At 37.3% G+C, this 72,089-nt stretch overlaps 1 long non-coding RNA gene and 2 pseudogenes across 1 annotated transcript; 1 reads left to right on the top strand and 2 right to left on the bottom strand.

Annotated features, from left to right (window-relative positions):
• The window catches only part of LOC150010151 (dnaJ homolog subfamily B member 6 pseudogene), a 702-nt pseudogene extending 541 nt beyond the window's left edge, over nucleotides 1–161 (top strand).
• A 16,758-nt stretch (nucleotides 162–16,919) lies between these two features.
• On the bottom strand, nucleotides 16,920–50,599 carry LOC150010150 (uncharacterized). The gene is made up of 4 exons (XR_016511381.1): nucleotides 50,546–50,599; nucleotides 25,358–25,437; nucleotides 24,108–24,140; nucleotides 16,920–17,292 (listed from the first exon to the last, which is right to left on the bottom strand). It is a non-coding gene; the product is annotated as an uncharacterized LOC150010150 (long non-coding RNA).
• Nucleotides 50,600–66,025: 15,426 nt separating this feature from the next.
• LOC150010149 (putative ATP-dependent RNA helicase DDX5 pseudogene) overlaps nucleotides 66,026–72,089 on the bottom strand; it is a 22,275-nt pseudogene continuing 16,211 nt past the window's right edge.

Below are 72,089 nucleotides of genomic sequence, written 5' to 3'. Positions count from 1 at the left end.
AGTCCGTGTCAACTTCCATCAAGATTGTTAACGGCAGAAAAATCACTACAAAGAGAATTGTGGAGAACAGCCAGGAAAGGGTGGAGGTTTAGGAAGACGGCCAGCTCAAGTCCTTGACGATAAATGGGAAGGAGCATCAGCTACGCTTGGATAACAAGTAACTCGGCGAACACATGTAACAGAAATGTTACATTCTAGAAGAATCCTTTTTCAAACTTTCCCTGGTTCCTGGGTAATGGTCCAGGGCCATTTCATTTAACTGGCTCTTCTACTCCCATTATTAAATTTAAATACTTCCTAAAAGGTATTGTTTATAATGTAAATTGTATCACCCCTGTGCAGACATCACCACTGCGTAGCTGCAGGATGTTCCATCTCCCTGAAAGGAAACCCCGCACCAGAAGTTCTTACTCACCCCTCCTGCCCCTGGCAACCCCTGATGTGCTCAGTGTCTCTGATCCATTATCAGAGATGTTACATGGGTTGCCTTTTTTTTTTTCCTTTTGCTTACACATTTTTGTTTTTTCAAAGGAAAATCCCAGGTGGATTAGAGATCAGATGTAAAAAAGAAGCCCTTTGGTACAATCTCAGGGTATAGACCACTGTCCAAAGTGTGACTGCAGGGTCAGAAGCCAGTCAGGCAGCGGCTGTCTCCTCCTGCACACAAAACAGTAATGAGGAAGATGCAGACATTGGGGAAGACAAACCACAAGCTGGGAAGCATCCCTCAAAGCCTAGGCAGATAATGTTTAGCCTTTCTGCGGTGCAGCAAACTCTTGGAAGTCTGTGTTATGTAAAGGAACCTATAGCAAACAGACACTTCCATTGGCAGGTGGTGCCCACGTCTCTGCATATCAGAGATGCCCGACCTCCCCAGTGGGGGAACACACACTGCAAACACTGAGGACAGAGCACTGTCATCATCAGACAGGCAGTCTAGTCCTGGGGACAAAGTGAGGAATTAGAGGCCCAGCAGATCCCCTGGAGTGAAGGGGGAAAGGCCCTTCCTCTGGGACGACAATGTGCCAGTCCCGTCTAAGGCCTGCAGCTGCTCACCTTTTCCTGGCAGTGGTCACCCTAGTTTACCTCACAGAAATTCTTGCACAATTGTCCAAAGATGTGTTTTCAAAATTAACCATCGGAGCACTGATGTAATTGCTGGGAATTGGGGAAAACACTAGTGTCCATGGAGAAGGAATGGGATCCCCTAATCCTGGTCCACATGGAGGAAGGACGCTGGACAGCTGCTAAAGTGGGTGCAGGAGTCTCTACGTACTGATACATGGAGACCGCAGGTGTCCTCTGTGTAATATGTGTGGAACAACTGTGTGCATCCCGGGTCCCACCTGTTAGACCACATACATGTAATTTCCACAGGCAGACATACATATGTGAAAATTATTCTTCTTGTGACAGAGACCAACAAACAGAATAAAAGAGGCAGAATCTGAAAGACACCCACTAAACCACACATGATGGTCACTTCGGGGTGGGACTAGCAAATCTCTTATCTTTTTTGGGAGATGAGGTCTAAATTTTTGACATCCTCTTCCTCCTCGGTATTTTCTGTCCCCCCCCCCAATAAAAATTCCCAAAGCCCCTACTGGGGAACATGAGCCATTTCCAAGTTTTTACTCCCATCATCATGCAGAGGGAAACATGTGTGTTCATATATCTTTATTTAGGAAACGTCCCTAGAAGTGGAGATTCTTGGTCTAATATAAACACAATTTTATGTTTTGGGGCACAGTTTTCTACATCTCAGGTCACCTTGGGCACTTGAGCCTTGTTAGGGAAAGCAGGGTTGTCAAGACCTGGGGCCAATACCTCAGGGAGAGAGGAGGAGGAGGGGCTGGGAGTGAAAGAGATGAAAGTATCTGGGAGTGACACACCCAGCAGGAAGGTCCCATCCATCCTGCCCATGCCCTGCTTCATGTAACACCTCCTACCCTTGTACCCCTAGCCCACATTAGCCCACCCTACTCCATAACTCAGTTGAGCCCAGCAGCCTGGCCCAGCCATCCAGGACACAAGAGAGTTCCATCCTGCACATTCGGGCCTGCTCCCTCTCCCTCCAAGCACAGACCCCCTTCCTCTCTGTCAGGAAAGCAGATGTAGGGAGGCTCTGCCTTTCATAAGGACCATTGTGAATGTGCTCTATCCATGTGAAGATCCCAGTTACCACAGCAGGACCCATTACCCTGTGTGAGAAGGGACCTTTCAAGGGGCCTCACAGAAGGCGACAGAACGTCAGAGCATCAGGCTCCAGGCTTTGGCAGGCCGCAGAACTTGAAGCACGGAGGTTCTCCAGCAGGGACCTCTGCCCCAGCCCTGTGTCAGTCCTCAGCCCTCATATCCAGCACATCCAGATCTGGTGGGTGGGGCTCTGCTCAGCGTGGGAAAGGGAGGGAGTCCTCATGTCCTTCAGTATCAGGTCAGGTGAGTCCACTTGGTCAGAGTCTATCAGGTGAGTTACAGTCAGTGAAATAGCAATTGCCTGCCCAGAAACAGGACCCCTTACCCAGAGCAGAGAATATAGGTCATTTAGGTGGGAACGCGTCAGGGCCCCCCTAGTGGAAGAGAAAGAAACCCCTGATGGTAGGGGGAGCAGGAAAGAGGGGAGGGGAGGACATATTTGTGGATGTCAGTATTCAGACTGATTTTAACATAAGACACAGACTCAGATAAAGTGTTTTCAAGACACAGATCTGATAAGGAACTGGTATCCAAATATGGAAAAGGAAACTTTTAATCTTCAACAGTAGGAAAGCAAACAACCCCATTAAAAAATGGGCATAAGATCTGGACAGACAGCTCACCACAGAAGACACACAGATCCTGGGGGATGCAAGATGGCAGCGGCATTGGTGGAAGGAACATTCACCTCCTCCCAGGACTAAATGTGAATACAATGACATTATGGAACAAACAATCTGAATAACCAAATGAAGACTAGCAGTACAGAAGTCTTATAACCAAGGATTACAGAAGAAGCCACATCCAGAGTGGTAGGAAGGACAGAGGCACAAAATGTGTTGGCCTTGCAGCCACATGAGGTAGTACAGAATTTCAGAGTTATCTCAGCTGTAAAGTTGGCTAAGGATTGAGGGGCTTCAACCTCACTCTGGGCTCCCCAGCCTGGCTCACCAGAGCCCAGAATAAATCCCACTTGGTCACGGTGTATAATCTCTCTAATGTATTGCTGGATTCGGTTTGCTAATATTTTGTTGAAGATTTTAACCTCTATGTTCATCAGGGATATTAACTTATAATTCTCTTTCTTTGTAGTGTCCCTATCTGATTTTATAATTAGCACAATGATGGCCTCATAAAATGAGCTTGAGAATTGTCTCTCCTCCTGGATTGTTTTTTGGTTTTTTTTTTTTGAATAACTTGAGAAGGATAACTATTAGTTCTTTGAATGCTTGGTTGGTGAAATTCACCTTTGAAGACTTTTGGTAAGGAAAACTTTTTGTTTGGAGTTTTTTATTACTACTTCAATTTCATTAGTTGTATTTGATCTAGTCAGATTTTCTCATTCTTGTTGATGAAGTTTTGGAAGATTGTATGTTTCTTGGAATTTCTCTATTTCATCCAGATTGTCAAATTTGTTAGCCTATATTTTCTCACAATCATTTTTAGTTCTGTGGTGTGAGTTGTTACTTCTCTTTCACTTCTGATTGTATTTATTTGGATCCTGTCTATTTTTCTTTAAGTATACTTTATTGATTATGTTGTTACAGTAGTCCCAGTTTTTTTTCCCCTTTGCTCCCCTCTGCCCAGTAACCCTCTTCCCTCCAGCAATCCCACCCCCCTTAGTTCATGTCCATGGGTCATGCATATAAGTTCTTTGGCTTCACCCTTTCCTGTATTATTCTTAACTCCCCCCTGTATATTTTGTACCAACCGATTAAGCTTCTTAGTTCCTGCACCATTTCCCCATTTCTCCCCCTCCTCCCTCCCAGCTGATAACCCTCCAATTGATCCCCATACCTATGATTCTGTTTCTATTCTGGTTTGCTTAGTTGGATTCTGTTTTTATTCTTTAGGTTCAATTGTTGACACTTGTGAGTTTGTTGTCATTTTAGTGTTCATAGTTTTGATCTTCTTTTTCTTAAGTAAGTCGCTTTGACATTTCATATAATAGTGGCTTGGTGATAATGAACTTCTTTAGCTTCATCTTGTCTGAGAAGCACTTCATCTGCCCCTTCATACCAAATGATAGCTTTGCTGGATAGAGTAATCTTGGTTGTAGGTTGCTTTTCATCACATTGAATACTGCTTGCCAGTCCCTTCCTGCCTGCAAACTGTTCTCTGAGAAATCAGCTGATAGTCCTATAGGCACTCCCCGGCAGGCAACTCTCTGCCTCTCTCTTCCTGCCCGCAGAACTCTGTCTTTATCTTTCACCTTTGGCATCTCAATCATGATGCATCCTTGTATGGTCCCCTCTGGGTCCAGCTCACCCGGGACGTTCCATGCTTCCTAGACCTGTATATTCATCTCCTTTGCAAAATTTGGGGAGTTTTCCTCATTTTTTCTCAATTCTCGCTTCCCCCTTCTGTACTGGTTGATGGTTTTTTTCTTCCTTATGTTCCAAATCATTGATTTGAACCCTGGTTTCTTTCCCTTCACCATTGGTTTTGTGTGGATTTTCCTTTGTTTCACTTAGCATAGCCTTCACTTCTTCTCTTACGCGTTTGCCATACTCCAGCATATATGTCAAGCCTGTGAGCATCTTTATCAATAGTGTTTGAATTCTGTGTCTCTTAGGTTGGCTATCTCCTCATCGCTTAGTTTTCCCACTGGAACCTTGATCCATTCCCCCTTTTGGGCCATACTTCTCTGTCTTCTTATTCTGACAGGCTTCTGTGTTTGTTTGCCTATGCATCCCAGGTAGAGCTGTCGCTCTTGTTACATTGTAAGGGCGGAGCCTTAGGGATTCGTCTGTACAGGGTGACCTGTTTAACCACGTTGTGGTGTTGTATGTGGGGGAAGGTCCGAGAGGGAACAATGCCACCAGTCCAGCACTTGCTCCTTTTCCAATCACCTCTCCCTCTTCCGCACTGGACTGGCGCCCCTCTAGCTGCTGTCTTGGCCATCATTTCCAGAGCAGGTGGGTCTGCGGACATTCTAGGACTGTGGGGGCCCTTTAAATAAGTGGACTCTGCTAGACCTGAAGTTTCCGCCTCCACCCCAATCCCCACTGGTCTGCACAGTCAGAAGCAATGAGGCTTGATTTTCCCAGGTGCTGGGACTTTGAGTTGTGAGGACTGTTGAGGAGCTGGGATCGCTCTCCAGGTGTCCCTCCTTTTTAAAGCATGTGACTGTGCTTTCTGCTGGCCTGCCGCTGTTGCTGCCACAGCTGCCACCGCCACACCACGTCTTCTCCACCCTGGCTCTGCCCCTCCTACCTGTCTGGATGAGTATTTCTTCTTTATATCTTTGTTCGCTAGACTTCCGTGTATTTTGATTTTCTGGAACTTCTGGTTACTTCTAGTTTTGAGGTAGTTTTATTCCTTCTTAGTTGTGGAGGAAGATGCATCATGTCTGTTTACGCCTCCATCTTGGCCGGAAGTCCTATTTTTTTTTTTTCTTAATGAGTCTGGTTAAACGTTTGTCAATCTTTTTTATCTTTCCAGTGAACTATCTCTTAAATTTATTGATCTTTTGTATTGTTTTATTTTTTAGACTCTACTTTGTTTATTTCTGCTCTGACTTTTATTATTTTTTTCTAATGCTAACTCTGGGTTTTGTTTGTTGTTCTCTTTCTAGTTCCTTTACATGTCAATTTAGGTTATTTATTTAGGTTTTTCTTGTTTCTTGAAGTAGGCTTGTACTGCTATAAAATTCCCTCTTAAAAATCCTTATTATTATTTTTTTGTTTGTTTCATGGATATTGGGTTGCATTTTCATTTCTTTCAAAACATGTTTTGATTTCTTCCTTGATCTCATTGTTAAACTCTTCAGTGTTTAGTATCATGCTATTTAGCCTTCATATCTTTGTTTGTTTTTCAGGTTGTGTGTGTGTGTGTGATTGATATATTGTTTCATATCATTATGGTCAGAGAAGATGTTTGATATGATTTCAGTCTTCTTAAGTTTATTGAGGCTTATCCTAACATGTGGTCTATCCTAAAAAAATAATTCATATACACTTGAAATGAATGTATATTCTTCTGCTTTGAATGAAATATTCTGAAGAAATCAATTAAATCCCTCTGATCTAGCATGTCATTTAAGGTTGCAATTTCTTTGTGGATTTTCTGCCTAAAAATATATATATATATTCATTGGTGTCAATGGGGTGTTAAATCTCCCACTATGACTATATTACTCTCAATCTCTCCCCTTACATTCATCAAGATTTGCTTTATTTATTTAGGTGTTCCTATATTGGGTACATACATGACTAAAAGGGTTATGTCCACTTGTTGGATTGCTCCCTTTATCATTATGTAGTGTCCTTCTTCATCTTACATCAGAGCCTTTGTTTGAAAATCTATTCTGTCTGATATAGGTATTGCTACCTCAGTTGTTTTTTTCATTTCTAGTTTCATTAAATATCTTTTTCCAATTTTTTAACTTTTAGTCTGTGTGTGTCTTTCATTCTGAGGTGGATCTCTTGTACATTACATATAGATGGGTGTTATTTTCTTCTCTTGAGCTACTCCATGTGCTTTGATTGGAGTATTGAAGCTATTTATCTTTAAGGTGATTTTTGATAGGTGTATATTTATTGCCATTTTATTCTTTAAAATTGTATTCCTCTTTTTTTTTCTTACTTTTTCTAAAAAAGCCCTTGTAACATTCCTTGTAATATAGGTTTTGTCATAATTAACATCTTTAGATTTTTCTTGTTGAAGAGCTTTTTATCTCCCCTTCAATTTTAAGTGATAATCTTGCTGGATAGAGTAGCCTTGGTTGTATGTCCATGCTATTCATCACTTTGAATGTTTCAAGCCAATTTTTTCTGGCCTAAAATGTTTCTTTTGAGAAATCAGATGAAAAGTCTTATGCAAGCAACCTTCTAGGTAACTGTCTTTCTCTTGCTACTTTAACCTTTGCCATTTTAATTATGATGTGTCTGGGTGTGGGCCCCTGTAGGTTCATCGAATTTGGGTCTCTATGCACTCCCTGGACTGGTATGTCATTTCCCTTCACTAGGTTAGGGACATTTTCAGTCATTTTTTATTTAAATAGTTTTCTGATTTCTTATTCTCTTCTCTTTCTGGAACCCTTTTGATGCAGATATTTTTATACTTCTTGTTGTTCCAAAGGTCCCTTAACTATCCTCACTATTTTTTTAAATGTGTTTTATTGATTATACTGTTACAGTTGTCCCAATTTCTTTTCCCTCTGCTCGCCTCCACCCAGTGACATCCCTCTCTCCAGTTGTCCTCCCCTTTTAGTCCATGTCCATTGGTTGTGTATATAGTTATTCTCAACCTCTTCCTTTGCACTCCATTCCCTCCTACTATGCTTCCTAATTCCTGTACCATCTCCCTCCCTTTCACCCTTCCCCCTCCCTGCTGACCTTCCCCCAATATCTTCCCCATACCTATAATTCTTTTTCCCACTCTTGTTACCTACTTAGTTTGCCTTTGTTTTGATCCCCTATCGTCTGTTGTTGGTTGTTGCGATCCTGTTTTCATTTTAATGTTCATAATTTTGATCCCCCTTCTTCTAAACCAGTCCCTTTAACATATCATATAATAGTGGTTTGAATCTAATGAACTCCTTCAGTTTTACTTTGTCCTGGAAGCACTTTCTCTGCCCTTCTATTCTGAATGACAGCTTCACTGGATAGAGTATTCATGGGTGTAGGTTTTTGATTTTCATTCCTTTGAATATTTCTTGCCAGTCCCTTCTTGCCTGCAGGGTCTCCTTTGAGAAATCAGCTGACAGTCTAATTGGGACCCCTTTGTACATAATTCTTTACTTCTCTCTTGCTGCTTTTAAGATTCTCTCTTTATCTTTAATTTTTGACAATTTGATTATAATGTGTCTTGGAGTGTTTCTCCCTGGGTCCAGTTTTTCTGGAACTCTCTGTGCTTCCTGGACCTGTAAGTCTATTTCCTTCCCCAAGTTCAGGAAGTTCTGCTTCATTATTTTTCCACATAATTTTTCAATTTCTAGTTCTTCTTCTTCGTCCTCTGGTAATCCTCTAATTCGAATGTTCATTTGCTTATAGCTGTGCCAGAGGTTTCTGAGACTCTCCTCGTATTTCTCACTTTTCATTTCCTCTTTCTGCACTGGTTGACTGTTTGTTCCTTCCCTATGTTCTGATTTGTTGATTTGATCTCTGGTTTTCATTTCCTCACCACTTGTCTCATATATTTTTCGTTCATTTCAGTATGACTAGCTTTCTTTCCTTCTCCATCTTGTTCCAAATCTTTTGTTAATTCTGTAAGCTGCCTTATGACTATAGCTCTGAAATGAGCCTCAGAAAGTTTTCCTATTTGCTCATCAGCTAGGTCCCTCATCTGCTGCCTGGTGAGCTGCATCACTGGTCTGCTTCATCCTGACATTTTTCTGTTTACCTTTGCTTTCTGGGAGGGCTGTAGTGAGCAGAGCCACATGCAATCGTCACTACCCGATGACCGGCAACCAGCGACCTATTTCACTGGTCTGTGGCGCTTTGTGTGGGGGCAGGGGTCCAAGATGGATTCCTGCTGTTACTCTCTGCTACCAGGAGTCTCTTCCTCCATCTCTACACCCTCTGGGCCTCTCCGTCCGAGGCAATAGAGGTTTGCTTCTTCCGCATTGGAATCGCGAGCTGACGGGTCTCGACTGCAGCCAGGATTGCTCCCGTGGTGTTCCTCACAGACCCACAGCTATCCCTTCTGCTAGCACAGACAGCACCGCCCAACTCTTTTGCTCCAGTCACCCCTCCTATCCGTCCAGACGAGCACTGCTGGTTTATAACTTCATACATTGGGCTTCCATGTAGTTTTATTTTCTGGAATTTCTAGTTATGTTTGGTTTTGAGGTAGTTGTATTCTTTCTTAGTTGTTGAGGGAGACAGAGTGTGTCAGTCTAAGCCTCCATCTTGGCCGGAAGTCTATCCTCACTTTTTTAAAGTTTTTTTTTTTCTTTCTGCTGCTCTGATTGGGTGTTCTCTGCTACCTTGTCTTCCAAATATTTGGCTTGGTCCTCTGCTTCATCTAACTTAGTCTTTATTCCTTCTAGTATATTCTTCACTTCAGATATTGTATTGTTCATTTCTGATTGGTTATTTTTTTATGGTTTCCATGTCCTTTTTCATGCTTACTATCTCTTTGTTTAAGTTCTCACTGATTTTATCTATTCTTTCCTTAAGTTCCTTGGGCATTATTATAATCACTGTTTTGAACTCTATAGATTGTTTGTCTCCATTTTACTTAAGTCTTTTTTCCTAAAGATTTACCTAGAGTACTTTAATTTAGGGCATCTTTCTTTTACTCCCATTTGGGCTACCTCTCTGTGTTTGTTTCTGCTACATCTTTCTAGCTTCGTAGGGTGACCTTATGTAGTAGGTGTCCTGTGTGGCTCAATGGTACAGTCTGCCTGATCACTTGAGCTAGGTGCTGCAGGAATGTTCTTTGTGTGGGTTATGTGAGTCCCTTTGTTGTGGTTTTATCCTTCAAAAAAGTGGCAGCTACTTTCTCTCTGTTTCCCTCTCCTCCCCCCCACTTTTCCTCTCTCTCAAGAATTTTTTGAATGGAACACAGAAAAGAGGTTGGGTGAAAAAGGGGGAGGGCTTAAGAAGTGTAAATTGAGAGTTCCAAAATAACCACAGGAATGTAAAGTACAGCAATGGAATGTAGTCAATAATATTATAATATCTATGTATGGTGCTAGGTGGATACTTGAATTATCAGGAAGATTACTTTGTAAATTATATAGTTGTCTAATCACTGTGATGTGCACCTGAGACTAATATAAAATAATATTATATGTCAACTGAAATTAAAAAATAACAATTTAAAATACAATATACAGATGATGTATCATCGAATGTACACTTGAAGCGTACCTATATTTTTATTTGCTAATATTGCCCCAGAAAATTTAACTAAAAATAAATGAATAAAAATAAAATTAAAAAATATGCTGACTTCTGGGACTACGATAATCTAAAAATGTATTATCCTTCTGCTTACTCCAATATTCTCTTTATAAGTATAAACACATTTTTTACTTTGCGATGTTTATTTCTTCCATGTCAAATGATAAAATTTAATGATAAATCAATGGGGAAAAAGTCATGGATGATTCCAAATCTTCAGTTGAAGAATTACAATAACATAGAATGCTGACTTGAGAGAAAATGAAATGGCTATGGAATAAAAGAGTTAAAAATATCAACTACAACTTCATAGCCATTTATAGAAAAAGGATTGTAGCAGCTATCCATATCATCTTCTTTACTTGTTACACATTTATATTTGTGTCCATTAACTAATTTCCTTTTTACTTTATTTTATTTTTATTTTTTGGTGTGGTTTAAATATTTTATTATTTATGCTATTACAGTTGTTCCAATTTTCGCCTTTGTGCCCACCTACCCAGCCCACGTCCCACTTCCATAGCCAATCCTCATGCTGTTGTTCGTGTCCAGAGGTCCTTCATGTATGTTCTTTGACTAACACCTTTACCTTCTTTCAGTTAGCCACTGCCTTCCCCTCCCTTCTTACAGCTGTCAGTCTGTTTTATGTTTCAATGCCTCTGTTTTTATTTTGTTCATTAGATTCCTCTTACAAGTGAGATCATATGGTATTTGTCTTTCACTAACTGGCTTATTTCACTTAGTAAATATTATCCAGTTCCACCCATGCTGCCACAAACAGTAGGAGTTCCTTCTTTCTTCTGCTGTGCCATATTCAATTGTGTAAATGTACCACACCTTCTATACCCACTCATGTGCTGATGGACATTTAGGCTGTTTCCAGCACTTGGCTATTGTAAATACTGCTGCTATGAACATAGGGGTGCATAAATTCTTTTGGATTGGGATTTTCGGATTCTTAGGGTACATTCCCAGCAGGGAATCCCTGGGTCACTGGATCAAAAGGCAGTTCCACTTTTTTTTTTTTAAAGAGATCCTTATTGTTTTATAAGTGGCTGCACCAGTCTAAATTCCCACCAACAGTGCATTTGGGTTCCCTTTCCTTCATATGCTCACTAACACTTGTTGTTTGCTGATTTATTGATAATATTATTTTTGGGGGTGTGAGGTGACATCTCTTTGTGGTTTTCATCTGCATCTCTTTAATGGTTAGCGAAGTTGAGATTTTTTTTTTTCATTTTTAACTTGAATTAAAAAATATAGCGTTAGAATCTAGAAAATGGTAATATATATAGTCAATATGTTCCCTAAACTGAAATGTGAGGGAATTATACCTGGAAAAGTAGGTAAAAGGGGAATGTTATTCACCTGTGTCAGAAGAAGAATAGACTTTGGACCCTAGGGAAACAGAAGTTTATCAATTTCTACATTCATCATGAGAATCAAAACTTCAATTATTTCCAGCTTGGATTTCATCATGTTAGGGCAGAACAGTGCTACTCTGTGACTCCTAATCAGAGCCTAGTAAAGATTTGGATACTGTCTCACATAAATCCTGGGTAAACTAATTGAGGAAAAAATCTCTTAGTAAAAAGCTAAAGATGCCTCCATGACTGTTTCAAACTTTGGTTTGATTTTTGTTTTCATACTTCACCTATTACTTGATATGTGACATAAAAAAATTACAAAAGAAATCCAAATTATTTTCTTTTAACACTGTTTTAGTTTTATAGATTCAGGGAGGAATTTTATAATATCTGAAAGCAGCTACTTTAATTTTCTGTTTTGGAACCGGTCCCTCTGTAGGGATAATTTACAGAGAATATTATACTATACAAAAAGTATTCCATAAAATATTTTTAAAAATGCCCTGAATAGCATGGCTTAGTTTGTTGAGTTGGTTGGGTGTTGCACTGCAAAGTGAACAGTGTCCAGTTTGATTCCTAGTCAGGGCGTATGCCTGGGTTGCAGGCTTGCTTCATAGTTGGGGGCATGGGAGACGCAACCCATTGATGTTTCTGTCTCACGTGGATGTTTCTTTCCATCACTTCTCTCACCCTTCTCTTCCCTCTATATAAATAAACAGGATCTTTTAAAAAAGATATTGCATTTCAAAGGTAAAATGTAAAGCAGGGGTTGGCATATTGTTTCTGTAAATATTTTACTTTGTTGGTCAGAGGTTTCTGTTGTAATTACTCAACTCTGCCTTTGTGACATACAGAATACTATAAACAATATGTAAATAAATGGGTACAGCTGTTTTCCAATAAAACTTTATTTATAAAAATGGGACATAGACAAAATGGTAGATTATAATGAAATGAAAACATAAATGGCAAATCTAAAATTACAGTGCAGTTGGTGAACACATTTTTGTATATTCCAGAAAATTAAATACATATAATTTTTAATAGATAAAACAATAACACAAAATGATGGTAAAAATCAGGAAAAATCACATTACACTTACTTTTTTGAAGGGAACATAAAATGCATCATTACTGTGGAAATGTCTTCATAAGTCATAGTACTATCATACGACCTAGCAATAGGAGTCCTGAGCATTTATCCCAAAGAATGCTGAAATTTTCATGACAAAAAATGCTTACAACAGCATTATTCATTGTACAAAAAAATAAATAAATAAAATAAAATCTGGAAACAATTTAGCTGTCTTCCGACTTTAAATAGTTAAACAAACTGTAGCATGTCTATACTATGAATTACTATTTAGAGTTGATACAGACAACAGCCTGGAGTAAATTCCAGAATATTTTGGTGTAGAAAAAAGGCCACCTTAAAGAAGTTTTCAAAAGATTAAATATTGAGTAATTCCACGTAAGCCTGAAATTACAAGCTTATAAAACGGTTAGTGTTTGTAAGATTTTAATGAGGAGGTGAGGAAAAATTATGGTGTAAAAATTCATCTGTGTCTTGACTATATCAATATCAGCATCTAATTTTGATATTGTACTATAGTTTTGTAAGATGCAGTCATTGGGAAAAACTTGGTAAAGGGAACACAAAAACTTCCTGTATAATTTCTTACAACTACATATAAATTTTCACTTCTCTCAAAATAAAAATGAAGGAAAGTACCAACATTACTGGATTTTGAGAATAAGAGATTGTTTCTAGCAGAATTGCTTTACAAAATATATTAAAGAAACTTCTTTAGGCCAAAATCTAGTGATAACAGAAAGTAATTTAAACCCACATGAAAATGAAAAGCACTTGTAAAAGTAATGAGAAGGTGATTTAAAAAGACAGTATAATTGCATGTTTCTTCTTTTTTTTCTCAATTAATTTAAAAACAATTGTATAAAATAGTGTGTATATAAATATATAAAAGCACAAAGGAGGTAGGTGGGAACAAAGCTATATTAGAGTAAGGAAGTGACACCAGATAATTAGCTTGAATTCACAGAAACATTGTTAAAGAACTAGAAATGTTAAATAAGAAATTAGTATTATCAAATCTGCAAATATTTATTTTCTAACTTTTTCCTCTGAGCTTCTTCAAAAGATGTAACATTACACAAGGTAATAATTATGGCAGAGTTTTGGGGGTTTGTAATATATATAGATGTAAATGTATAACAAAATTAGCACAAAAAGGAGAAAAGGGAATAAATCTGTAAATGAATAAAATTTATATAGCCTGCTGGAATTAATTTATTATAATTTGATAAGTTAAGGTAAATATTGTGTGCTCTAGAGCAGCGGTTCCCAACCTTTTAGGCACCAGGGACTGAATTTCAGTTGGAAGAGGAAGGCGGGGTGCGGGAGGGAGACAGGAGGCAGAGGTCTTGCTTAGGGTCTGGTACTTAACAGGCCGCAGACCAGTACAGGTCCTCAACCCCAGAAGTTTGTGGACCTCTGCTCTAGAGCAATCACTAAAAAATTAATACAAACAATATTGGGAGAAATCATGAAATGAACTAAAATGCTACACTAAGAAGTATTGTTTCAATGAAATAAAAAACAATAAAAAAAGAAGTGAGGAAGATAAAAGACGAGAAATAAAAAAATGTCAAATAGAAGATATAAATCTGATTGTATCAATAATAGCATGAAATGTGAGTGAATTAAACAATGTAATCAAAGGTGGAGACTGACAGACTGGATGGAAAAGCAAGGTCCAATTATATTTTGTCTGCTAGGGACATATTTTAGATTTAAAGACACAAGGAAGTTGAAAGAAAAGAAATGGGGAAAATGTTCATGCAAACAATGACCATATCAAAGTTGGAGCAGCTATACTAATATCACTCTAAATAGATATCAAATAAAAAATGTATTTCTAGAAATTAAGAAGGACATTTTATGATAGTATACATGTCAATTCATGAGATATGTACAATAATAAGAAACATACATAAACTAAAAAAATAGCTCCCCCCACATATACATGAAGCAAAACTGAGAAAATGAAAGCAGAAATATCCAGATAAACAACAGAAATCTTTACTAACCCACTTTCAATAGCACATATAACAGAGAAGATGAGTAAGTTATAGAAAAATTGGCAATACTAAAGAAACAAACATAAAACACTTCACCCCAAAGCAAGACAAAACACTCTTCTCAAGAGTACGAACATTTGGAACATTTTCCATTAGATACCATATTTTAAGTAATAGATAAGCCTTAATACATTTAAAATAAAAAAAATTAGAGAAGTATGTACTTCAAACAAATAAAATTAATTAGAAACAAAGAACAGAAGAAACATTGGAACATTCACAGAAGAGTTAAAATTCAACAACCAAAAGATCAAAAAATAATAGAATTTAAAAAATACTCTCAGGTGATTGAAAACAAACATATGACAAACCAAACCTCTGAGATACAGAAGTGTTGAGAGAGAAATTCATATTATTAAACATCTACATTTGAAAAAAATCATTTCAAGTCTATAAACTTTTATCTTTTATCTTAAGAAACTAAATTCAAAACAAAGAGAAAGAAGAAAATATTTTTAAAAGTAAGACATAAATAAATATGAGAGATATTAGAAGAGCAATTAAACAAATTAAAAAAAAACCCATAAAAATTTAGAAGGAGTAAAATCTTTTTGTATATGACATGATCTTGAACATAGAAAATCCTTGCAAATCCAATAACTATTAGAACTAATAAGTTCAGAAAGCTGTCGGTATATGAGTATGCAAAAACCAATCATATTTCTATACACTATCAATAAATAATCTAAAAATAAAATTAAGAAATCAATCCCTTTTACAATAGCATAAACATAAAATGTTTACAAATAAATTAAGCAAAAAAGAAAAAAATTTTCACACTGGAAACAGTGAAATATTACTGAAGATATTAAATACTACTTAAATATAATAAAAGATATTAAATGTTCATTATTCAGAAGATAATATTCTTAAGATGGCAATAGTCCTGAAATTCAACTATAGATTTGAGACAATGCCTATCAAATTTTATATGATTTATTTTTTTAGAATTGACAATATGATTCTGAATTTTATGTCAAAATCCAAAGGACAAAGAATAGTGGAACATTCCTGAGAACAGAGAACAATTTTGGGGGACTCACATCTACCGATTTTAAAATTTACTCTAAAAATACAGTACTATAAAGAACAAGTGACAATAAAGAAGATAATTTTTACTTCACCATAATGAAAAACATTTTGCTTTAAATTAGAAAATAAAGAAAATGAAACACAGCCTAGTTAATGGTAGAAAACATTTGCAAATAATATATATGACAAAGAACTTGTAGCCAAAATAAATAAATTTTACAACTCAGCCATAACAATACAAATAACCCAAAAGAAGTGGGCAAACATATAGACATTTTTCCAAAGAAGATAAAAGAATGGCAAGTAAGTACATACAAATATAATTAAACATCATTAGCGAATAGAGTAATGTAAACCGTCACCACAATGAGATATTGCTTCACACCCAAATAGGAAGTCTGTCATAAAAAACACACATAGTGATAAGTATTGAAAATCATATGGAGAATTTAGAACTTCATTCATTGTTGATGGAAATGGGAAATGGTGCAGTCACTTATATGTACAAGATTAATGAAAACATGCATCCATGAAAAAACGTATTCACAAATATTCATAGCAGCATTATTTATAATAGTCTAAAATTTGAAACAACCCAAAGTTTATCACTGGTAAATGGATAAATAAGGTGTATCCACACAATGGAATGTTACTCAGCAGTAAACATAAATAAAATAGTGACCTATGCTACAGCATGGATAAAAATTGAAAATATTATTCTAAGTGAAAGAAACAAGTCACAAAAAGCCATATATTGCATAATTCCATTTATACAAAACATCCAGAATCAACAAATCTATAGAGACAGTTATTGTCTGTGGTTAGGTGGTAGAGAGGGGAGGATTGGGGACACATTGGGAATGACTGCTAATAGGTACAGAGTTTCTTTTTTGGAGTAACACAAATGTTCTAAATTGAATGTAATGATGCTTGTACATCTTTGTGAATGTACAAAAAATGAAACTATACATTTAAAATGAGTGAGTTTTATGTTATGCAAATTATATTTCATTAAAACTATTTAAAAACTGATATACCACTTCACTCTAATTAATATTATTAAAATGATAAATGTCTGACAAGATCAAGTGTTAGGATATGAAGCAATTGGAGCTCTGATATATTTTGTTGGAATCCTAAAATTCTACAGAAACTTTTGCACACTGTTTAGTATTTTCACATGAGTTAAACACTCAACTACCATAGAAAATGGGTGATTACAGTTTCTATAAATTCAACCAAGAGAAACAAAAATATATATTCATACAAGAGTGGTAAGCTAATGTTTATAGCAACTTTATTTATTACCTGTAGATTTAGAATAAACACAAATGTCTATCAAAAAGTCAATATATAAGCTAATGTATTATGCAAAAATTACTGTGACAAATTATTGTGCTATAACAAAATGTCACAAAGTTAGGGTGCTTTGGTAAGTGGCGTTGTCGGGGTCACATGTTTGCACTAACCAAAGCCTGGCACCATTGGCATCACAAAGTGAACACAACACAGCAGCAATACACCACCTGCTCTGCTCTGGCTACCTCAACCTCCTTACCAGTGCTGGTCAAGTCTGAAAGTCATGCTATTGAGGAAATTCCTGATCTTCCTTTGCTGGTTGAAGATGAAATGGAAGGTTACAAGAAGACCAAGTAGGCTGTGTTACTTCTTCAAGAATTTAAGGCCTGGAATGATAGGGAAAAGGTCTATGCCTCTTAGCAAAAGAGAGCTGGTGATGGCAAAATAAAAAACCATCTTTGAATACAATGCAGGGGGCATTGTGTCACCTATTATGAGGACAACAGTATTAGCAAAGACTTCAGAAATACCCCTCGGATTACTCTGCTTAGTATAAGCAGACTAAACATTTCGAAACGCTCCTGGTGGATAGATGGGCTATTTCTGCACTTGACTTGAAAGTGCTTTTCACAAGTTAGGTAATCTATTGGTATGGCACTTGCTGGAAAGCTGCCTCCCTCAAGAGTAACTACAACCTTCTCAAGCATGAGATGCTCAGTATAGACCTTAGCAAAATCTTGAAAACCTCAGAGATCCAAAGAGCCCGTTCTCGGCTTTGAAAGCCAGCACTGTTTCAGTGCTGCATCTCTCTGACTTTTCTTTCATAGTCACATACTTCTGTACATTTTTGGAGTTTTACAATAAGTATTTCAAGTTTAATAAATAAGTAAAATAGATTTTTTAATCCAAAATATCCATTTCAAAGAAAATATTTTCTTATGATTAGAATCTGAGATGCATGCATTTATATATGTATTCATTTTATAATGTTGCATAGAGAAATTAGAAACAGCCAACTATCCAAATACAGGAGTAAAATTAGATTGTTTGGATATAACCATGCATTGCTATCAGTTATTGAAATGTTTTTATGCTAATAGCAGTTCATAACACAGGAAAATGTAATATAAATTAAAATAGCAGCATATTTATTGATATAATTTTTAAACACATATATTTCTAAACCAGAAAAAGATACAAAATTGACAGCCATATTTCTTCAACTATTAATGACATTTATTGTTTATGTCTTTCTATATTTTATAAATCAAATAAAAATGTGTTTTGCCTTTATGCAAAAAAACAAAAAGTATATGCTTGGTACACAACAGATATTAAATAAATCATGATTCAATGAAAATAAAATTAAGCAAAATGTTTAAAGTAGTGTATAATAATATGACCGGCTCTGTTTAGGCTTGCAATAATGAATAGAGTTAAGTTGCTTCATATCTGTGCATTAAATTACACTATGTAAAACTGTCAGTTTTATAGGTACAAAATAGTCAAGTATTAGACATTTCCTATTTCTGCCTAATACATTGAAAATAATATTTTAATAGATAAGTTATGGAGATAAATATGCATATGGAACACTTAACACAAGAAAGTATCCATTTGTCTCAAAGCAGTCATAGTTAAATTTTCATGTAAGAAGAATTAAAATGACTTTACTAGAGATATTTCCCTTGTTGATCAATTTTTTTCAATTTTTAGCGTAGACTCAGATTTCATTTTTCTATAGCAACAATATAGGAGGTGATAATATCTGCAGTGCAGCTCACAAAATCCTATTTAACCACAATGTAACTGAAATATAGTAGTAATTTTTCCACATAAAATCGTGTTCATAATAATGTTGCTATGGAGAGTTGAATGTAGTTTATTTCTAATGGAAACATTAGGAAACATGGCTCCCATGGGACTAGAGCCCATCTTCTCTTTGTTCATTTCAGAATAGATAAAACTGCTTTAAACGGTGTGTGGCCCCACAAGAGCATCTTTTGCTTTAAGTATTCATGTCATGGGTGTGGCAATGCATATCATTACAGCTTTCAGCCTGTGGCCTGAGGAGATGAGAAGTAGGCCAGGCATCTGACATCCTGGGCTGTGTCCTGTTTCAGCCCCAAATTTGCTTAGTGCCTTTAGTCAGACCACTAAGGTGTTGTGTGATCAAATGTCCATGTCTGAGAAAAATATATTGCCTAACAATGTATTCATTGTGGTTGTTAGTAAATATGATACAGTTAATTAAATATTATTTACATTATGTAAGTTTTTCTGTGGTTTTATAATAAAGACTCAGATTAGGCAACTGATTTAACTATGTGACTCTAAAGTGCAATTGCATACTATAAGTAAAAGCAACAAAAAAATGCTCCCTACATATGATTTTTTGTTGTTGGGTTCTGTGTGTGCTTGCTTATTTTGTGTGATTATTTAGAAGAGGGTATTGAGGACAAAGAAGGGCAGAATAACCGTGGGGAAGTACATGGAAACATAAATACACCCTACAGTGAAGGAGAATATACCATCTTATAAATAAGGAATAGATAGTTCTCTAGCGGCATATCAGAATACTGATTGTGATTGTCAGTAACTATGCAATGTAGTAGATAATTAAATTAACACTGGACATGAACTTTTTAAACTTCAGAAATTATATTTATTATATATATGTTATACATACATGGTATGTAATATATATTTACTGATTTAGTGTATCTATTTGCTTTATTTTTATAGTAAAGCAAAATAAAATAAAGTTTAACTGTAGTGACAGAACATGCTCAGTAGTATAAAAACTATACAAATTATTTAGCCATAAATTAGTCACACATTCATTAATGTAGCACTTGTACCACTGGCAAAAAAAATTCTAGTATTTAATTTTTAAGTTTTCTTTTCTCTTTATAGTGTAGTCATGAGCCAAATATGACAAAGAGAAGGAAAACTCTGACTCCAAAAAACCTCCGCTGCCTTGCAGCATACCTCTTCAGGGGAAAGGCTAAGGGAGTAAACCCCGACAGAAAATCCGGAGCCGGAGTCCCTGAGGCGGTTTGACGTTGTAGTCAACACCGGCAACTCTTGCGGCGCACCTGAAGCCAAGCTGTATTGACTCCATCTTTCCCTTGGACCCTTCAGCTGCGAAGAGAGGGGGGGTCTGCTGCATGGGCAACAGCAGACCCTCCATATCACCCTGCCCAGGCTCTGTAGCTTCAGCTTCACTGGAGAGGACACTCCAGCGTCATCGCAAGATGTCGATTCAACATGGGAGGAGACAGATACCGTGTCACTCCCGAGTCGGACTGCACAGTCATTCTTGGCAGTGCAGATAGACTCTTAAGAAGCTACACCATCGTCTCTCAAGACAGACGGCTGCTGACAACGATATATATATACACACACACACATTTAATTTTTTCATCCATTTCTTTTCTAACTGCCTTATGTGGCACTTGTTTCTATTTAGATGGTTATTTTTGTTATCAAAAGACAGCATAGTATATTGGTTAAGAGTCTCTCTTTAACACTAGATTCCTTGGGTTAAATGCCAGCCCTGCCATTCCTACCTGTGGGACTTTGAGAAAGATGCTTTGTATCTCAGAGGACTGGGTTCTTCATTTGTACTATTGGAAATGGAATAGAATTGCTGACAGGATTAAATGAGTTTTGTACTTTGTACAGTTCTTGGAACATTTTGTTATTTTAATAAATGTCAACTATTATTATTATTTTTCATCTTCTGCTAAGTGCTCTCTGAATATTATCCCCAAGTTTGTTTCCACTGGTTTTGGGTGGGCATAATAATAATGTTAACAAAATAGCAGAAAGCAATGTTTATTGAATACTTATAATGTGTCATGCATTTTACTAAAGGCTTTAAACAAAATGTCCATTGATAGTCACAATAGCTTTGCAAAGTGGTTTGATTAAAAAAGAAAATCTTGTAAAGATAACATTGCTAAGAAAAAGGTGCTAAAATTTTATTAAATCTGTGCATAATACTTATTCCAGCAGATGTCTAAGTAATGTCTATTGGGTTCCCACTCTCATGTATTCTACATTTTAAGTGAGCCTCACCACACTCTGGATAATTCATTTATACTTTCCTTACCCTGTGACTGGACTATAAGATCCTATAATGCACTTTATATTTCACTGTATAGTATTTAAGCTATAAGTAATTTATGTAAGCAACTTCATGGCTCCAGATTTTGTCCAACTGCACTCTCCTTAAAACTTTCTGACATGTGGCAAGGAGAAGATTTTTAACTATATGATAGAATGGAAAATTAACAGAAAATTCAAAATAATTTAATTACTACAATTTAAGGGTGTAATATCAAATTAAAACTATGTGAGTGCATTGTTTAAGGGAGAGAACATTTTATACAAAGTTAAGGTTGAAACTTGGTTATAGTAAAGGATTATTCAGCCTACATAAGATGTGTATGTAGATGTTTGTAGTTTGTGTGAAGGTGAACTTATATAGGCACAAGCATTTTATTTCAGTGATGTTGGGCATAACATGTATTGTCTAGTTCATAGAGTTTACTTCTTTCTCCATTTGCCACGAACATATATGCAGCTTGACTAATTGCCACCTCTGTATTAGCTTGTTGATATTTTTGAGACTTTGAGTTCTAACCCACACATTTCATAAAGCATAATTACTTTCTTATCCATTTCTCTCCCCCTCCAATTCCAAGTAGGATGTGAACTATTTCAGACATTCAGTATTTTTAACCTCCAAGGTTTCTGACCTCAATATTTTTAGATATAAATAGGAAATCTGAAACACATAAATAAGACAGAGAATCTGAAAAGCCATCTCATTTTCTACTTGAATCAGCACCTTCAAGGAATTCGATGGCATGTGTCTTAATCAGGGATGTGAACATGTGTGTCTGTATGTGTAACAAAATGTGAGCATGTGAGTATTGACAAGACATTATTGTAACAAATATCTGCCAATTAGATATAGACTTATTTGAATTGTTTTTGAGACTAAGATATTCCTAGCTATTCCCTATTTGCCTTCATGGTGATTTAAACAATGTGGATATTAAAATCATGAAAAAATGATAAAATAAATTAATATTTAATCAGAAGGGTATACACCAGGAGCCATCATTTGTGTTGTAACATAAAGCTTTTCATAAAATCCTTAAAAATAATTCTAGATAAAATATTCCTGAAGGGATTTTCTAAAGGGCATGGGTGATAGGAGGATGTGCCAATTTAGAACAGAGACCCTGTAGTGTCCATGAAGATAATGATCAATCAGCTAAGAGGAAAAATTCTTTAAATTTCACTACCCTGAATTCCATGGCACTCAGAATTTAGAATTTTGCCTTAATCACTCATCATGTTTTATTTTAACATAATGCAAATCACTAGTTGTGTGGCTTTCATTTTTTATTTATTTATTGGTCATTTATTTGAAAATACATATTTCCTGCTATATTCCAGACACTCAAGAGAGAGGTATAAAACATATAGACACAATCTGTGGTAGACACTGTCAGTGCCTGGTCCATGATGATCAGATATCATTACTAGGTGCACGGTGTGACTCCCACTTGCCACTCTGCATCTGTGCTGAAAAGCATTTGTGCCAGAACTGCAGAGAGTCCAGCACCCTCTCCAGGCAGGCAGAAAGTGGTGAGAAATTAACATCTCTTTGGATCAGTCTTTACCAATGACTCTTTTGATTTAGTATATAAATACCTCAGCTCCTTTCCCTTCTGGTAGGATAATCGGGATTAGGGTTCTGCTGGCCACTCTCTAATAGTATTGCCTTTATCAACTCTTATTCCTTCCCTGTACTGCATTTATTTTCTTCTCCTCTATCGCTGTAATCTGAATTTCCCAAATAAACTGCTTTCACTTGAATCCTAATCTTAGGTCAACTCTTTGGAGGACCAAATTATGACACAGTACCTGCTGTCATGTAATTTATCTCCAGTACAGTATATTTTATAATAAGTTCAGGTGTCACCTGCATCAGAAAGTAATCTGTATGCTTGGGAAAGCACAGTATTCTAGACATCCTGAACCAAAATCTCTACTGGAGGAGGTTAGTAATTTTGACTTTTTACCTGCTCTCTGGTTAATTTCTATGCTCCTTGAAGTTTGGGAGCCATTGGCTTAATGTACAGCTCTGTGTTTGCAAGTCTTTTGGCCTTAACTTGAAGAGATACTGAGTCATAATGATGTAATAGACTTTTTTTCAAAATATTTAATACTCAAAGTATTAAAATATGTACAATTAAAGTAAAAATGTAAAGGAAATATTCACTTTTACTATTATATTGAAAACATCAAAAATGCATTTGAAAGTCACCACTATTTTCAAATTTAAAATTCTTTGGATTATCATATGAGCATGAAGGTTTAGGCAAAAATTACATATATTAAGAGTAAAGCCATACACAACAAATATTATTGTTATATTTGTGTTTTGATTAGAGTATTTTATGTTTTGACTGGAATTATTATTTAGCATTTATGGATTTTTTTATTCACCCTTTAATCATTCAAAAATATATATTTAATAACACAGATACCATGGTTCAGAACTAAAAAAGCAAGACAGGGTTCTTACTGTCAAACATAAAATATTTCCATGAAATCTAGGACATTTCTATGGAAATATAAACTTGAAAGACATTTCAAAAATAAGTACTGATCCTAAATAGCACATGAAAAGAAAAGCTATTATTAATGACTAACATTTATGGTTTCATGTTCTAAAAAAAAAACAACAAAAAAACAAAAAAAAAAACCTTTTGTACACCTTTGTCCTTTCCCAGGAACTCTAGTTAGTTAGAGGGATATATTTACTTCCTGTTCACAAGAAAATATATACTGTGTAGAAAGATGTGAATTTTTCCACCTTGTATGTAGCTACAAAATTCTCCAAGTGGAAATATCTATTGTTGCATTTTGTTTTTTATCTTACACATAACAAAGGAACTTGGCTAATGCTATTGTTTTGAGTTATTTCAAAATAGATTATTCTAATTAATAAGATTTGAAAGCTTATTTATCTCTTAGGCTGGTTGGTCCTTGTCAATGTACAACTTATCAAGAGGTCAGGCCTAGATATATGTAAGACAAATGCTCTCTTAAAATACAGAAACCACATTTGCATTTTAGGTTTAGACCTAGCAGTGAAACTTACTGTTATACTTACATCTCATAATATCGGAATTTTGGAATTTCAGTTCTGAAAAAATTTAAGAGATTCGTTAGTATTTAAAAGCATTATCTGAAACAAAACGAAAAAGAGTAACAGTGTTTTGTAGGATATGGTTATACATTTAACAGCCCATTTAAATAGGCTCAAATACTCATTTGAAACACTGAAACGCTGTCATTATCTGTATACTAAATTGTGTTCACCAACCAGAGTCAAGCCTTCCATCACCATTTTTCTCCACAGTTACCCTCCTCTATTTCTTCCCATCCCCTTTCTCTCTGGTAATCACCATACTGTTGTCTCTGTTTATGACTTTTTTTTCCCCTTAATTCCTGTATCTTTTTCACTCAGTCCCCAACCCCCATCCCCTCTGGCAACTATCAATCTTTTCTGTGTATCTATGAGTCTGTTTCTATTTTGTTTGTTACTTTATTTTGTTCATCAGATTCCATATATAAATGAAATCATATGGTTCTTGTCTTTTTATCTTTGGCTTATATCACTCAGCATAATGCTCTCTAGGTCCATCCATGCTGTTCCATAAGATAAGACTCTCTTCTCTTTTTTTTTTTTGCAGCTGAGTAGTATTCCATTGTGTAAACATGCCACAGCTTTTTAATCTATTACCACAATAAATTCAATAATAAGTAAGTAAATAAATAAATAATTTTGTGCTATCAAATTAATGTTTCCAAAGGCTCACAAATAAACATTTAACAAATGTGATGATAGTCTGTTTTGTAAAGAAAAATTCTTACATATCTTCACAAGTCTTGACTGTCCAGTTTTAGCTTCATCTACTGATTAGTTTGATGAATCAATGCTACATAATAATATAAAATATATAATAAAACTATTATTTGACTTAAAAAAGAAATACTGTCATAACCACTTCTTTCTGTATAACCTTAATTTTTCTCTATTCTCAATTATGTATTCATGTGAGTTTTGCATTAGCAAGTCATTTCCCTGCCCCTCCTCAACCCCACCGTATCTTGACTGTATTTCCGTGTTCTAAAACTTGCATCTGACAGTTTGATAATTATTTCTCTTCCTGTTTTATTCTCTGATTTTTTTCTACTACCTCTGGTTTATATTGCCTTTTTTTCTGAAGTTAATATGCATGTTCCCAGAACTGTTCTCTTTCTTCTAATCACTTTATATAAGCAACACCATTTATCAATATTCAAAATGATGGTGAATTCTACTGGGTATAAAGAAAAGGACAATGTCAAAATAAATACCTGACACTGAAGTTGAAGATGAGGGGGAAAAAAACGTTGGCAGTTTTACCACTTTCAGCGTCACCAGAGTTCAGGTCACCCTGTTATAGACAAATTGTGGGAAATGATTTTATTAATTAAGTTTATTATTTCCCTCTTTTGTATGCAATATATATTATGCATGCTGTAGAAGATTGAGATTTAAGGGAGAAGGAATTGTTTGCACCGTTGAAATTTTACAGAGGTTAGATCTACACAGATATCAGAAGCTTATAGGTAAATTCTGAAAGAAAAGTAATCCACATTTTGACCAGGAAAAAACAAACTTACTGCAAGTTTATGAAGAAAGGAAAACTAAACCTTGAAGTGCCATAAAAGACAGATATATTTTAAAGTATTTTAAGTGAACTATCTCACACGAACAAATAATGCATGGATATACAGGTGCACTCTAGTGAGCTCTGTGGATGACAGTGTTCTCAAAACTGAAGTCTGTGTGGACTGGTAGAAGGACAGGCATAAAAGAAGAGGTCTATGATTTCTTCATGTCTTTTTCTTCTTATATCTTTGCCCATGTGGTTGAGATAGAGTTAGCAATAATCTTTACATACTCACTACTTTCAGTTTTTAAATTATTTAAGAGAGCTGCCCACATCTTGGTAAATATTAATATGATAGTTGAGTGGGTGGAACAGGGCTGAATGGCCCTGACGGCGGCATAGCAACAAGAGGAGAAGCATGAACTTCAGGGGAAGAGTATCAGGCACACATGGTCTACGTGCCTCTCTTCATAAGCACATTCTCTCTTCAGTGGTAACTTAGTGGTAGCAGGTTGTGTTTGGGGATGGAAGGCCAGCTTCTGATTTTAGTGAATCAAATATATATTACTTAGCTTGCTCACCAAATCAACTAAAATGTCATAAAAATGATAAAAAGTTTGTATATATATATCCATAAGATCGAAAATATGGAAATGGGGACTTCCGGCCAAGATGGAGGCATAGACAGACATGTTATATCTCCCTCCACAACTAAGAAGGAATACTACCTCAAACTAGAAATAACCAGAAGTTCTAGAAAAATCAAGCTGCATGGAAGCCCAACAAATAAAGATATAAAGAAAAAATACTCATTCAGATAGATAAGAGAGGAGGAACCGGGGAGGAGAGGATGCGGTGTGGTGGTGGCAGCAGCAGTGGCAGTGACAGGCTAGCAGAAAGCAAAGTTACACGTTTTAAAAAGTCAGGAGGGCACCTGGGGAGCGATCCCAGCTCCACACCAGACTGCACAGCTCATGGTCCCAGCACTGGGGAAAATAAAGCCTCATTGCTTCTGACTGTACAGACCACTGGGGGTTGGGGTGGAGGAAGAAACTGCCAGTTTCTCAGAAGAGTATGCTTGTTTAAAGGGCCTCCATGGTCCTAGAACATCCACAGACCCACCTGCTCTGGGAGTGACGATCAGGGCAACAGCTAGAGGGGCACCAGCCCCATACTTAAGAGGGAGAAGTGCCTGGAAAAGTGGTGAGTGCTGGGCAAGCAGCATTGTTCCCTCTCAGACCCCTTCCCCACATACAGTGCTACAACGTGGTGAAACGAGTCTCCTGTACTGAGGAATCCCTAAGGCTCTGCCCCTTACAACATAATAGGAGTGACAACTCTACTTAAGACACAGAGGCAAACGAACACAGGAGCCTGTTAAGATGAGGAGACAGAGAAGTATGGCCCAAAAGAGGGAACAGATCAAGGTGCCAGTGGTGAGAAGATAGCCAACCTAACAGACACAGAATTCAAAACACTGGTGATAAAGATGCTCACAGGCTTGACAGATATGCATGAGCATGGCAAACACATAAGGGAATAAGTGAAAGCTATGCTAAGTGAAATGAAGGAAAATCCACACAAAACAAAAGGTGAAGGAAAGAAAACCAGGGTTCAACTCAATGATTTGGAACATAAGGAAGAAAAAAACAGTCAACCAATAGAGAATGAGGAAACAAGAATTAAAAAAAAAATGAGGAGAGGCTTAGGAACCTCTGGGACAACTTTAAATGTGCCAACATCTGAATCGTGGGGGTGCCAGAAGGAGAAGAGGAAGAGCAAGAAATTGAAAACTTATGTGAAAAAACAGCGGAGGAAAACTTCCCAAATTTTGTGAAGGAAATAGATATACAAGTCCAGGAAGCACAGAGAGTCCCAGGTGAGCTGGCCCCAGAGGTTACCACACCAAGATACATCATAATTAAAATGCCAAAGGTAAAAGATAAAGAGAATCCTAAAAGCAGCAGGAGAAAGTGAAGAGTTGCCTACAAAGGGATGTCTATAAGGCTATCAGCTGATTTCTCAAAAGATACTTTTTAGGCAAGAAGGGACTGGCAAGCAGTATTCAAAGTGATAAAAAGCAAGGACCTACAAACAAGATTACTCTATCCAGCAAAGCTATCATTTAGAAGGGAAGGGCAGATGAAGTGCTTACCAGACAATGTGAAGCTAAAGGAGCTCATCATCACCAAGCCATTATTATATAAAATGTCAAAGGGACTTAAGAAAAATAAGATCAAAACTATGAACACGAAAATGACAACGAACTCACAACTATTAACAACCAAATCTAAAAATTAAAAACAAAATGGAGAAATGGGGAAATGGTGCAGGAACTAAGAAGCTTAATTGGTTGGTACAAAATATACAGGGGGAAGTTAAGAATAATACAGGAAAGGGTGAAGCCAAAGAACTTATATGCATGACCCATGGACATGAATTAGGGGGGTGGGATTGCTGGAGGGAAGAGGGTTACTGGGCAGAGGGGAGCAAAGGGGAAAAAAAACTGGGACTACTGTAACAACATAATCAATAAAATATACTTAAAGAAAAATAGACAGGATCCATATATAGACAGGATCCATCATCTATAATAATAGAGATAATAACTATTCCTTATTCATGTGGTTATTGAAAGCACTAAATAAGGTAAATTATGTGAAGTGCTGAGAAAAATGCTTGACAAGCAGTATTGAATCATTGCAGTTAATTTATCACAGATACAGCTATGGAAAATTCATGTATTGAGTCCCTGTAAACTCATGTCTAGGTTTACAGCAATGGAAACATGTCTGTTCCACTTTGAAGAATACTGAGACTTGGGTTCTACATAGGAAGACATGCATCTAACTCACTAAGATCAATGCATGTTTTTAAAAAATAAAAAGTGCAAAACAAACTTTTTGTTATCTGATGACTACTCTTTCTGCACTTGCCTCAACTGGTTGTTAGCATGCAGACTAAGTGACACACGCTTTTCCTAGTATTTGACAGTAGCATATCCTCCTTACCACTTGTATCTGATGAAGGCTACTACTACAGTTTTCTGGAGACCAGTGATATAAATCCTGTCATATAAAAAAGGTACATTCACTGCACTCCCAGTGGATAGCAGTGAGAGCAAGAACTGAAAGCTTTTATATTACAGTCATTTTTTTCTCAGCAAATTGCCTTCAGATAGCACACTCTTTGTTGAAATGCATGTGGTTTTCACATTTTTCTTTTTCTACCCAATGCTAAAATTGTTTACATCTCTTCTACCAAATATAAGCCAGTCAGGAGGTCTAACAAATAAACTCACCCCATATAAATCTACCAACTAGATAGCACATCAGGATCATGTCAGACCACGTTACCATCAAAAAATTGAGACTATTTGCCTCATCTGACTATACCCTAATGTTCCTAATGATCACTTTTAAGCTCAGTCCTGCCCAGCTACGGAGTGGATGAAACTCTGTAGCTTTCCTTGCTTACAAGGAAATTTTCTAATTTATAATTTTCTAATCTATAATTGCCCATCATAAATTTTAAATACATAATTTTAGATAAACAAAGCCTAAGCATTATACTTTCTTATCTAACACCAATATGAATCTTTCAGATAAGACCACAGCCAGCCATTTGGTATATTGAAAATTCCTAGATTTGCTAATAGCCTTCACACTCAATACCCACCACCACCACCTGTCCACTAAAGAGGAAGGAAATTAAAATCCTAACTCTAACCCTGAATTTGTCTGCTCTTTTTCATTAGAAATAGTTCAATTTAAGATACATTTTTTGGTTGAATTATGGCTTTATTTATATAATTGATACCAATTTCCCATTTGCTCTCCCAGAAGCATTATCTATTAGTTCCATAGTAAGTAGAATTCAATATCTTTAAGTGCTTAAGAATTTTGTAAATATTAGGTGCAAAGTTTTTCCTTTTAATTACTCTTTTCTCATTGATATGCCAGAACTATTCTGAATGCTGTTCAATATCTGAAAAAAAAAAGTTCTGTAAGAACTTAAAACTATGGGACTTCTGGCCAAGATTGAGGCCATAGGAAGACATGCTGCATCTCCCTCACAACTAAGAAGTAATTTACAACCACTTCAAAACTAAAAAATCCCAGAAGATCCAGAAAATCAAACTATATCAAAGTTCAACAAAGAAATAAGAAATATTCATCCAGAAAGGTAGGAGAGGTAGAGCTGGGATTGAGAGAATGAGATGCAGCACTGTAGCAATGGCTGTGGGGGTGGTGTTTGGCAGCAGCAGCTGGTGGCCAGCTAGTGGCAGCCATGGCTGGCAGCAGTGGCAGCAGCACAGGGACTGTAGGTGCTGTGAAAAGTGCAGTCATACATTTAAAACCTGGGAAGCAATCCCAGCCCAAGACCAGACCCATCCCAGCCTCAGACCAGACCTCACAGTGCATGGTTCCAGGGCCAGGGAAAATAGAGCCGCATTTCACATTGCTTCTGACTGTGAAAATCAGTGGAGGGATGGGGCAGAGGAAAAAAACTGCCAGTCTCTCAAAGGAGGCATCTTTTTTTAGTATGGGAAGGGGGAGAAGTGCCTGGAAAAGTGGCAAGTGCAGGGCAAGTGTCACTCTTCCCTCTCAGACCCCTCCCCCACATACAGTGCCACAACATTGTAAAATGGGTCACCAGCACTAATGAATACCTAAGGTTCCACTACTAACAATATAACAGGTTCAACAGCTCTACCTAAGTCATAGAGACAAATACAGAAAGCTGTCAATATGAGGAGACAGAGAAGTATAGCCCAAAATGGGGGGCCAATCAAGGTTCCAGTGGGAGAGTGCAGGATGAGGAGATAGCTAACCTAATAGACAGGGAGATAGCCAATTTAACAGATAGACAGTTTAAAGCACTGGTGATAAAGATTCTCACAGACTTGACAGAAAAGATTAAGCATGACAAGGAAGAAATGAAGGTCATACTAAGTGAAATGAAGAAAAATCCACATAAAACTAGTGGTGAAGAAAAGGAAATCAGGGTTCAAATCAATGAATTGGAACATAAGGAAGAAATAAATGGTCAACCAGTACAGAAGGAGGAAACAAGGATTGAAAAAAAATGAGGAGAGGCTTAGAAACCTCTGGGTTAGCTTTAAGTGCCCAAACATCTGAATCATAGGGGTGCCAGAAGGAGAAGAGGAAGAACAAGAAATTGAAAACTTATGTGAAAAAATAATGAAGGAAAACTCCCCAAATTTGGCGAAGGAAATAGACATACAGGTCCAGGAAGCAGAGAGTCCCAAAAAGGCTAGACCCAAAGAGGACCACACCAAGAAACATCATAATTAAAATGATAAAGGTTAAGGATAAAGAGAGACTCTTAAAAGCAGTAAGAGAAAAGAAGAGTTATCTACAAAGGAGTTCCCATAAGCCTGTCAGCTGATTTCTCAAAGGAAACATTGTAGGCAAGAAGGGACTGGCCGAAAATATTCTAAGTGATGAGAGGCAAGGACCTACAACTAAGATTACTCTATCCAACAAAACTATCACTTAAAATGGAAGGGCAGATAAAGTGCTTGCCAGACAAGGAAAAGCAAAAGGAGTCCATCATCACCAAGCCATTATTATATGAAATATTAAAGAGATTTGTTTAAGAAAAAGAGTATCAAAATTATGAACATTAAAATGACAACAAAATCATAACTAACAAAAACAGAATCTACAAAAACAAAAACAAGCTAAGAGGACAACTAGAGCAGGAGTATGTGGAGGGGTGTCATCTGGGAGGGGGAAGGGGAGAAAAGGAGGACAATGGTGCAAGAATTAAGAAGCATAGTATGAGGGTGCAGAATAGATGGAAGTGTTAAGAACAGTACAGGAAAGCATAAAGTCAAAGGAACTTTTATGCATGACCTGGATATGAGCTAAGGTGAGGGGGGGTGGGACTGCTGGAATGAGGGTGGGTGCTGGGTGGAAGGGAGCAAAGGGAAAAGAAATTAGGAGAACTGTAACAGCATAATCCATAAAACATACAAAAAATAACTTAAAACTATGGAAGTTATTAATATTCAGAGACATGGTTTTTCTTTTTCTTTGGTTTCTGGGATATTTTAAAGAGTGTTAATTTTCCATAAGGGAACTATTATGTTTTTCATATTGTAAAATTGTTTAGATTCTCAGCATCTTTAAAAAATACTATAATTTGGAAATAAATAGGCATTTAAAGAGATGTATGCTTATTTCACAGTCACATGGCCAGTGGGTGCTCATTAAATATTAGTTAATACTCAAAAAATTAGGTGGAATGTAGTTAGTTTCTGCATAAGGAAACTGCAAAGTAGTACTTTTCTCATGTTTGAAACTAAAAGAGGTGATTTCAACAATAAGAAATAAGGCCTTCCTCATCACAATCAAATTGTTTCTCTGGCTGACACAAAATACCATAGGGTATAATTATAATTGTGACACAATATAAGTCAAAATATTTTATATGGAATTGGATATTTTGACATTCTCATCACTTTAATTTTATAATAATTATTTTGGATAGGAATAAGATTACCAATAACGACTGATCTATAATGATTCTATAAAATTATATTAATGATAGTTTTATTAAGTTGAATTTTAGCTACACAAGCACAGTTAAATAACTTCTCTCATGAATAATTTATCCCAGAGATAGGTAATTGAAAGTAACTAACCATTAAACCAGTGTTCATGCTCTCATTATTTTTTCCTCAAATACATGGTAACTACCAAAACACAAAGTGATTATATATAAATTATAATTAGAATCAGTGACATGGAAATAAGGATCAAACTGACAGCAACCAGTGGGGAGGGAGGTAGGCAATAACAAGGGAAAGAAGGGGAAGGGTCTGGTCAAAGAACAAGTATAAAGAACCCATGGACATGAACAACGAGATGGGGATTGACTGTGGAAGCAGTGGAGTGGGCAGGGCAGGGGAGAGCAATGGGGGAAAGATGGGACAACTTCAACTGAACAACAATAAAATAAAATAAATGAAAAAATGTAAAGATAAGACAGAGTCCTTTAGAGAGAAAAAAATTTGTAATTAGGTCTGTTAAAAAATAAAGTATAATTATATCCACCTATATACTATTGATATTTGCATAACTATTAGTCTAATATAATGTATTCACATAGACTACAGAAAAATTTTGACAACAATAATTTCCAGTTCGGTATTCACTAGAAAAGGAAGGCCTGTAACAGACTAAGTGTTGTCCCTAATCTGTCCTTTCAGGCTGCAGCTCTGAAAATGTATGTCTGTGATGAATGGGTATTTTTTCACTGCTGGGTGCAAAGTTATATGTGTTCCTAACATCACACTTGATAGATGTGTTGTTCAAATCTTCTACCCCTTTCACGCTTTTTTACTTTTTACTTATTTTCAATTAAATTCTTTGGACTGACATTGAGTAATAAAATTATATAGGTTTCAACTGTACAATTCTATGATACAACATCTGTATATTGTATTGTGTGCCCACCATCCAAAGTAAAATCTCTTCTGTCCCCATTTATTTGACACTCTTTACCCTTTACTACCCACCTCCCACACCATTTCCCTCTGGTAAGCACAATGCTTTTGTCTGTGTCTATGAATTTTTGTTTGTTTTTATTGTTTGTTCATTTTTTTCTTTTGGTTTTATATCCCACATATAAGTGAAATCATATGGTTCTCATCTTCTGTATTTTAATGTGTGTTCAAGAAGATAAGGTGTGGTTGGTGGTTCTGAAAACACTTATTACCTGCCTTTGATCTACTATTGGTTTCTACCCACTTTTCAAACCTCATTGTACAGATATCCTCCCAGTTTTCTTTGTTTCTTGGAATTGAGATGATTTGTCTTGATTTCAAATGAGAACCTATCTGATTCAGCCTTTGGAACCAAGAATACATTATAGATAAGAGAATTGAACTAAAATGGAAGAAATGTGAGCTTAATTATCTGCTTTTACTGCTAAAGGCAATGAAAATCCCAATTCCATTAATAGATGAACAGCTGGTTGCCCACAACACTCAGTTATGTAAGAGAAAATTAATTATTCCCTGTGATCACCATGATTAAAGAATTGATTGAAAGCCAGTTTGGGAGATCCTTGATGTTCCCATGATGGAATTGTATGATGGACAAAAGTAATTCAAGAAATGCTACATAGGGTGGCTGTTTCTAAAGAACTTAAGACAATTAAAGGAAAGGAATCAAATCCAAATTCCTAAAATGTTTTCTTACATAGACTGAAACAAGGGATTCTATGTAATTTTAAAAACCAGTTATATCTAGCAGCATTAGTGAAAAGGTAGCTAGTAATTAAATCAAGATAATATCTTATAGGCTGCCAACTATGCAATGACAACTAAATTTACTGATTTTCCAAATTTCTTATGTAAAATTCAGTACCTCGATTATAAAGTGTGGATTCTAGAATGTGAGATACTGTGGCAAATGGGAAATTTCAAAACTCATGGCTCTCCCAAAACCACAGCTCTCCCTAAGCCTCTTCTGCCAGCTAAAGCAGCCTCTTCCTCACCTGTATAATTTTTCTCCCTCTTTTCAATGCTTACAACACACTGAAACTATGTACATACTTTTCAAAATAAAGGCAATTCTTATATACTCAATTCCTCACTAATAACCTATTATTAGAGAAAATTTCCTTCTTGTACAAATTATATAATACAAACAAATTTTAAAGTACAGCTTGAGAAGAGAGGCTTAAATACAATTTAAAAAGCACAATGTTGGAAAGTATATCAATATAATAGCATGAACATATGGAAGATTAAAAGAAATTAGTTCTGAAGATGAAAATATAATTTTAGGTCAGACTGAATATATCAATAGTCAGCATGTGAATACATATCTACATATTTCTGGATACAACATGCCATCTTGAGCAGCAAAGTCCAGTCTAATGTTTTACTTGTATAGCTGATTTTTAAAAATCAAGACTTGCTGGTGGTCTTCTCTTTGAAACTGAAATGTCAAAATTCTTATACAAATACTTTAAATATTTCAAAAAAATGGAAATTCAGACACTGCTCTAAGGACCACAAGACAGCTAAGACTTTGACCTTCATTAAGTCTTTGAGATGCATGGAAGTTATGTGGGGTGGGAGGACCAGGGGAGGAGGAATCAGCATCTCTGAAAAGCCTTTCTGAGGCTGTTTAGGGTAGTCAGGTTGATGAGAGATACTACAGATGAAATCAGAATAAGTATATATATTATATGGCCCTGAACAAATAATGTTTAAGTCTCAGAAACCGAGAATAAGACAGGATTACTCAACACAACAGGGCGCCAGGATAGTACGTTAACCAAAATGCTCTATTTCCCCTCTATCAGACCTGAATCAATTCTTAACCTACAGACTCTTGAACAAAGCAGCAGTTGGGTATACTTTAGGAAAACCTCTACAACATCCATATTCTGCATATTTTTTCTTAGTCTTTACCACAGATACCTGCAGTCATTTTTAAGTTGCTTATGTACTTAGATTATTAAATGCTTGCCAAAGTTAACACTATAACCTAGAGATCTACATTCTATTTACCAGTGTGCATGGGATTTATGGATATCAGGTGATCAACAGAGCACTGACATGAATCAGCAACACCATACCTCCAGTGGAACTTCCAAATTATCCACTGATTATTGAGATTTTGAATATATATTATAATAGCAATCATTAGCACTTGAGTGCATTACCATATTGGTCCTATGAAAATTGGAATAGTGGTTATTATGACAGAAAGGACCATGTAGAAATCTTTGGTACTTCTCTCCTCTAACTCTTCCCTAGTATAGCAAATGTTAAAACATGAATAGGAGGGAATTTAGGAAATTAATGTCACCACTAAAAACTTGAAATGTGCATGGGAAAATAATATTACCTATCACTTCCCAGTTTAATCACCAATTTAACTGATATCAAAACCACATAGAATGTAGCTATTGACCTGGGGAATTTTTTATTTTCCCTTATCCAAATAAATAGGAAACACCAGAAGCTGTTTTGTTTACTTTAGCAGAAATTACAAGCTATTTGCCATCTTGCTTCTAGGGTATGTATGTCAGCTCTGTAGCTTTTTACTGTATGGTTGACTGCAGGAACCTTAACTGTCTTACTACCCAGGGAACATTACGCTGGTCTTCTTGCCTGATAATTTATTGCTGAAAGGAACTAAAAGCTAAATAATGTCATCACCTTGGTAAGACATATCTGAACTGAAAATGGGGAGGTAAAGCCTTCAAAAATCAATGAGACATTTGACTAACAAAAGGAATAACGAGTATAATATTTTATAACTCATATAACAAAATAAGAATCCACGAGTCCAAATAGATATAAATGGTGGAATGGGAGCACCTCTTCCTTACAGTAGATTCCAAACTAATAAAATAGAAGATATGATGGAATTTTAAAAATTACCAGTTGGCATTTATCTTATGAATTTTTTCAGACAATAATAATAATAACCTAAAAGTGATGGGCAAACGTGATGACAAACAAAATATTTATAAGAAATATCCATAATATACTTATTAATTCCCATGGGAAATATATAATCCTGTCCAATAATATTTTACTCATATGATCATATTTACATTACAATTAATGGGAAAAGTTGACATTAAGTGTCTCATATGATGATATATACCACAAACGCTCACCTAAATTCTATCATAAAAACCAGGCAAACACAAATTAAGAAATAACCTATGAAATAAATAGCTAGAACTCTTTAAAATGATAAAGTCAAAAAAACAAACATTAAACAATTAACTTCATCATGTGACCCAGGATTGGATTTAGAAACAGAAAAAAATGTATTTTTTTTTAAAAATAGGACAATTGGAGAAATTTTCACAAAGCCTATAGTTTTGGTAATATTTTCAACATCAATTCCCTGATTCTGATAATCTTACCTTGATTATGTAAGAAAATATCCTTGATTTTAGGCAATATACCCTGAAGTATCTAAAAGAGAAGGGGTATCCTACTTGCAAATTTCCTTCAAGCTTTTGAATATACACATATTCATATGGCCTCATAATGCATGCATATGTATGTGTATTTAGAGAAAAAATGAGAAAGAGGAACAATAATATATACACACACACACACACACACACACATACATATATGATGTTAACATTTAGGAACTTTAGGTAAAAGTTTAGGAAAATTTATTGCACTATATTTATAACTTTTTATAATTATCAAATCATTTCAAAATACGAAGTTTTAAAAAAAGCCAGTTGGATTGCAATCTTATGGGAAGTTGAGGAATCCAATAATTAATTGTAAAGAGTTCACTCTTAAAAGAAAGACAATGTACTTAACATTGTCACTACCAAAGCACATTTGTTTTTGATTGAAATTAAGAACACAGACTGATACAGCAATCTAAAGAGGACAACTAGAGACCAGATGAAACTAGAAAGAGAGGAGCAATGCAGAAATACTTTCAGCAATTTCAAAACATCAAAACAGTAGTCTCCTGTATATGTCCTCTTTTTTCAGTTTAGAGAATGTACATAAATGGCCATCAGTTATATACAAGTAAAATCTTAAGTTGTTTATTACCTTTCACATAACCCTGCTATATCTCATTACCTTGGTATTTATTATACATCTACTCAGAACAAACTCAAACCTGGCTGGTTTGGCTCAGTGGATTGAGTGTCGGCCTGTGAGCTAAGTGTCGCTGGTTCGATCTTCCAGTCAGGGCACATCAGAGAAGGAAAACCCTGACTCCAAAAAACCTCCGCTGCTTTGCGGCATACCTCTTCAGGGGAAAGGCTAAGGGAGTAAACCCCGACAGAAAATCCGGAGCCAGAGTCCCTAAGGCGGTTTGACGTTGTAGTCAACACCGGCAACTCCTGCGGCGCACCTGAAGCCTAGCTGTATTGACTCCGTCTTTCCCTTGGACCCTTCAGCTGCGAAGAGAGGGGGGGTCTGCTGCATGGGCAACAGCAGACCCTCCATATCACCCTGCTCAGGCTCTGTAGCTTCAGCTTCACTGGAGAGGACACTCCAGCGTCATCGCAAGATGTCGATTCAACACGGGAGGAGACAGATACCGTGTCACTCCCGAGTTGGACTGCACAGCCATTCTCGGTGGTGCAGATAGACTCTTAAGAAGCTACACCATCGTCTCTCGAGACGGACGGCTGCCGACGACTCAGAACAAAGGAGCCATACTTCTCATTATACATATATGGTCTCATGAAGAAACAATAAACAAATATTTATAAAATAATTATTTAATATAGCTGTTATAAATATTAAGAAGTAGATTTAAAAAAGAGGACAGTTTGAAAGTTTAGTAGAGGAACCTGCTATAGCTGCAAGAGACAGGAGATTTTGGTGAGAATGACCTTTTGGATTTGGATTGGGATTGCAATTTTGATCACTTTGAGAAGTAAAAAATGTAAAAATATTGGGCTTTCCAAAAATTCAATATATCTCTCCATTTATTTATGTATTCTTTAATTTTTCTGAGCAATGGTGTATTGCTTTCATCGTAAAGCTTTTACACATTTTATTAAATGTATCCCTCCGTAGAGCATGTTTTGAAACTTTATTCAAGATGCTTTTAAAAATTTTTCTAATGGTTTGCTATTACTATTTAGAAACAAGTTGACTTTCACTCCATTTGAAATATAGAAAATTTCAGAAACATATCAAATTACCATAGGGTGAGGACATATAATCTATAAAATAATATATTTTTAGGTTATCAAAGAGTTGAAGTTTCAAGATAACTTGCAAACTAAGATTCAAAGAGTTCAAAATCTTTCCTAAGAGAGAAAGAAATATAGATTAATTTACCTTTTGCAAAATAGAAAAAAGAGATCATGACTCTAAAAGTAGATAAGAAGAAAACAGCTAAAATTTAAATACATTTTACAAGCCAAATATTGGCTACTATGGCAGTTTAGAATCTCAGGGTCCTAAGATATGATGAGACTCTATATCATTCTTCACCTCCTCAACCCCACCGAGCCTCCAATGACTGTTAATAAGAAAGATTTAAGGATTAAAGGACACCTGACAGAGAGTTCCCACTGTGCTACAGGCATGCAAGACTTGCCTAAATTTAATGGGAGTGGAGCCTACCCAGGAAGAGTAAAAAATATAGATTGGCTCCTGCTGAAGGACACCCACAAAAGCTGGCTGAGTTCTGAACAGTTCTCAGGTACAAGGAAGAAGATGTCTATTGATGTGCATGGAACAGGAAACCCATCTGCCTTAAACCCTTCATTGACATGAAGCAAAAATCATCCACTGAAGAAGGAGGGAAATAGGAAATTCACCCATCTTGGACCATACACAGATATGTGGCAATGTTCTACTGTCACTGTGAAGGGGCAGGAAATTCACTCATACCCAGGACCCTGCACAAGGTGGAACTCTCCTGCTACTGCCACTAGGGGAGAAACATGAAACCTGCCTGTGCTCCAGACTCTGTATGGAGAACAGTTGTAGGATTATTTGATAGAGGAAGAGCAGGGATGCTGAGAGAACCCCTCTCCTGAGGATCAAGTACACAGAGCCTGCTTAATAATGAGGCAGGAGAAGTAAGGACCTTCCCACACATAAGCATTGTGAATATAAATTATAACAATGTCAGGCTACCACTGGGGAAAAGGACAGAAACACCGTAGAAAAACTTTCTGTGATGCAGAAATACAGGGCATGCCAAAATTCAAAGGAGAAATTGAATATCAAGAAAAATCCTTTGAATCACAGACCTGCTACACTTAACTCAAGGCAGAAGCAGAACACCACTTAAAAAATGGAAGCTCGAGACTCTCTCTGGCTCTCGCTCGTGCTCTCACTCTGGGACACTCTCGCTCTCTGACTGGGGTTCTCACTCGCGCTCTGGCTCTGGCGCTCTGACTCTCTCTGGCACGCTCGGGCACTCACTCGCGCTCTCGCTCTGGCGCTCGGACTCTCTCGCTCGGACTCAGGCTCTCACTCACACTCTGGCTCTGGCGCTCTGACTCTCTCTCACTCGCGCGCTCGCGCTCACTCTCGCTCTCTCGCTCTCTCGTGTGCTCCCTCCACGTGGCTTGGTGAAAAAAAAAAAAAAAAGGAAGCTCATGATTCATAAAAGCTATATATACCAACCACAAACTCAATACAAATCAGATTGACTTAACCTTCTACAAGAACACCCTGGAAAAAAAAAAAGACTTACACATTTCTGGGAATACATATTATTTATTTTAGTCTCTAGAGTTTTGTTGTAAAAAATTTAGAAATCAACAAAAATTATAAAGTGTCAAAGACATCAAGCAAATGTAATTTATTGACAAAAGATAAAATACTCATCAGGAAAAAAAATCAGATTTGACCTATATTAAAATTATCAGATGAAAAACTTCAAAATTACCAAATGGGGGCATTGTAAGGCTACAATACTAAATATGAATAACATAATGAACATATGGTTAATTTCAACAGATAGATGAGAACTATAAGAAGAAGCATAGAAGAAATTAAAAGTAAAAGTGAGGTGCTTTCCAGCTTCTGTTTAGAATATCAGAATGCTAGAAAGAGCATTATTCCCATATACATAACTACAAAAAAAAAACTCACTGTATATTCTGAAAGTCCAGGAGTCATGGTTGCTTCAGCAACAATAGCTGTCCCAACTTTTTGGGGACTCTTGAGTGTTCTGGACTTGGGTGTCTTTTTCCTTCACCAGAGTAGGGAAGTTTTCAGTCGCTATTTCTTCAAGTAGGTTCTTGATCCCTTACTCACTCTCTTCTCCTTCTGGTATTCCCATGATACTAATGTTGTTATGCTTCATGTTGTCCAAAATTTTTCTTAAGTGCTCCTCATCTTTTAAATTCTTTTTTTCTTCTTGCCTGGGTATATTTTTCTACCTTGTCTTTCAAATCATTGATTTGATCCTCTGCTTCATCCATCCTACTGTTTATTCCTTCCAGTGTATTATTTATTTCAGATATTGCATTCTTTATTTCTCATTGGTCCTTTTTTATGGTTTCTATGTCTTTTTTAATGCTGTTGAATATCCTTATAATCATTCCTCTAAACTCTATATCTGATAAATTGCTTGACTTCATTCCATCTAATTCTTCTTCTGGAGATTTCTTCTGCTCTTTCATTTGGGGTCTGTTTCTTTGTCTTCCCATTTTAGCTGGTCTTTGTATCTTCCACCTTAGTTAAAATGATCAGTTATTAAACTAATCAATCTATAATCAGCAGACTGGCTTAAGCGCAATAAGGTGGGGCAGGGTAATCCTTGCAGGCAAGGCTACCACTTCCCCTCAGGCTGATGCCACTTGGAGGGGAGTGGCCTGCCTGTCAAAGGTGGCTTCTGAAGAATGGGTAATGACTCAGGACAGGGATTCTGGTGGCTGTTTCTTCAGTTTTCTCCCCAGAGCCACCAACCCCAGTCTCTCCTTAAGCATCTCTAGTTTATTTTGTCCATCCTCTGCCAGAGTGCTGGGTAAGTGGCTGCAAATGAAATTTTGTGCATTGGCCTTGTAAGAGGTTCTCTGTGTCTCCAGCTATCTCTCCCTGGCAGACAGAAGCCATGCTGCCTTTCACAGGTGGGTGTCATCTGGGTTCCTTCCAGCTCTGGTGTTATAGGCTGGGGAGCCAAGTCTAAACCTCACACTTCTTAAGGGTAACCCTCCAGCTGCTGCTGAAATATCCCTCCAGAAATTCAGCTACTACCTATGGAAGCCCAGCCAGCCCTCTCCTGCCTCCTCTGCACTCCCTACAAGTCTTGAGGTGAGGGGGTTTCTTCTGTCTGTCCTTGGTTATAAGGCTACTCTCTAGCTAGTGTTCAATTGGTTATTCAGGGTTATTTTTCTACAATTTAGTTGTAATTCCAGACTGGTCCTGGGAGGAGGTTAATGTAGCTTCCACTTACTCCTTTGCCATCTTGAATACCCCCAGGAATCTTTATATACAAGTATAGACATACGATTTTTTTAAGAAGTCACTTTGGAGCAAAAATGACAGTTCATTAATATTATTATTTATTTGTAAATCAATCATAATTATACCTATTTTTGTGAGAATGGCAAAAAATAAAATATACATTTTGGTACACCACAGAATTTTAGTAATTGTTTAATGTGTACCATGAGATGAAAAGTTTGAAAGTCACTTAAATGCACTAAAAGAAATAATAGCATATTTGGTCTCTCATCTTCAGTTACTGAAATCACTTCTGAACCATAAAGGTAAAATGGATATCTTGTTATTCATAACAAATGTCTTTCCAACACAACTGGGTTTATGTTAATGAGGTGAATTTGGGAAAGAACCTACGAATATGGCTGGTTGCCAAGAGAATCAACCATTAATAGAGGGTTGGAACTTTCAATCCAACCCTCGATTTCCTAGGATGGAAGAATGTTTAGAGGTTGAATAAATTACCAGTGGCCAATGAGTTAATCAATTATGCTTATATAATAAAGCCTCCATAAAACCATGAAGCGAGGGTGTTCAGAGAGTTTCCATATTGGTTGGGAAGCCAGAACATTTACATGCACTATCATTCCAGGCCCCAAGCTCCACCAACTCAGAAGTTCCTTTATTCTGGACTTGGCCCATGTATCTCTTAATCTGGCTGTTTGTTCATATCTTTTAATATATTTTGTAATAAAGGAGTAATCTAGAGTTCTAGAGTAAATGTGTTTCCTGAACTGTTCTAACAAATTTTTAGAATCCAATAAAGGGGTTATGGAACCTCTCGTTCACAGCCAGTCAATCAGAAGTACAGGTTATAACCTAAACTTGCAATTGACATCTAGAATTGCAGAGTCATTGGACCCTACAATGTAGAGCTGGCCAGTCAGAAGCACAGGCAGAAAAATGGCTGTGATTGCACCTGAAGTGTTGGTGGGGGGATTCAGTCTTATAGGATTGAGCCCCTTTACCTGTGGAATCTGATGCTATTTCTGGGTAGATAGTTTCAGAATTGAGTTGAGCTTAATTGAATTTTCACATACCCTACTGGTGTCAGAAAAGTGCCTGTTGGTGTGGGAAGCTTATGCACAGACAGACAGACAGACAGACACACACACACACACACACAAATTAAGTCAAAAACGCAAAATAATGAGAAGCAAGATGGCAGCAGAGTAGAGGATCTGTCTTGCATTGTCTCCCAGAACCAAACTGGAAATAAAAACAAATGAGGGAACAGCCACTCAAAATAAACAACTGAAGACTACCTGATAAGGAGAGTCTTAACTAATGATGAACAGAAATTGCCTCAAGACCTTAGGAAGCACAGAGATGCTAAGGGGGATAGCTCTATTCCCACAGGCAGCACTCCAAGGTTTAGCATAGCTGTGGGAGGTTTCTGCTGAGAGAAGTGAAGTCTGGACTCAAGACATGGCTCCCAAGAACAGAATATCAGTACCTAAATCAGCTGACCATGGTGCATCCAGAAGAGAAATACTGCGGGGTTTTTTTACTGCTGGGGAGAGATGGGGCTTTCTGGAGACAAAGCCATTTACAAAAAATTTCCTAAGAGATCAAAGCACAGGCTTCTTGTTTGCAGCCACTCACCATGGGCTCTGGTGAAGGGCAGGAGGCATGGACTGGAGTCACCTGAGGCAAATCTAGACTGGAAGGCTTTGGGAAGAGAAGAGGGGAAATGGCTGCTGAGATCCTGATGTAAGGACGTAACTTGACACCCCAACATCAATTTTTCTTGAGGAAAGCAAGCTCCTCTCTGGGGAAAAACTATTACCCTAACCTGTGGGAAACCTCTCCCCCCATTCTCTGTAATCCTGCTTGCCCCAACCTGCAGCCTTTTTCATTTTTTTTAAATTCCTTACTTTGTCCCATCCTATATCTCAGCCTCTAGTAAGGCAAATGCAGGAGTTGTCAGAAACTGACTTTAGGACATGGCCATTCCATACACATTCTTGGGAACCAGACAGGTGCTTTGCTGCCACAGGAGAGTCATAGAAACACCCTCATAGTTTCTAATAGACCCCAATTCTGGGCTCTGGAGTCCCACCCACTTTCCTTGGTAGAAGTTCTGCCCTACCAAGTTCAGGAAAACAATATGGGACCAACTCAAACAAGTCATGTGGGAATCAGGGAACACACCCACAATCTTCCCTGAACTCTGAACAGTACTTCTCATGGGAGATCCAGGGTTCCCATTCTCCCAAATCTACCAGAAGCCCTATCAGAATCAGTTGGGTCAGCAGCTAGATTAAGACAGCAGGACTGAAGGCAAAGGCAGATGGAGGTGAATCCTGCAATGCATTTGGTTATTTTCTGACCCATCCCTGGGCCCTGTGGTTATAAGAGCCAACCTTGCAGCACAGTGTGGCCCATCACATGTGTAGCCAAACATGGAGGAGACAGCCATAAACTGTGGATTGCTTGTGGCTTCAAACAAGCTGCCTAGAGTTAGATGTGGACAGCATCTCACATTGGCTTATACCAACTTCAGACAACAGCAGAGTCATATCTAAAAGGAGAACCCAGAAGGCAAACACTAAACTCTGCTGAAATAATTTCCACATCCTTTTACATTATTTTCATTAATTTTCTTCTGCTTAGCTTTTTAATTATTTTTCCTTTTCTTTATGTTTCCTTTTTTCTCTCATTTTTTTCTTTCTTATCTCTTATTTTACTCTTCTCCCTTTCTACTCAATTTTTTCCTTCTTCTTTCCTTTTTTTATTCTTTCCCATACTTTGTTCTTTTTGGTGATTTCTTCTTTCTATTCCTACTCTTATTATTTCTCTTCTTTCTCCCCTCTCATAATCATTTCTCTTTCCTTTGGTCTTCTTATAGTCTTTTCTTTTTCTTTAACTATTTTATTTATCTTTCTACTTTATAATTCTTTGCTCTTTTCTCATTGATTTGGCTGTTGTCAAGGATAGAATTTTCTCTTATTTTGGTTCTGTTTTTTTTTTTTTAATGTTGTTGTTTTGTTTTGTTCTGTCAGCACCTGGTGGAGATTGAGCCTTGCAGCTGACCTGCTGGAGGGGAGATCCCACCAACTAATGGGCCAACAACAATCAAGACCCCAAAACAGCAGGAAAAACCAAAAACCACATAACACATACAAGAGATATTTCTAAATCATCCAGCTCTGGAGATCAAGGAGACTGCACCACTAAGTTTCATAGGACTCCTATCACATAAGGCCACACCATGAAGAGAGGGAGCCAAAGAGACCTAGTATGTATATAGAAACAAAAAAGTCAGCTAAAATAGGGAGACAAAAAATAACCCCCAATTGGAAGAAAAGGAGGAACCCCCAGATAAACATGTTAAATAAAATCGAGGTAAGCAATTTATCAAACACAGAGCTCAAAGTAATGATTCAAAGATGCTCAAGGAACTTAGAACTATAAAGAACTTGGTGTGGGGAACTACATCAGCATGAAAAAGGACATAACACCTATAAACAAGAACCCATTAGAAATGAAGACTGCATTATCTGAAATGAAGAATACACTAGAATAGATTAAAAGCAGACTAGATGAAGCAGTAGATCAAATCAGCAATATGGAAGACAAGGTAGAAAAAAACATCCAATCAGAGCAACAAAAAGAAAAAAAGTCTTAAAAAGAATGAGGAAGGTTTAAGAGAACTTTGGGACAAAATGAAGTGTAACAATATCTGTATCAGAGAGAAAGCAGAAGGAAAAGAAAGGGAACAAAGGATAAAAAACCTATTTGAAGAAGTAATGACAGAAAAGTTCCCTAACCTGATGAAAGGAAAACGTCACACAAATTTATGAAGCCAGAGAGTCCCAATCAACATAAGCCCAAAGAGACTCACATCAAGACACATCATAAATAAAATGATAAAGTTTAAAAGCAAAGGGAGAATCTAAAGCTGCAAGAGAGAAACAGTCACTTACCTACATAAGAGTTCAATAAAGCTGTCAGCTTATTTTTCAACAGAGACACTTCAAGCCAGAAGGAATTGGCATCAAGAATTCAAAGTAATGAAAAGCAAGAATATGCAATCAAGACTACTCTACCAACAAAGGCTATCATTTAAAACTGAAGGCAAAATAAAAAGCTTCCCAGACCCCTCCTAAAATAATAATAAAGCTAAAGTAGTGCATTAACACCAAACAAGCAATGTTCAAGGGACTGCTTTCAGAAGAAGAAGAAATGAGAGAGGGAAAGAGAGAGGGGGGGGTGAGAGGAATATAGGTATAAATAAATAAATTGAAATAAATAAATACTTATCAATAATAACTTTAAATGTAAATGAGTTAAATGCTCCAGTCAAAAGATATAAGGTAGCACAATGGATAAGAAAAAATGACACATATATATGCTGTCTACAAGAAACCACCTTAGAACAAAAGATTTACACAGGCTGAAAGTTAAGAGATGGAAAAAATATTTCATGCAAATGGAGATTAAAAAGAAGCTATGGTAGTTATACTTATACCTGATGAAATAGGCATCAAAACAAAGGTTGTAACAAAAGACAAAAAGGTCATTGCATAATATTAAGGGAGTTGTCCAACAAGAGTATATAATCCTTGTAAACATGTATACACCCAATATGGGAGCACATAAACACATAAAGAAAATTTTGGAGGATTTTATGGAAGATATCAATAAATATAAAGTAATTGTTTGGAATTTTAACACCCCACTGTCACCAATTGATAGACTTCCAGACAAGGAAAAAAGAAAAGAAAAGAAATGGCGACCTTAAATAACACACTAATCAAATGGATTTAGTTGATATTTACAGAACATTTCAACCCAAAGCAGCAAAACACACTTTTTTCTCAGGTGCACATGGATCATTTACAAAGACATACCAATGGTTAGATGCAAAAATAAGTCACAAAAAATCAAGAAAATTAAAATGATATCAAGCATTTTCTCAGGTCACAGTGGCATAAAACTAGAAATCAATGTCAATTAAAAATATCCAAATATATAGAGGCTAAATAGCATGTTATTAAATAATAAATTGATCATCGATGAGACAAAGGAAAAAGTCAAAAAGTAACTGGAAACAAATAAAAAGGATCATAAAACAACCCAAAACATATGGAATACAATAAAAAATCTCAAATCTAACCCTATACTTAAAACAACTAGAAAAACAACAACAAAGCCCAAAGTAGAAGGAAAGAAATAATCAATATCAGAGCAGAAATAAATGACAGAGATTAAAAAACCAGTTCAAAGGATCAATGAATCCAGTAGCTGCTTCATTGAAAGAATAAACAAAACTGACAAACCTTTAATCAGACTCATCAAGAAAAAAAGAAAGAGAACTCAAATTAATAAAATCAGAAATGAAAGAGAAGTAACAACTGATACCACAGAAATACAAAGAATAGTAAGAAATTACTATGAATAACTTCGTCGGCAGCCGTCCGTCTCGAGAGACGATGGTGTAGCTTCTTAAGAGTCTATCTGCACCGCCGAGAATGGTTGTGCAGTCCGACTCGGGAGTGACACGGTATCTGTCTCCTCCCGTGTTGAATCGACATCTTGCGATGACGCTGGAGTGTCCTCTCCAGTGAAGCTGAAGCTACAGAGCCTGAGCAGGGTGATATGGAGGGTCTGCTGTTGCCCAAGCAGCAGACCCCCCTTCTCTTCGCAGCTGAAGGGTCCAAGGGAAAGACGGAGTCAATACAGCTTGGTTTCAGGTGCGCCGCAGGAGTTGCCGGTGTTGACTACAACGTCAAACCGCCTTAGGGACTCCGGCTCCGGATTTTCTGTCGGGGTTTACTCCCTTAGCCTTTCCCCTGAAGAGGTATGCCGCAAGGCAGCGGAGATTTTTTGGAATCAGAGTTTTCCTTCTCTGATGTGCCCTGACTGGAAGATCGAACCAGCGACACTTAGCTCGCAGGCCGATGCTCAATCCACTGAGCCAAACCAGCCATTAAGAACGTAAGTAGTGTTTATAAAAGTGTGGAAAAGGTTAATAAGGGACTGGGAACGGTTTATAAGTGTGTGGGAAGGGTTTATAAAGCCTTAAAAAATATGTAAATAAATGTAAGGTTCCTACTTTGCAGATTTTCACCTGTCACGGGGGGGGGGGGGTGTCTAAATGTAGTGCCTGTGATAAGTGAGGGAATACTGTATTTCAGTCTGGAAGAGATGAATCAAAAAAGAATGATCTTTTTCCTCTCACTGCTTCTTTCCTGAGCTGGTCAAGGAACACTGGAAAGGCCACGGGTTTCAAGAATAGCACAGGTTAAGAGTTTTGGAGTTGGGCAGATCTGGGCATTGAAATCCTGCCTATGACCCTTCTTCACTAGGGGTGACCTTGGGCAAGAGACTTTACCTCTTCGTAAGATTGGTAGCATCCCGCATCTACCCCAGTGTGCTGAAGCGGAATCCCGTGCCTGGCGGGCAGCGAGGACTCAGTAAAGTACACACGTGTTCTGTGGGCCCAGGTCTATAATCCAGGCAAATGTTTTTCTAATTGTGCAGCCTGGTACAAAGACAGCACCACAAATGAGAATGCCATGAATTCATTCATTCTACAAATATTTACTGAGGACCTCCGAGGTTCCAGATGTTCGTGCACTTGGGATGCATCAGTCAACAAAACCAAGGGTCCTGGCTTTGGGGGATTTCACATTTATGTCCCCCTGCGCGTGGGGGCGGCACAGTAACTTGGGTTTTAAAGACAGCACGTGGGCTTTCTGTACACTCTGGTCCATGGTATCGTCTCTAATCCATTATCAGAGGGGGTGGGGTCAGGAAAAATCCCCTAAGAAAAGATTACCAAAATCATTGATGTCCAACACGCGGTTTAGCTGAAGCACCGCTGGTGTGCTGAGCCTGAAGTTTATCGAGCCCACGAGTCTACGCTTCCTGAGTACAGCTCAAACCGGTGAAGGTGGTCTCAGAGCATGACAGGGACCTGGGGAAGCCAACCGCAGCTACCAGTGTGCCTGGAAGATAATTCTCGCACGCCTAACGGAATCTACACTGTGAGTCACTGCATTAGCTCGCTTTGGGGAGAAAGGGAAAGAGGGTAGACAATCTACGTGAACAAAAGCTCTCGGTAACTTACGAGGTCTCTGGACTCCGGACACCGTAAATTTCAGACTCACCTGCCAGAATGCATTTGGCTGCCAGCTTCACCATGGTAACCAACCACCTCCACGGACCAGACTGGGAAAAAGCGGCAGCTAGAGGCAATGGGGCCTGTGGCCGCGGTGAGGACGGGGACAGATGGGTCCTGTACCTTCTGGGCAGGACAGGGGGCGGCTCTCGGGAGCCAGGGTTGGGGCGAGAGCGCAGGAGAGCGCCAGGTGGGGCCCGGCTCAAGGCCTCAGGAGGCAGCCTGGAAGGTGCCAGGGAGGTGACGCGGTTCTCAGCTCTCGGCTCTTGTTCCCGGCCCAGCCCCTGGGTATATATATTGTATATATACCAAAAAGGACAACTGCTAAGTCATACAGTAACCCTATATAGTTGACATTTTGAGGAACTTCCAAACTGTTTTCAGTGTTGCTGGTGCACCGTTTTACATTTTCACAAACAATGTAGGAAGAAGATTCCAGTTCCTTCACATTCTCCCCAACATTTCCTTAATGACGAATGGTACTGAGCATTCTTCCTCTTAATTGATCATTTTGATTTCTTTTTTAGAGAAACATCTACTGAAATCATTTTCCCATTTTTTTCAAGCTGGGTTATTTCAGTTTAAGGAGTTGTAAGAGTTCTTTGTATGTTATGGATGTAAGTTCATTACTAGATATATGATATGCAAATATTTTCCCTCATTTAGTGAGCTGTTTTTTTACTTTTTTATTGGTATCCTTTAAAGTACAAAAGTCTTAAATTTTCATGTCAATTTATTCTTTGGTTGTTTGTCATTAGGGTATCATATCTAAGGAATCACTGCTTAACCCAAAGTGATAAAGATAAACTATATTTTTTATAAGAGTTAATAGCTTTAACTCTTGTATTTAGGTTTTTGACCCATTTTTAAGGTAATATTTTTATATGCGTGGGTTAAGATTCCAACTACATTTGCTGCATGTGGATATTTATTCATGCCAGCACCATTTCTTGAAAAGACTATGCATTTCCAATTGGTTATCTTCTCACCCGTGTTCAAAATAAATTGACCTGAACTGTGAAGTTTATTTCTATGCCACTAATCCACAGTAAATTGGAGGTGTAAGTCCTCCAACTCTGCTTTTTCTTATTGTTTGGCTGTTCTACATCCCTTGCCTTTCCATATAAATTTTTGCATCAGCTTGTCAATTTCTGCAATAGAGCCAGTTTGGATTTGATAGGTGTTCCTGAACATTATGTAATACATGATCTCTGTGAAACTTAAGCTATCCTGCCGACATAAATATGTTAGACTGAATAATCTATGGGTGTTGGCTACATTAAGTAGAAAGCACTAATTTTGAGAAGTTCTGGGGGGAGGAAAAATGCTGAGATCTCTGAGCACCACAAAATGATTATTGCTACCTAGAGTACTAGGGGATAAGCTCTGGCATCATCCCATTTTTGCAGGGGAAAAAATGTTATTTTAACCTAATCAATTTCTCCTGAGAGGTTCCTCTTCTTTATTTTTAGAATCTCACATTGTTACTTTACCACCTGGCAGTACAAATAATAGCATTATTTCATATTCAGTGCCAGTCATTGTGCAAAACACATTATCTGTAATGCTGACAACCAACTTAATAGGTAAATAGTGTAACTTTTATTATACAAATGAAGATATAGAAGGTCAGTTGCTAACAGCTTTGTACATTTAGGGAGAAAGTGTTAAAGATGGGATTTGGACTCAAACCTATGCAACTTCAATTTAGCTCTTCAATAGCATTTAAAACCCCTTTCATAAAGCACCCAATTAATAAATATCTTTGGAATTAATTAATTAGTTAAAATTACCTCAGGTTTTCGCATTGCCAACAATCTGTACGTAGTATCTTTCTAAGTTCTCTGAGTGAACAAAAAACAGAAATTGTAAATACACAATTTTCATAGAGTTAGAGATTTAAAAAAAAACTACTGATCACTTCAGAAAAGCCCCTAAAGGCGTACCATAATAAAATTATGCTAGATCTTATGTGTACTTCAAAAGGGAGTAAAATTAGATGATAATAATAATAAAACAAGATACATTAAAATTGTTGAAAATAGTGATTAACATATTGGATTATTCTATTTTATCTGCCTTTAAAAATTATGATAATGTCCACAATTAAAATGTTTTTTAAGCAGCAATTTTGAAAACTTTTATCCAAAATGCATTTGGTGAAATAATGTCTCTTTTACAGAACTAGTAACCTTGAGGAAGAATAAGATAAAATAAAATAATACATGAGGCAAGGTAAATACATAAATAACAACAACATTTTTTCTTTGAGAAATACTTAAAATTGATGGTTCCATCATTCCAGGTCATTTTAAAGGCTCTGGCATTCTCTCTTCCCCTTGTCCAGGTCAGGATGACAACAGGGATACCTCCCTCAACCATGGCCTAGAACCTTAATTAGTTGCCTCTGCTGTTCTTACAAGCTTCTCACTCTGAACTTGTGGAGTTGAAGCTTTCTTCTCCAACACTTCTTTTACCCATGCTTTTCAAACTCTCCTGTACTTTCTTTTAACTACCAACATGACCATAAGACATTTCTTGTGGGCCTTAAGCTACATGGAACATAATACACTGAGAACCTCAGGGGCTATGCTCTGAAATCCATTCTCTTTATTCTGAGGCCACACTTTCTCACAGGTTGCAACCAGCAGATGACTGAGTACAGGAGGGATACTAAAGCAACTCCATTCTTAGAAAACATGGACTCCTGTTAGGCAACTTTAGTTGACAACACCCTAAGCACCTTGCTCAAACTTCCCCATACAGTGTAGATGATTATGACTTTTCCACCCAACTTTCCCTCTGTCTCTCCTTCATTGGGAGTCAGTACTGCGTTTTAATCTGACGCCCACCTCTTCCAGACTTTCCAGGTATTTACCCCATTTTCTCTCGCTGGCACTTTCCGTAATAAAAATCCTTGCTTATTTAAGAACTGCTAATAACATTAACTACATATGGATAGATTCCCTTACTTCTAGTCACTTTTAGTTATAACTTCTTTAGGCTTATTTAACTCTTCATATTATAGGTACTTAATGTTTAACCCTTCCTTTCCCCCTGACTTTTGCCAAAGAAACTCAGTCTGCTTCTAGAGCCCCCTTTTAGTTGTTGTCATTCATTAAATACTGACTATAGATCGATGCTCTCTTTGCTGCAAATGTGGATCAGATACATGTTGAGTTCCATGAGGGACTTTGCTAGAGCTTCCCCCCACCACCACCATCTTGCTCCCCATGCTTGAGTTTTCTGATAATGGAGCTCTGGTTTGAACTTAATTTCCTTCCACTCTCTGCTCCAGCTCAGCCTCTGTTGGTAGAACCATTCCCACAGCACCCCTCTCGGTGTGGAGGAGGGGCAACTTACAGAGCACCTCAAGCTCACCTCCTTCTAAGTGTCCAGTAGACACACAAAACTTCATGCACGCTGCAGGACCACTAGGAGTGGAAGGATGATGGCCACGTGGATGCTCTCTCTCCCCTCCCCAGCCCCTTTCTCCACCTTGCCCTTTTTTCCCAATTACCTTATCACTCTTTTCAAAAAGGCACAGAAGACAGATCAGCAAATCACTTTATAAGAACACTTCTGCTTCTCTCTCAGACATCCCTCATCTTTACAGGTGATTCACTCAGAACCACATTCACAGAGCTAGTGGGTGGAGGGCATGCACTTCCTCTTTAATAGCAAAGGGCATCACAGGCCATGTCACTCCTTTCTAGGCTCTTACATAGGACTAAAGAGTTCTTTGAAATATCTACATTTTCTGTAGTGGTTTTCTGTAAATGGAATAGAGAGAAGGCAATGAACAGTTTGAGTAACAGGGCTAATTTGACTATGATTGACTAGGTCCTAAGAAGACATCAGATCCCAATTGTTTTGGGCTTTCTTTAGAATGTGGAGAGTCTTGGAACCTTCTCTGTCATCAGTCTGAAGTCCCAAATATCAATTTCAGAGGATAAGAAAGTTGCATGAAATATTTTCTGATGCTAATTTGCTCCCCTACAAAGCCCAGACTCAGCCTTCTTTGTTCCGTACCCTTTTTGATACTGCTGATGCTTAGTACTATTATCGCTGGCTTTTGATTTTATCTTGATACATTTCATTGGAGTCTTCTTCAGTAATGTGTTTTCTCTATCCACCATCCCTTCAGTGTAACCCAGAAAATGGATGAAAAGTTTCTGGATGTTTGCCTGCATGAACATACTTCTTTTATTGTTTTGTTTTAATGAGACTTGAATGATTATTAGTTCAGCATCTTCTCTCCACCTTATATGCCTTGTATTTTATTAACATTTGACAGCAGAATGATTTCCAAACTCAGACACCTTTGCCTCGTGACACTCATAAGACATTTAAAAACATCAGTTCCAATACTTTAACTAATGGCTTTTCTGTTCTGAATTATTCCAGGTATCCCAAGTACCACTTTGGTTTAATTTTCTTTGTGGAGAAGATGTCTGCTAAGTTTCATGATTCTAATAATAATGGGGGTTTCCCTCCCATTTTTTAAGTACTATTGCTCAATCATGTTCTGGAAGACTGCCATGTCAGTTATGTCTGGGACAATGGTTGTAATAGTTCAACTCTCACATAACAGATGGAGCAGCAGTCTTAGCTGCACTTCACTCCTTATCAAGACCTACTAAACATGTTCCCAGGGATTACTTATTTCTCTCATATTTCAGCTGGTCTCAAATACATCCCCCATATTTCCAGTTGGATCAGTAATTATTATTATTTGTATGATTATTTAGAAATACTAGAATTCAAGAACCTACAAGTTCACTTTTACTATAACAAACCTGGATTTCTAACTTGTATATGAAATAATATTATAGAAAAGTTGGAAAGAAAAATGAGGGAGCGAGGACATGAACTTTCCACAGCTGTTACGGGACATCAAACTTGCCATTTATCTGTCAATGAATTTCTGTACTTCTTCCTACTTCGTGGAATTTTCTTTCAATTAAACCTACAAGCAGGCATCCCACATAACCTCAACTTATGCCTGAAGCTAGTTGAGTGGAATTTTCACAAGCAAAAAGATAGTAATATACCCAATTCAAAATAAAAAAGCAAGATATTTTATAGCTACAGATTCAGTAGTGATACTCTTTGTTTTATGAACATTTAAAATAAAAACATTTGCCCCTTGGTGCAAAAATATATCTCAACAGAAATCTAAGGATAATTTTTAGTTAACAGATTTAGTCATGATAGTTTTCTTTCTTTTTAATTTAGTCTTGACAGATAGTATTTGGGGTTTTATTCATAGTAGATTCTAAAATTTCAACTAAGAAACAACCTGATAGGGAGTTTCCAATTGAGAAAATATTTTTACCACAGGTTGTGTTCTATCTACTCCTTCTCTGACACAACCTACAAGAACATGCTGGCTGTCTTAACCTATTTGCCCCTTGTTGTGGAGCAAGTGCAAGAACCAAACGGTCCGAGACAACCGAATTAGAATTTAAAGAGCCTTTATTAGCTGGCCAGCGACTGCCCACCCGTCCACAAGCCAGACTTAGGTGGACAGCCCCAACCTCAGGGATTGGGGGGTTTATAAAGCATTTCAGGTGCAGAAATTTGGACAGAAATACAGCTTGTATAGACAAAAAATTCCCACTATTCCCCAGGCCATTGCTCAAAGGAATAGGTCACTGCTCAAAGGAATAACAGTTAGGTTGAGTTCCTTGTTCTGCTTGGTTGAAGCATGTAACTGCGGGGGTCTGGTTCCCAGGACCCAGGTTCAACTGATTACCCTACTGGCTGGACATCTAAGAAATACCCTTTAACATTCTCCACTGGTTTTATTTGGGAATTCAAATCCTTGAATCCTGGGTGTTTAAAGGGCGGTATTGTGACCGTAGGACCAAAATTCTTCTAGGCCCTTATGGAATGAAGCCCCTGTATAATTCCCCTTCTTAGACTTAAGACCCTTTATTTTATAGAGGACAATGGGCGAAGGTCTCATGCTTTTCTAGCTGCTTCAAGCTGAACATGGTCGTCGTCCTACCTACCCTTGGGTCTAGGAATTTTGAATAAGAGTGGGGGTGGAGGGGAGGGTGGCCTTCCCACATGGGAAAGGATTTTGCAGAGTCCAGGTCAGTTAGCCAGTTAGCTGTTCTCAGGCAGCAGCATGCTCGATTTCCAAGGGCTGGCACTATTGGACAAGCTGGCATTCTTGTCATGTTCTGGAGGCAACAGATTTGGCAACAGGGTTAAAAGACATAATTTAACCCACAACTACTTATATGACAAAAGGCAGGGATTAATTTTTCAATGTCCCACATTAGGAAAACAAATGGCTTTTCTGGAGGAAGGTGTGCAGGGCATGTCACACCTGCCCAAAACCCTTTTACCCACTATACCTAGTTTGGGCTGAGAGGTATATTTTAGGATTTCCCCCCTCTCAGACCTTTGGGCCCTTTTTGTCCAAGCTATTAGGATAGAAAAGAGAGAAATCAGTTTCAAAATGAAGCCTATAGACTACCCCATACTTTATTAACCCAACCACTTAGTTCAGCCAAACTGTTGAGTCTTAGGAGGTGGCAATGCAGAAGGGCCTCTTTAGTGAGGCCCATACGTACAATTACTCAGGTAATGAGATTATAGGTTTATGCCCTATGAAAACAGAAAGAACACACATGTTAATTTATACAATACAATTCACAAACCAGTCTTTAAATTTAAGATGTTGTCTTACTGGAAAGACATTTAGTTGTAAGGCACTTGACATTTTTTTTGCCTGTAAATTAAGCATTTCTGATAATGTCACAGACCTGGTTTAATTTTTAAATGAAAACAAACTTTATAGACAGTTAGCTGTACTAGTTTATAATTTGTTACTAAGCACTGTGAATTTCCTTGAGTTATGATTTTTCTCCTTAAGGTTATCCTTCTTGTTAGTAAAGGGACTGCAGTAATTCCAGTTTTAATTTAGCCTGTTTATTTGCATAAACACAACAAGACCAGTGATTGATTACATATAATTTTTAAGTTTACTTTGTTGGCATTTACTTAAGGAACTTTTATGTTGACCTTTAGTTTGCCCATCAGGACACGGAAGCTGAGCCATGTACCTGCTATTTAGCCTTGCCTGTAAACATCTTCTTTTCCAAGTTCTTTGGATTTTTCATTGTGCCTTAATGTTTCTTCTAGGCATTTTTTAGGAAAGCAACCTTCGTTCCTTCCCTGGAAAGATTGCCATGAACCACACAACTAACCAAGGTGCCAGACTTTTTCTTTCTTGGCTTTTCTTAGCTTTAAAAGTCAAATTTAGTTCCTTAGGGCTTCCTGGTAACAACCAGAGCCTAAGCATGCCTTCTTCAGGCATGACATCCTAGTCAAAGCCTCTGCTGACAAGACCACTATCAGCAACTGGTCTTATTTGTTTTATGCAAAGGAAACATGTCATTTTTACTTCTTTAGAATGCTAAATACTGGAGAGTTTAGGTAAGGAGAAAAATATAAAAGCGTGAAGGAAAATCCTTGTCTTTTAAAACTGTGCTTTTATTTATTATACTTTTTGTTATTAAAACTATACAATTTTTTAGAACTTTTACAAACTTTTAACAAACTTTGTATATAGTTTTCACAAACCTTTATCTTTATGGTTTCCATTTTTTTCTGGTTCCCTTTTTTTCATGTGAAGTTTTAAATTTCCCTGGGAAACCTCTATTTTTCCTTTCAGAGCATAAACAGAGCAATAATTCAAAACAAAGGCAGCTAGGCCCTCTCTTTCCAGTATGTCTACTGGCCTCTTAGAGAGACATGCCCTTGGCAGAGACATGTTCACTTGCCCAGGCTGGAGCACTTAGCAGCCCTGAATGACCCTCCCTGGGTCCTGTGTGGCAAAAGGAATTTTTGCCAACTGGTTTACAGACAACCTTTTCTAGGTCGTATTGGTTAAAAACAGATACAGAGAATTCCACAATAAAACAGATGAAGGTACGTTTTTATAAAATCAGAACACAAGCTGCTGAGGTTTCCTTTTCCCAGGTTTAAAACTTTCATAACTTTTCTTTTTATTATTATGACTTTTCATAGACCTTTTGCAACATTTATAAATTTTTAAATACCCTTTACTGTTTTAGATTTAACTATAACATGCTTTTAATATTTGTTCTTTTCTATACAGTGAAGCACTATACATAAACTTAGTATTTGGCAGCTAAAAGTTTCTAGATTTGCAGAGATATTTTGCAGCTTTTTGAAGTTCCTGCTTCTTTTTTAACTTACACTTTTGAGCTTCCCTGAGGAGCTTTTCAATTGTTCTTTTTGGCCTATTTATTTACCTTTTGCAACTTCTTACAAATATTTGGCCAGTTTCTGTTACAAAGGTGACTTTTAAGAGTCCCTGTCCTATAGCATTCTTTGGATTTAGACCAGAATACTTTCTTATTCAGTCCCCCAGCTTCTGTAGGAATGCTGATGGAGCTGTATTTTGAATGCCTTAGAGACATTCTGTGCTTGGGGAACGGATTCCTTGATTCCCCTGATGATGAGGCTTTTAAGGTTTCTTATTTGAGCCCTATTCTCTGGCCTGTTATTCTATTCAGGGTCTATACTGGGAAACTTTTGTTATGCCGGGACAATTCCTGACAGGGAGGGTGTTTGCTTTTTTATATTTTTATAGCAGCCTACCTGATTATTTCTTTTCCTTTCCTATTGAAAAGGATGTTTAGAATGGACATTAGTTTTATTCATGTGTAACAACACTTTTCCTTAAGATATAGGCATATCCCCCCCCGCTGAAGCAGCAAGGAGATTGAGGGCCCTTTAGTTACAGCTTTAGAGGTGTTGTTGATTGGCACCCAAGCAGCTTGCACCAGTTTGAAGAAAAGTGGCCTGAGTTTTAAAAGTGCCACTTTTTTTTTCTCTTTCCCTGTTGGAGAGACAGACATTCTGCTGTTTCTGTAACCTGTAGCAAGGGGATTAGATGGCCACCTGGCTAGCAAATTTAACATTGCCCCTCCTTGCGGCTCCAGCAGGGAGTATTCAGATGCAAATTGAATTGCTGGAAGTTACCTAGGGTGGAAAGAAATGCTGCAAGCAATTTCTCTGGGGGAATTTTAAGGGGCCTGATCACTCTGTACTGTCTGTTCCCAGTGCCTCTGCCCGGTTGGTCGCTGGCTGGCCAGGACTACGAGGTGGCGGGAGACAGTAAATAGGGTCCTAGGCTTTTCTGTGACAATGAAATGCACTGCCTATATTGACAGCCTTGGTTTTCATGTTCCCTTATGTTGGCTAAGGTGATTGCTACAAACATGCACTTAATTTGGATTACAATCAGGGGTGGGAACACAAGGCATGGGAGCTATGTCCCCCTTACAGCACAGACAAACATGGGCTGGGAGCTCCCAAAGGAGGCCAAACAAATGCCCGCTGGGCCTTTCCTCTTGCAAGACTAAAGCCCACTCAGACTCCATAGACTGAAGTCCATGGAGTCACACAAAAGGAGGAAATAACGTTCAATCACACATTCACGCAGAGGTTAAACAATTCTATCCAAACCGCGCCTAGGCCTCTGAGACTGGGCTGTCAGGGCTTCCAGCAGCTCCCAAGTGTCCGCTGAAGGTGCAGGGAATTGCTCCGAACTTGAGCTCGTGGCCACTGTCCTGCCACACATCAGCTAGACACATGGGACCGCACGAAGCCCGGGGGCTCACCGAAGGCGGCACTGCTTTAGAGAGGCATCATGGTGGGTGAAGAAGATAGATTCTAACAAAGGAGCCAGTGGGGTTTTGGTGCAGCTTGACCCATGTTATACGGAACAGACAAGATGACCCTTAAGACAGACAAACCCGTGGTCGCCGGACACCGTCGTGGTCCGGGACCGGGTCTCGGAGGTAATGCCGCATCCGGCCCTCCCTTGAGACCCCCTGGCGCACCCCTGTTCCAACCCAAGGATTCCTTTCCCTCAGAATCCAAGTCCTTATGGTAAGAATCCGAACGGCTCTATGTAGTCAATCAGGATAGGGAGGGCACCCGTCCTCCAGTGTCCCACTCGGGGCTGAGGAACGTCTCTCAGAGATCTCCCCCTGAGATGGGTCTGGCAGCGGGCCCATCTCACAACCCGTGCCCAGCCAAGGCTTGGTATCTCGCTGGAGCCTCTGAATGTTGTGGAGCAAGTGCGAGAACCAAACAGTCGGAGACAACCGAATTAGAATTTAAAGAGCCTTTATTAGCTGGCCAGCGACTGCCCACCCATTCACAACCGGGGGTAATGTTAAAGGGTATTTCTTAGATGCCCAGCCAGTAGGGTAATCAGCTGAACTTGGGTCCTGGGAACCAGACCCCCGCAGTTACATGCTTCAACCAAGCAGAACAAGGAACTCAACCTAACTGTTATTCCTTTGAGCAGTGACTTTGAGCAATGACCTGGGGAATAGTGGGAATTTTTTGTCTATACAAGCTGTATTTCTGTCCAAGTTCCTGCACCTGAAATGCTTTATAAACCCCCCAATCCCTGAGGTCTGGGCTGTCCACCTAAGTCTGGCTTGTGGACGGGTGGGCAGTCGCTGGCCAGCTAATAAAGGCTCTTTAAATTCTAATTCGGTTGTCTCCAACTGTTTGGTTCTCGCACTTGCTCCACAACACCCCTGTGTCAGAGCTCATCCAGATCAGCCTTGGTCCTTCCATGCACATTTCATGTCAAAGACCAGGAGGTGACTTTTCTTAGAGCTGTAGCATTCTTTAGTCACCAACATGTCTATTTCTCTCCACAGTCATCCCAGAGATTTTACTGAATTCTTCTTAACTTATTGCCTCTCATAACTTAACTTTCATCATAAAAAAGTGCCATATCAAGTTAAACTGAAACCATAAAATTACCTTAAAAAGCGAATAAATAAAAATCAATTATTAGAGGAAAAAAGAGAGGGAGAAAGATAAAGAACTAAGAGAAATATAAAGAACATATAGAAGTACAGTCACACTGATGAAGATAACTGCAGGGCCAGAGTAGTGAATGACTGGCTAATACAAGAAGAAAAACACCCTCCTTTGATACATCCCAAAGCATCCAGTCCAGTAGTCTCATGTTGGTGACTGTACAAATGCAACTTGACTTGAGTTTTGTCACTCTCTCTTCTTCTCACTATGTTTATATGTGTGTTGGGATCTTGGGGATGAGAATCAGTTCAATATTACCACCATATGAGGTAATTTGCATTTCATATATTGTAAGAACGTTATATTCTTTGCCACAGGCTTCAGATACACCAACCACAATTTCTCCTTGCCTAATTGGCCCAACTTTAACACAGTGATTATTGCATTTTTTCCCCTAACATTATTTTAAGAATTATGTGGACTAAATATTGCACATTGCAATTTTTTAAATATTTTCTTTCTGACAAGAGAACTTAATTTTCAGTGAAGAACATCTTATTCTTGGAAATAGTTTATGAGTTTTATATTTCAATAACTCATGAGGAACTTCTCCATAATCTCCCTAGGGTCTCTGTTCTCTTTATTAAATATAATAAAAAATGACTATAGCTACACCTACTGAGCTCATGCTGAGTTCCAGGCACTCTAAGCAGTTTTCAAGCATCATCACACTCAATCTGCAAAGTAATTTTATGAAGGAAATAATATTCACTCCATTTTTAAGATTGCAAACCTAAGGCCCAGAGATTTTAAAAAATGTTACAAAACTATAACTCTTTAGACCTCAGAATTTTTTTATGTTTTCTTCTATAATAATCCATTTTTAAATACATAGACCTATTCTTAAAATTATTTCTCTAAATTTTTATTTCCATTCCTTAGGAAACTTTAAAAAATTCACCTTACCTTAAACATATTTCCCAAATATCTAGTCTACCTCACATTTATTAGAGTACTTTGTTCACATGTTAGCTACAAAATTTTAAAGTTCAATGAAATGCATATTCACATTTATCATGAGAATTTCACATGAAATCTTGTTCCCTAAATGAACGTCCGAATCTTCAGACTTAGAAACCACTAACAGCTACAACACAAAGAACTACATATTAGTATAGACAATAGACAGGGCCATATGCCCGATGTGGAAATAGAACAGGTTAGGAGACAAAGAGTCCTCCTTCAGGTACATGGAAGTCTGGTCACTCATACCACAGAGGAACTGGAATCTGGCTATTCCCCATACCCTTTCTGTTCTCACTCTACTTCAGATCCTGATATTCCTGATTTTTCCCACTTAATAACATCATCACACACTTTTACCATGATTATATAGTCAGTAGATCCTCCAATAAGGTAATTTCAGTCAACATTCATTCATCATAACGTTTATGAGATGCTGTAAGAATTTAACTCTTATGTATATCAATTAGTCTATAGTGAAATTGGTTTTGTTATATGTCATTTTGCTGCAGTTCCATATAGTGACTATATTGAGTGAGGGAGGACTTACTGTTTAACTATCATTAACTGATCAGAAGAGACATCACAAATCTGGAAAAATGCAAGAGAAAGGGAGAGAAATAGATGCATAAAAGCTATATAGCAATTAAGAATACATCTTATTCTAAAGGAACAAAAAAACACACCAAAAATGTAATATTCTTTCTGTAATGTATGTTTCCCCTACTCCCTGCAGAAAGAAACATGTAGGGCTGAGAAACATGGCTCAGTTGCACCAGAGAAAAAACTTGATCACCATCAGAAAATATATTCATGTTGACAATTTTCCTCCCTTCTACACATCTCATATCCTCTTACAACAGCTTGATGTTTCTTAGAGGATGTCTATTAGAAAAAATCAATTACTATAAGTTTGTTAATATTTTATAACACAATGGAAAAGTTTTCATTCATTGTTCAAAATAATGGAACACTCTGGAGTGGGCCGAAGAAAGTGGTTACACATAGATTTTGCCCTCGGTGTTTCCCTTTCTCCTACATGTATTGCAAATAAACATTGTCTGCCAAGTTTCAGACATGCTTTAGTAGGGGGCTATGTTAACAAATGGATCTGCATATACATATGCTCAGCTGTGGGTGGAGTTCCTGATTCCCACATACAAGTGTTTGCCTTCTTTCCATAGTATTCCTCAAATGCATAGGATTAGAAACAGTTAATATTTGTTTAGAGAGTCTGAAGTTTGAGAGCCCAGAAATTTATCTTTATCTCCAATAAAACTTGATCAAATTTGTTTGGAGTATTTCTCTGGAATAAAGCTCAATAAAATATCTCTTAATGTTAAACCATCCTGTTTACAATACAGAGCTTAACACCAAAAGATGGGTCCAACAGTCTTTTGTAGAAAACTATGTTGGAAAAAAAAAACAAAACAGCTCAAGAGGGTGCTTGGGAGGCTACCTGTACATCACAGAACTTCCTGCATACCAGTGTCTAGGAGATATCACTCTGTTAACTTCTCCAGGTAACAGCTTCCTACCTTCATTACTGAGTAGAAAGTCAGGATATTGAAACATTTATTTCAAAGTCAACATAAGTAGAAAAAGAGTGAAAGACTAACAGAAAATAGATAAATTAGCATTACTATTCTGAGACACTAACGCTTCAATTGCCTCTCCTTGGGATCTCTTGCTTTGAATAATAGACTCCACAGCTTATACCTGCTGACACATAACCAATCATTTATACATATTACATGAATATCTTACACCATTTTGAAAAACCACTTCCTATTTACTGGTATTTTATACCAGGCCACCATATCTCGTATTTCTGGGACTTACATAGCAGTCACTATAGCTTAGTTAGATGCATGAGTAAGCCAGGTTTTCTGTATGCCATGATGTTAAAGCACTCTCAGACTGACTTGGTGTTGAAGAATTCCTAACTACCTTACCGTCGTACACATTAGGCCTCTACAGAAAAAAAACTATGTGTGTGTGTTGGGGGAGGGGGGAGTTCGGAGTGACAAATAGAGGAAGATAATGCTTGGTATCAACTTTAGCTTTTCCTGCCCAGTTTAAGCACATTTACATAAGTATGGGGACCCCTCTCCCAATTGTTTGTCAAGATCACAACCACTTTCCACATCCTTTATTTTTTAGGAATATTTTATTGATTATGTTGTTACAATAGTCTCAATTTCTTTTCTGTTCACTTTCAGCTTCCCATCACCCCCCTTCCCGCTAGCAATTCCAACCCCCTTTATTTCATGTCCATTGGTCTTGTATATAAGTTCTTTGGCTTTGCCTTTTCCTATATTATTTTTAATTTCCCCCTGTATATTTTGTACCAGCCAATTATGCTTCTTAATCAGTGCAACATTTCCCCATTTCTCCCCCTCCATCCTCCCAGCTGATACCCCTCTAAATGAACCCTATACCTATGATTCTTTTCCTATCCTGGTTTGCTTAGTTGAACTTTGTTTTTCTTTTTTAGATTCAGTTGTTAATAGTTGTGAGTTTCTTGTCATTTTAGTGTTCATAGTTTTGATCTTATTTTTCTTAAATAAGTCCCTTTAACACTTCATACAATAATAGCTTGGTGATAATGAACTCTTTTAACTTTAGCTTGTCTGGGAAGCACTTCATCTGTCCTTCCATTCTAAATGATAGCTTTGATGTATAGAGTAGTCTTGGTTGTAGGTCCTTGCTTTTCATCACTTTGAATACTTTTTGCCAGTCTCTTCTTGCTTGCAAAGTTTCTTTTGAGAAATCAGCTGATAGTTTTATAGGCACCCCTTTGTAGGTAACTCTCTGCTTTTCTCTTGCTGCTTTTAAGATTCTCTCTTTGTCTTGAAACTTTGACATTTTAATTACAATGTATTTTCATGTGGTCCTCCGTGGGTCTAGCTTGTTTGGGACTCTCTGTCCTTCCTGGGCTTTTAGTCTATTTCTTTCACTAAATTTGGGGACTTTTCCTCCATTATTTTTTCACATAAACTTTGAATTTCTTGCTTTTCTTCTCCTTATGGCATTTCTATTGTTTATATATTGACACATTTAAAGTTGTCCCAGAGGTTCCTAAGCCTCTCCTCATTTTTTTCAATTTTTGTTTCCTCATTCTGTACTAGTTGACTGTTTTTTGATTCCTTATGTTCCAAATCATTGATTTGAATCCAGGTTTTCTTCCCTTCAGCATTGGTTTTGTGGGGATTTTCCGTCATTTCAGTTAGCATAGCCTTCACTTCTTTCCTTATGTGATTGCTGTACTTAAGCATATCTGTCAAGCCTGTGAGCATCTTTATCATCAGTGTCTCAAATTCTGTGTCTGTTAGGTTGGCTATCTCCTCATCTGTTAGGTTGGCTTAGTTCTCCCACTGGAACCTTGATCCATTTCCCCTTTTGGGCCATACTTCTCTGTCTCCTCATCTTGACAGGTTCCTGTGTTTGTTTGCTTCTGTGTCTTACGTAGGGCTGTCACTCCTGTTACATTTTAAGGGCAGAGCCTTAGGTATTCATCAGTAGAGGGCGACCCATTTCACCTCATTGTGGTGGTGTATGTGGGGGAGGGGTCAGAGAGGCAACAATGCCACTTGCTCAGCACTTGCCCCTTTTCCAGGCACTTCTCCCACTTCTATATGGGACTGGTGCCTCTCTAGCTGTTGCCCTGGCCATTGCTCTCAGAGTGAGTGGATTTGCAGATGTTTTAGGACTGTGGGGGCCCTTTAAACAAATGGACTCTCCTGAGAGACTGGCATTTTCTTCCTCCACCCAACTCCCATTGGTTTTCTCAGTCAGAAGCAATGAGGCTTTATTGTCTCCAGTGCTGGAACCCTGAGCTGTGTGATCTGATCTAGTGCTGGGAACGCTCACCAGGTGTTCCTCTTGACTTTTTAAAATGTTTAACTGCACTTTCTGCCAGCATATTTCTGCAGCTGCTGCAGCCACCACCACACCACATTCTTTCCACACTGGCTCTGCTCTTCTTACCTGTTTGGATGAGTATTTCTTCTTTATAGCTTTGTTTGTTGCATTTCCATATGGCTCGATTTTCTGGAACTTCTGGTTGTCTCTAGTTTTGAGGTAGTTGTATGACTTTTTAGTTGTGAAGGGAGACAGAGCATGTGTTTCTAGTCCTCCATTTTGGCTGGAAGTCTAATTTGTTCTTGATTTTCTAAATTCTTTGGATAAAAAGTTATATCCATGATTTTAAAATGTGTTTTTTTGTTATATATATTTCTCTGTAAGGAATTCCTTAGCAGCATTCCACAAAAGTTATATATATATATATATATATTTAATTTATGATTTAATTTGAAATACTTTCTAAATTCCCTTGTAATTTCTTTGGAATAGTAGTTATGTAAAAACACGTTATCTCTTTTCCAAACATTTGGGGATTTTTTAGGATAACTTTAAAAAATGTTCTTTAAGTAACATTTTAAAAAATAATATTTTAGTATTACTTATTTGAAACTAATTTAATTGTGGTCATAAAACATACTTTAATTTCAGTTCTTTGCCATTTTGAGTATTTATGGTGGAATACATTATCTATCTTTATGAACACTACATTTGGACTAAAAAAATGTGTATTTTGATTTTGTTGTTTTTAGGTTCTCAAAGTGTCTACCTAGTAGTTCATGTTGGTGATCAGTGTCCTTCAAATTTCTTACATTTTTACTAATATTTTTGTTTATTCTTTTAATTATTGGAAAGATGTTAAAATTTCCAAATATAATTGTAGTTATGTTTTTTCTTCTTTAAAACATGTTAAATTTTGCTTCATGTACTTAGAATTTCTGTTACTATAAGGTACATGCACATTTATAATTCCTGTGTCTTAATAAAATAGCCTTTTGATTATTATGAAATTTCTTTTTCTCTGGTAAATCAATTAATTGAAGTTGTCTGTGTCTAACACTAATATAGTAATATTATCATGAATATTATTTCTATGGTTTATTCTTTTTAATATTTCTACTTTTAACTTACTTGTCCATTTATATTTAAAAAGCATACCCCATTTCATCTGACTACGCCAGTGGCTTACATCCAGTCAGACAGTCTCTGTCTTTTAACAAGATTGATTAGGTTTTTTTTTTTTTTTCAGTTTTCAAATATATTTTATTGAAAGACCATGCATTGCCTTCATTCATTGTATTTCAAATCACTGCATATTTACTTTGGGAAAGCATTTCCTGCATCTTCTAGTGAAAAGAAAAAAAATACCCTAAAAGTTGTTTCAGGAATGTAGAGAAATATCCAACCTAAATTGTAAAAAAGTACACCATAACTACTGCTGTCCTGCAGTCATTTCTTCATTTCCCATGTTTCTTAAATAGTTATCTTTTCTGATAACACACAATATAAAGATCAATTATGAAAAATAGAGATTCACATAAACTTCTAAAGTCTTACTGAGAATATTCTGTTGGCGTTGGATAACCAATCATAGGTGCAGCTGCAGTAGCAGGATATGCATATGCCTGTTGGTTCATACCATTCATACCATTGTGCATATTTAGAACATTACTTCCATATTGCTGAGTGCTATCATAACCATTCTGGTAAGTCCATATTGGGTTACCAGTCTTAAAACAGGTTTGTATACCAGCAGACACAAAATCACTTCCAAAGCTCCCATTGGTGTAATTGTTAGCACTGTAAACACCATTCTGGGTTTTTGTCCCAAAATCTATCTTAAGCAGTCTAGAGTAATGTCTGTCATAATTTTCCATGTCTCTAAAGGTATTAAGTCCTCCCCTTTTGTCCACAGAGTATCTATCCCAATGTTCATCCTTCATGTTTTCTCTAACCCTGATATGACCTGAACCTCTATCTTCAAACAACTGAAGCAACTTGGGATTAATTGCTTGATTAGCTTCACAAAGCACAGAGATAAGGTTGCTCATCTACTTTATATTATTAAGTGTAAAGAAAGTGTATGCTGTACCTGTTTTGGCACTGTGAGCAGTTCTTCCAATTCAATGAATATAACCCTCTGAAAAGTTAGGGTAGTCATAATTGATGACAAATTTCACATTTTCCACATCTAACCTACTGGAGGCCACCTCTGTGGCAATCAGAATAGGAGTTTTTCCATGTTTGAATTCATTTAGAACCCAGTCATGTTCCTGTTGACTCGTGTGACCTTGGATATCCATGGCAGGCCACCCATCTTTCCTCATTTTTCAGGTAAGTTCATCACATCTTTTGGATTCAACAAAGATAATGGTTTCATTCTCCTCACTTATATTCTCTTCCCTCAGATAAGTACATTTTCATCCTTTTCTACATAATGTCACACATCCACAATCTCAAGAATGTAGTGATTTGAACTCAGTTCTAGTGCACCAATGTTTATATGTCTATAGTCCTTCAGGAAATCTTCAGCAAATCATCTCTTATTTTGGCCAAGTTGCACTCCAAATTAGGATTTGCCTATCAGGTCTTATCTGATTTACAATCTTTCTTATTTGGGGTTTGAAGCCCATATCAAGCATTCTATCTGCTTCATCAAGGACAAAGTAGATGGTTCTTCTCCTATTTGTTCTCCCACACTCTAAAAAGTCAGTCAGTCTTGTAGGTGTTGCAACAAAAATTTCTACAGCTCTCTTCAAATCACATACTTGTGGTCCTTTGTGAGCACCACCATAGATGCAAGTAGACTTCAAATGACATGCTCTGTAGCATTCAGCAGCTACTTACTGCACTTATTGGGCCAATTCCCAAGTCGGTTCCAGCACCAAGAAAATAGGCCCATCACCTGTCTCCAGGAATGGCTGATGATTGATGTGGACAATGGCAGGCAGCAAATAAGACAATGTTTTCCCAGATCTGATCTGTGCTACTCCGACCATATCTAATCCATTTAGACCAACTAGCCATCCCTGAGCTTGAATAGCAACAGGTTCAGTGAAGTTCTGTCTTTCAATCGAGTCCATGGTATTTTCAAGGAAGTTTTCTTCATAGAAATTCAGAACTGTCTTTGGGCAGTTGTGACATTTAACTATAATTTCCTTGCTGCTTCTGTATGTCTCCACCTCTTGAGCTGTGCATCTGGCCAAATCAGGGTGTTTTTGATAAAAATCCTTGTCAAATTTGGGCAACTCATCAAGATTCCACTTCTTTTTAACTAATTTCTCCCCATGGTTTCCAAACTTCTTTCCTGAGAGGCTCTGCTCTACATCCTCCAAATAGAGGCACACCAAACCCTCGATCCCAGCTGTGGTCTCAGTCACTGGAATAGCCAGACACGGCATCAATGATTTCAGTTGGTGCAGAAAAAAATGGAGAGACTTGGTTGCAATGAGTCACGGGAGGTGCCTTCGGCAACAGAGAAGCCTTGCGGGAGCGGCGGCAGTAGGGTGACAGCTATGACAGCAGGAGGAGCTGCTCCCCTAGAGACCCCTGGATATGAATAAGGTTATATCATTTTTATTTAATGAAATTATTAATGCTGTTGAGCTTAAGTCAGCCATCTTCCTAACTGATTTGTATTTCTCCTATCTGTGCATTCTTTCTTTTTTCCCTTTTGTTATTTCTTTTTCACGTTTTTAAAATAAAAATAATTTATTTTATTCCCTTTACTGCCTTTTAAGCTGTATCTGTAAATGTTTAGTGTTCAGCATAGACATTAAAAATTACTTTTGAACTTATCACAGTCTACTGTGTAAAGTAAGTCTACTTTAACTAAATGTAATAAAACCTTACAATGAATATCATTGATCCCTAAGCTATCCATTGTGCTACTATTGTAGTGTCTGTTACTTTTTTGTTTTAGCCTGAAGAATTTCTTATAGCAATTCATATAGTCCAAGCCTACTAGGTACAAATTCACTTGGGTTTTATTTATCTAAAATAACTTTGTTTTCATTGTGAAATATATTTTCATTGTATTAAAAAAATTAAGTTGACTTTTTTCTTTCAGCATTTTAAGATGTCCTTTCATTGTTTCCTGCCTTGCCTTGTTTCTGAGAAAAAGTTACTTTAATTGCTTACTGTTGTTCACCTGTATATAATTTAATTATATAATTAATTAATTTAAATCTGACTAGCGTTTTCTTTTGTTTGTTTTGTTTTGTTTTAGTAGTTTTCCTTTACTCTTGGTTTTCAACATTTTGGTTATGATGGGTATTCAACCTGAATATTATGTGTCAGTTCTTGAACCCCTGGGCTGATTATTTTTTTCTAAGTTGGAGGAAAAAATAATCTTTAAAAAGTTTTGTTTTATACTCTCACATCTAATTATAAGACCTCAAATGCTTGTGTGTTAGGCTGCTTGCTGTTATCCCACAAGCAATTGATACTCTGTTGATTTATTTTAAAATACATATCTCTTCCTACTGTAGTTTTGATAACTGCTATTGACTTTCCACATTCATTGATCCTTTCTTCTTTAGTTTTCAAGTTGTTCTTAAGTTCATCCAATACACTTTTTAAAAACATATGTTGTCTTATTTAATTATAGACTCTGCACCTCATTTTACTTTAGCTCTCATTTCTTTACATGATATTCCTGTTTATTTAAATATTTTCCTATAAGTTTTTTTAATGTTTTTTATTGATTATATTGTTACAACAGTTCCAATTTTCTCCCCCTTGTTCCCCTCCCCCCAGCACCCCCCTCCCCCAGCAATCCCCCCCAAGTCCATACCCCTGGTTCGTAAAAATTAACTATCCCCCCCTCTCAAATATTAGGACCCTTTGTAATCTTGTAAAGGACAATGGGCGAAGGTCTCAAGCTCCTCTAGCTGCTTCAAGCTGGACATGGTCGTCGTCCTACCTACCCTTGGGTCCAGAAAACCCTAATAAGAGTGGGGGTGTGGAGGGGAGGGTGGCCTTCCCACATGGGGAAGGATCGTGCAGACTCCAGGTCAGTTGGCTGCCTCCGGTCAACGGCGTGCTTGGTTCAACAGGCTGGTGTCCTTGTTGTGTTCTGAGGGCATTTTCCTATAAGTTTTTAAAACATAGTTAAAATATTAATTTTAAAAGTCTTTGTATGTTAGCTCTCATTACTGATTATTTCTGGGTAGCCTTCTAATAATTGTGTTACCTGTTAATCTGGGGTTACAGTCTACCCCTGGAAAACATGCTTTTTTTTAGATTATTCTAGATCATTTTGTTGTAAAACTGTAGAGACAGAAGTATAACTATATTTCATTATTTTATTACAAGGCGATCCATGCCCTTTCTTTGTGTAATAGATAGTGAGGCTGATCCTTCAGGTTCTATTTCCCAGTAAACTGAGTGTCATCTGGGCCAAACTTAAGTAGACTGAATTCACCTGTAATTAGCCCAATCCAAACCTCACTGAATGTGCTTTTTGTTAATCTTGTCATTTTTTTGAACTTGTAGGAAATGGGGCTGCATTCCATATAATTTTAAATTATGCTTAAATTTAACTCAGGTGCAGCCCTAGAATATAGGTACCATGAACACATCATTTCTCTCTATTCTCCAGTCTCCTCTACTGTTGCTCTCTGTACAAAAGTTAAAAATAAAGATGTCATGAGAATTAGTAGGCCTAGTGATTTACTTTTGCATTTGGGAATCTTCAGGATTATACACTATCCCTCTAACTTATAAGTCATTCAATACTGTCTTGTCACTCTAAATTCTCCCCTGCACCAAGACTGTTCCGCTCCTCTGCTCATTGCTAGAAACAGCACTGCAACAATCTGATGCTTTTTTGTTGGAATCCAGTTCATCAAGGCTTTCTTGGAATGGCTGTTCCTTATTAGCCCCATAGAAAGATATTTATTTTGTTCCAGCTTTATCTTATTTTATTTTTACCAAGGAAATGAGATTATTGTGAGCCCTTTAACAACCTAATCTAAAGCAGAGTTCTCTATCCAAATTCTTTCAAAATTTATTTTAAGCTTGTCTTACTCTTCCATACTCATTCTGTCAATTTTAGATTCTGTATCAATTTTACCACCAAAGCTTTCTGATGCTCAAAAATACCTACCATAGAACTAGTATAGAATCCCAATAAACAGATCTAATAATAATGTTTTAAGCTCTAATAATTTTTCAGGTTTTGTCATCATTAATTTAAAACATTATTTCATGTACTCTAAACAGTCTTAGACATATCTCCAATTCCCAAGGTTTCCTTGAGTTAGGAAGGCCCTCAACTTTCGCTCACCCAGACTTAGGAATTCTAGAATTGAATGCATTTTCTTTTCATCAAATATCATTTTAATTTATTTTTTAATGGTCTTTAGGAATGCAGGTTTTCAAACAATAGCATCTCCATCTGTGGTCAAAGTATTCTGTACATAGGACAAAGTACTGGTGTCTAAATAAGACAATCTGATAACATGGAAAATCATGGTGTGGGAGTATTTGTCAGGTAAGGGTATTCATTTGGTCCCCTGTAAACAGAACATATGAATCTAGTCACCAAGGTCATAAGTAACATTTCTAACTATTTCTCAGACACCACTTTTCTGCCCTCACTCTTACTCCATGAATACTCATCCTAATCAAATCTTACTGGTGACATTCATGCTCAGATTTGGCTTATATATAAACTAATAGTGGAGTAAAATATGTCTGGATTATACAGATGGTATGGAAAAAAGAAAAAAATAAGAAAAAGACTGAGAGAAATATACAGTCTTAAATTATATATTTTGTAGCATTTTGTTGAATTTATTGAGGTAACATTGGTTAATAAAATTATACAAGTTCTGCTGAAAAAAGTCTAGCTATTGTTAATATAACAAGAATGGTTTGTGTGACATTGATGTAACCTGACAGCCAAGGAGAGTGGACTGGAGTGTGCATGTGTGAACAATGACAACTTCACTGTACAGTTAGTGAGGTTGGTAGATGCTGTTGAGTGAGCATGTGTACTGTGCAGCTGTCACATTCAAAATGACTGAGTAACGAGTGCAATAAATCTGCATCAACTTTTGCATTATGCTTGAACATTCCTCTGTGGAAACTATTTGTATGATTCAGAAGGCCACAGCTATGGGCAACTCATGACTGACAGCTTTATCACAACAGCATGTGTGCTCATGCATCACACCTTGTGCAGAGTTTTTGTTGTTGTTGTTGTTTGTTTTGTTTTGTTTTTCGATGAAACATCAAATGACCCAGGTGACTCAGACCCTCTACAGCCCAGATTTGGTGCCCTACAACTTCTGGATTTTCCCAAAACTAAAATCACCATTGAAAAAGAAGAGAGTTCAGATGCCTGATTAGATTCAGGAAAACACAATGGGGCAGCCAATGGAGACAGGAAGAACTGCGTGAGGTCTAGGGTGCCTACTTTGAAGGGGGCTGAGGTGTCATTGTCTTATGTACAATGTTTGTTGTATCTTGTATCTTTTTCAATAAATGTCTGTATTTTTTATATTACAAGGCTGGATACCTTCTGGACAGACCTTGTACAGTTCTACAATACATCATCTGTATATTGTATTATGCGTAATTGTATCTTGATATTCCTCATTTAATGAAACT

Source organism: Furipterus horrens, unplaced genomic scaffold (assembly GCF_987537825.1).
Source record: "Furipterus horrens unplaced genomic scaffold, mFurHor1.1.pri manual_scaffold_5, whole genome shotgun sequence".
NCBI lineage: Eukaryota > Metazoa > Chordata > Mammalia > Chiroptera > Furipteridae > Furipterus > Furipterus horrens.
This window is presented reverse-complemented; position numbering and strand designations above follow the sequence as displayed.